This window comes from Zea mays, chromosome 4 (genome assembly GCF_902167145.1).
Source record: "Zea mays cultivar B73 chromosome 4, Zm-B73-REFERENCE-NAM-5.0, whole genome shotgun sequence".
Lineage (NCBI taxonomy): Eukaryota > Viridiplantae > Streptophyta > Magnoliopsida > Poales > Poaceae > Zea > Zea mays.
The window spans coordinates 40,751,126-40,821,742 of NC_050099.1; the positions used below are offsets into that span (position 1 = coordinate 40,751,126).

Below are 70,617 nucleotides of genomic sequence, written 5' to 3' on the forward strand. Positions count from 1 at the left end.
TCAGCCTTCCAGATTTGCTCTCAACGGCTCCTAGCTGCCTTTGGGCTATAAAAGGGACCCCTAGGCGCATGGAGGAGTACACCAAGCAACCTTTGAGCATTCTTGATCATCCACACTCAGTCTTTGCGCATCCGTTTGTTATTCCAAGTGATTCAAGCTCCGTTCTTGTGAGAACTGTGAGATAGTCTTTGAGCTCGATTCTTGGCCGTGTGTGTGCGCATTTTGCTGTGGATTTGTGTGTGTTGCTTCCCTCCCTTACTCCGTATTTCTTTGTGAATCTCAAGTGTAAGGGCGAGAGACTCCAAGTTGTGGAGATTCCTCGCAAACGGGAAATTGAAAGGAAAAGCATAACACTGTGGTATTCAAGTTGATCATTGGATCACTTGAGAGGAGTTGAGTGCAACTCTCGTCCGTTGGGACGCCACAACGTGGAGTAGGCAAGTGTTGTACTTGGCCGAACCACGGGATAAATCACTGTGTCTTCTCTGTGTTGAACTCCTTGTGGTTATCATATTGTGCTAGATCTTCTCTTTAGCCACTTGGCATTAACTGTGCTAACGCTTAATCAAAGTTTTGTGGCTTAAGTTTTGAAGTATACAGGATCACCTATTCACCCCCCCTCTAGGTGCTCTCACATACCGTTTTTATTGGAAAGATATTGGCGGCGAACATCCAGAGGACAAGCCTAATTTGTCAATATCATTATTTCCATATGGTGACAAACAACCTCCGGGTACTGTCCTGTGTGGTTATTATGTATGCGAATGGTGTCGTGTCACCTTCCATTACATGGTCAATCGTGAGGATGTAAGTTCGCTATCATTGTCTATGTTGCAATTTTTATGTTATATTGTTGCTCATCACATTACTCTTAGCACCGCTTGCTTTTTGCTTTCATTGCAGGTTCCTAAATCCAAGATCAATGCTGAATGGTTAGAAAGAGATATGGTTTCCGTCGGCGTTACTAAGGTTGTAAGAGACTTGCTTTACTTTATGCGTCGTGAAGTTCTTCATCAACAAGGGCTATTCTACAATACAAATGGAAATTTGCAAAAATTCCCAGAACTAAGTTTGTACACAATATCACACAGTGTTTAGGTCTTTAGTTAGGAACTTTAGATGTTTAGTTGTCTATGGAACTTTGAGATGTTTAGTTGTATATGGAACTTGATATGTGTATAAATCTGTGTATGACGATGGAACTTGATATGTGAATGAATCTGTGTATTATACCTGTTATGGAACTTGTAATATGTGTATGAAATCTGTGTATGCAATCTGTGTGAATCTATGTATAATCTGTGTATGAAATCTGTGTATATTCTGTGTTTGAAAATTCTGTATATATGAATCTGTATAATGAAAACCGTCTGTGATTTATATTGTATGCAGTCGGACTTATATAAAAAACCGCCTGTGATGTGTGGCTACACAAGTGGCTAGGATAAGAAACCGCCTGTGATGTGTGTCTATCACAGGCGGTTCCTTTGAACTGGACCGCCTGTAATCTGTGTTTTTCACAGGCGGTTTTTGATTGACCGCCTGTGATGTTGTTTTACATCACAGGCGGTGCACCACAAGCGGTTCCTGGAACCGCCTGTGTAGTGGCGAACCAAACCGCCTGTACAGAGGTATGTTGTAGTAGTGATGGCACAGGATCGAGTGTCACATCTTTACTATATAATAAGAGTTCTATACAAAATAGATAAATAAATAATTACATTATAAGGAGACAACGGTCCAGCAACCCAAAGTTGACTGAGAGACGACGACCTAGACCTCTCACGAACTCATCACAACATCCTCCATGCGCCTCATCATGTGGTACCTGTTCTTGACCTGTGGGGGGGGTGAGACAGCAAGAGTGAGCTCACATACGTTCATCGCTCAACAAGTTGTGGGGAATAATGTGCATGAACTCGCCAAAGGTGGGAGCTCACGTGAAGTGTAAGGCTTACCAAAGAAGATGGTTAGAGCTGAGCATTGCTTTTAAAGTTGGTCAAATTTTTATTAGCAATTACTAAGTATAAGTAAATACCAACCCAATTAAGTAGTAGAACAAAAGTAACAGCCTCACCTGCGATGCAATGCATATGACAGATTGAGTTTAAGTTCCATAATTTAATCATGTGAGTGTCCGAGCTGCTCATGACCGTGAGCACGGCTAGTATACCAGTTTTACACTCTGCAGAGGTTGTGCATCTTTACCCACAAGTCGTGTTACCCATCTGCCAAGAGATGGCCAATCCCATACACCTCTACCGAGGAGGCGAGGCAGGGTAACACTACGAGGCCTTTACAAAGTTCCACTAGCTTCAGAAATCCCGCTACAGTTTATAGGAAGCTCCAGTGCAGGAATCCCTCGCCTGATCGCCATCGCAGCAAAATCAACCCAAGGACCTCCCTACACTGACCACTCCCCTACTGCCCTTGCCCCCTTCGGGTAAGGAAGTCATCCACTAGCTTTCCTAGTTAATCAGCCAAGGGCGTCCATAAACCCTTGTGGTAGCACTGTTTTCCCGGGTGGTTCTCCATGTTCCAATTAACAAAATGATCTTAACATGAACAATAAATAACAACTGATAACAAAAGTATAATCATGAATAGTGTAATCTTCATACCCAAAACCACATAAAGCAATAGCAGGTACTACCCAAAAAGTTTAGTGAAGTCAAGGTATAAAGATAATCAAACTAGGGTAACCTGTTGGGTCCCATCAAAATTAACCTATGCAGATCATTATGATTAATCAGAACATGACTGGATAAAAAGAAGTGATCAAGGGTACAACTTGCCTGGCACTTAAGATTCCGGGTACCAACTTGCTCTTCAGGTGACACGTGTCCTCATCGCTAGTCGTAGCAATACAAACAAATAGTGTATAGGCAAAATTAACATTACACCATGCATAAGATCAAACTGCATAATAATACTCTACGTGATGTTACGAGATCGTAGAAACAAGAACCACTAAATTCGGAGCTATGATTATTAAGTTATGGATTTCCGAAATTATTTAGTGCTTAGAATAGATTAATTCAAATGAACAATTTTAATTCAAGATTCATGGCTAAACAAAGGTACTAGGTGATAAAAATATTAATACAAAATTATTGCAACTAGAATTAATCAATTTGGAGCTAAAATGAATTAAATATGAATTATACAAATTTCTGGAATTATTTTTGTATTAAAATCAATTTCTATAATTAATTTTCTATTTTTATTGTTATCTGGACTGGGCATCAAAAACAGAGGAACTCGGGGTTTGCTTTGTAAAAATCCTCAAGACTCAGCTACACCTAGGAAAGGATCGCGGGTTGATTTCGACATAAGGCAGGGTCTCTTTAGCTAAAAGTCACGGTGAAGGGGTATCGATAGACTTCGGTCGTCCGATCAAATATCGAAGGCCAGGATTAGATCTTGGCACACTGAACCGGTACACAGCCCTGACCGCCGGATCCGATTTGAACGACACAGATTTTATTATGATTCCACCCATCCCAGTCGCTCGTTCAACGATCTATGGTCACGATCCGATCACACGAAAAGGTTCATACAGATTAGATCAGGACCGATGCCCAAGGATCCAACGGCCAGAAAGCATCGTCTACCCATTTCTTCCTCCCTACGGCCATTCTGTGGTGGCGCAGACCCCTAGAGGCGGCGGCACCATGGCCATGACCGAGCGAGGAGCTCCCCCCAGTGGACACCTTCAAATCGAAACGAATCTACGCGTTGTTGAGACTACGGCGAGTAGGTCTAGGGCACACTTACCCGTAGTTAGGACGTCGAGGTACCCCGACCATGATGAGCTACGGATCCAGGGCGAGGGAAAACTTCGATGAGAAATTCCCACCCACCCACGGCATCACGAGCTTCGATTCGACTTCGATTATCATCCCCTCACGCTGGCGACGCTACTTGACTGGAATCCCGACCCCGAACGCCATTCCCCATTGGATTCGCCCTAGGCGGCTAATACCTCTCCGCACATGGCGATACTGCTATGGAAAAGGGGGAGAGCAGACCCGATTTTATATTCCGAGAGGGGCGCGATGGTCGGGGGAATCAGGTACAACGGCGTCGGCGAATTGGTCGGGGAAAATCCCCAGAATCGCGGCGACCTGCAGGCTGACTCCGCGTGGGCAGTTGCCGGGCAGCTCGGATTCGTTGCGAGGTTCACAGTGTGGGAGCTGAACCTGACAAGTGGGCCCACACGGTAGCCAGTTCAGTGCGCAAGTCCGCGAGGAGGAAGCCCACGCAGGAGTGGCCCCACATGGTGGTGAGAGCAGGACCCAAGCGCCACGCTGGAGACTGAGCAGTGGGTCTGCGATTTCCAAAGGTTGGGCCAGCGCGTGGAGGCGAGGGACACTGGCCACTAGGGCCCGCCTGTCAGCGCCCACTTAACAGCAGCCGCGTTGGGTTAGATGGGCCCGCGACCCACGGGGAGAAACAGGGAATGGGCCAGATTCAGCTTGGCGGCCCACACAGGTAGTTTGCCTTTTCTTTTTCCTTTTCTATTTTAATTTCTATGTTTTTTGTAACTAAATTTCAAATTCATATTCGAGATAAATTTTAAGAATTCAAATTAATGCACACTCAAATTCTAGCATGATATGCAATATATTATATTGTATTTAGTATTTTATAATAGGTGTTTCTCAACATATAGTTGATGAAGATGCAATTCATTTATCAAACGAAATTCTTTATTTATTTATCCTAGAATTCAGATTCAAAAGTTTAGTTATCCAAATCTAAATTTGTAACAACCAAAATATTCAGTATGAATGCAAAAATATATTTTATGTGTATTTATTCCTTCCTCTTACTTTGCTCGTGTATTCATTTTCATTTATGACATTCAATAAGCGATAAATTCACATTATTATATAATCCAATAGGTATTATTATGGTGAAATGATTCATTACCTATTGATTTAAAAGGAACACGTTTCAACACTTAGACACTAAAAATAACTCTAATACCTTTTCTTGATTAACTAAAGTCATGTAGATCCTTACTATTATTCTTATAAAATAATAAAGAACTAGTGAAAATTCCTTAAAGCATTATACAGGGTTTACACTCTGCATGGATCAGAAACATACGTCAAACCCAACTAACTCAGTGACCCGTTTGGCAATCCAGAGCTTCATCACGTCCAACTTGACTTTTGACGTATCCACCTACCAAGCACAAAATTGTTGGATGAGAGGAAGCTCTTGCAGACAACAACTATATATCCCTAAAGTATTGTGCGCTCATTAGCCAAATTGAGAAACAAAGTGTATGAGTGAAAGAACGAAGTGACCAGATGGTCTCGAACACCAACTTCTGCGTCTTAAGCAGCTTGGCTTGCTTATTTGAGAAGCTTGTGTCCTGGTTAGTGGACGTTCCCTACGAAAACACGACAATTAGAGCGGTCTCTACCAATAATAGATCCAACGAGAACAACTGTGACCAGACGAAGCGCACGCTAGGTAGATCTATCGTTGATTCCACGTCGCCCATGGGACGGGAGGAGCGGAGCTCGCGTCGGAGCGGAAGACGAGTGAGCTAGGAGACGGGCTCCTGGTCCCTTTTGGTGACGAGGAGGTTCAGAGTTGGCTGGACTCGATCCAACTTTTATCACTTAGTGAGCATCCTTATCCGGAGGCGAGCGCCCTAATCCTCCTCGCCGGTGGCAGTGTAACGGCGGAAGAAGCGGTCGGAAGTTGTTGCGAAATGGATGGGATTTGTTGCTAGAGCAACAGCTACGAGAACGCTGCTGTACGAACAAAAATGATAGAGATGGGATATGATTTGGTACCGCGGGCTGATTTTGTAAAAAATACAAGGAGTTCTTTGTTAAAAGATGACGTGGGACGAACATTGAAACTGGTGTTTTAATATAGTAGATAGATAGATAACAGCCGGTGTAACATTGAACGTATGTATGACAGTTGAGATAGTGAAAATATCGATAATTAATGGACGTAACGGAACTTCTTGCCTCCCGGTCGACGTAATGGTACGAGGCGAGCACGCAGTGGACGCTCCATGAAGTTGAACATCTCGACGGTGGCGTCGGGGTGGAGTTGGACGCCGGCGTGCTCGCCGCCCTCCGCTTCCCGCCACTCGAACTCCCTCACAAGGTTCGCCATGAAATAGCCGATGTGGAGCAACGAGACGCCTATCGCAGGGCACATCCTCCTCCCGCCTCCGAACGGCAGCATCTTCATCTCCGCCGCCACGGACAGTAGCTTCTTGGTACTTTCTCCACCCGCGCAGCATCCATGGAAACGTTCCGGCATGAACTCGTCAGGCTCGTCCCACGCCGTCTTGTCCCTCGCTAGAGCCTCCAGGGGGAAGACCATCTTGGTGCCGACAGGAATACGGTGGCCATCATGAACCACTTGGTCTTCTTGCATCACCTGTTAATAATTAAAGTACATACATGAGATGAGATTTTGACACTGTGGCTGAATTTAGCTCCGCACCAAGCTAGCGAGGAATTTACCTCCCTAAATCCAAACTTGATGGTGGGATGTAGCCTGAGCGCCTCCAAGATGACAGCGTTGAGGAGATCCAGCTTCCCAAGGACCTCCTCCCCGACCTCCTCGGCATCGGCATCCACAGCAGCGTCGATCTCCCTCCTGACGGCGTCCTGCATGTCTGGCCGTTTGATCAGGTTCGCCATGATCCACTGCAGCGCCGCTGACACGGACTCGGTGCCAGAACCAAGGAACTCCGAGCATAGTCCCACGAGTTCACCGTCCTCGAGCCTCCGCTGCTGCGTCTGCTCGCCTCCACTGCTATCGTGGTCGCCGTCGAGTTCTACCGGGACTCGGAGGTCGAGGAGCGTGCGCACGTAACTCGGCGGCGTCCCGTCGGAGTCGTCGTCGTCACGGCCACGCCTGCGGCGGCAGCCATCGATGAGCGGGAGGTACAGCTCCTCCTGCTTCCGCCGTATCGCGGCGAGCTTGTTCCACCGCCCGCGGTAGACTAGCTTGGACACCGCGAGGAACGGCACGAACGCGAAGGTGCGCACCGCGGACAGGGACAGGACCAGCTCGGTCTGGACGTCGGCCATGGCGCGAACCACGGCCGCGTCGACGCCGCCGTCGCCGAAGCACATGGTGGAGACGAGGCCGAACACCGCGCTACGGATGCTTTCCGCCGCGAGCGCCTCCACGCCGTCGTCGGCGAGCTGCTGCTCCCTGAGGTCCGCGGCGAGGCGGTGTAGCGCGCGGCGCCGCGCGGCGGCGTAGTGGCGCAGGCGCGTCGGGTGGAGCACTCCCGAGGTGAGGTTGGAGCGGAGCGCGCGCCAGAGCTGGCCGTAGGGCGCCGAGTTGATGTTGTGGTAGCGGCGGCCCGAGAGGACGGCGCTGGGTGCCATGGACGGCGGGCGGTTGGAGAAGGAGCCGGCGCTGCTGCCCCGCACGAGCAGGTGGTGCGCTGTGGCGAAGTCGGTGACCAACATTATTGGCTTACGCGCACGTGCTATGCCGGACTGGAGGGCGGCCAGGCGTGCTTTGACGACCGGCGGCGTTGCACGCCAGGCGATCAGGATGGCCGCCGCCGCCGAGAGAACCAACGGGAGCAACTGCAGGAGGACTTGCATGACTGCTTCCTGTAATCCTGTGCATGGCCTCAGCTGCATGCGGGCGACTAAATACTGCATGGCCTATGCTGGTGCTTATTGATCGAGCTATCTGACAGCATATGATTTCTAGTTATGATGTTACTGTCGGCATGATACATGCGGGAGGAGCTCATCTTCGGTGGTTTACCATATCACCAACCAATTGTCTAGAGTCGGCGATGATATGTAATGCGTTTTCATAATATTGATTTAAATATAGCATATTTATTAATAGCAGCAACAGTAGTTTGATTATATCAAGTCCACAACCACTAGAACAATGCATCAAATCATTGGTTTAAGGGATCTTCAATTTGCATGGACAGTGCGGCTAATCATTCGGTTACATACATATATTGTGTACAGTATTTATGTTGATGGTGGGCCGTGACATGACAAACGCAGACAACAATAAACCGGTTGTTGCTAGTGGTTTTACCACCCGTCATGAACGACTAAAAATCATATCGTCCGTCACCTCTCTAGTTGTTGCTAGTGGAGAGTATATTACACACAGCTGATGCTGGCAGGCACTCTCTACTGTTAACTGATTAATAGGTGTATACCCATGTCTTGCTACAAAGTGATCATGTAATGATAAGATATATTAAGATGTAAAAGCGTTATTTATCGTTATATGCTCTCGTTATTAAAATGTTAGTGCATAACGATTACATAGAGATGAACAATATATAATTTATCATAGACATCAATATCTACATATAATGTGTTCTAGTTGCATGCCAATTATATGAATCATATGATGATGCTCAATACTCATCACAAGAAAGAAAATTGGTGTGGCAACTGTCAGCTTCTTGTACTGCTCCATCATATGTTGTTGTAGTTCTCCGGGTATGAGACGGAGATGAGCGAATCGAGTTCGTCTTCGAGGACACTACAGGACACAATCATTTTCGGTGGCCAGAAGCCGCAGAAAATAGGCCATATGCCGCCAAAAATAGCTAATTTTATACGGTATATGACCTATTTTGGCGGCTTCCGTCTACCAAAAAATAGCCGAAATTAGTTTTTATTTTCGGCGGCCATAGCCAGGTCGTCGAAAATAACTTATTTTCGGTTGTTTCACTCGGACTGCCAAAAGAAATTTGGGATTTTCGTCGGCCTGACTGTAGCCGCCGAAAACTATACAAGCTTATTTTCGTCGGCCTAGACATGGATGCCGAAAATAAGTTATTTCAGAGAAAAAAAGAATGACATGTAAAATCAACAACAATATAATCACAATATTATAACAACAACCGAAATTGCAGAATTACACGCATTCAACACAAAATAACACAATTCACCACAATTCCTCACAAAATACATCACAATCCACCAAAATACCTTACAAATTCATTACAGTCTACCACAAACTCACAATAATGTACCAATAATGTAAATGTACCACATATTATAAAACTAATGCCACAAATACAATATGCCACAAAATAATGAACCGCATATGCCACTAATACATTAATAGAATCGAACTAAACAATAATACTAATCACACACCCTAATCAGATAAGCATAATCATAAATACATACTAATTTCAGTGGCAAATGAATAACAGGCGCAAAAAATATGGAATAAAATACGCAAAAAATTCACCTCTCGATGGGGCGGTGCTCGACCAGAGGAGGGCTCGACTGGGCCAGAGCGGGGAGGGCGAAGCCGTGGCAAGGTGGAGGGGGCTACGAGGCCAAGGCGGGGGTGACGGCGGCGGCGCTGCGAGCCCAGCAGAGACCGCACGTCGGGAGAGAGGGAGAAGGAAAGAGAGAGAGAGAGAGAGAGAGAGAGAAGCGGTTGACGTTTAAATGCTCTAATTTTTGGCGGCTATGTTTGCGGCTGCCGAAAATAGACCTATTTTTTGGCGACCAGGGTGCGGCCATCGAAAATAACCCTGGCCGACGAACCTTTGTAGCGTTGTTGTGGGAGCTAAGTTGAACAACTTTGGCACCTTGAGAACTGGGAACACACCTGCTGCTAGAGAAGACCGAGCCAAGCCGAAAGCTGGGATATTCCCTCCCCATACATAGCATCTCATGGACCTGCTCCAAGTGAGACTCCTGTAATAGCTACTAACCTAGTGAACCACAATAGGCAGATTTAGGACTCCTGTGACTAAACCTAGAGATGGAGCACAAACAGTATTAGCATTATGGTTCACAAGTCTGTAATAAACTAGTGTTTGACCGCGTGCCTTCGCCCGTGCGTCGCCATGTGTATTTATTCCAGTGTGATTTGCAAATAAACATTGTAAGCTTAGCATATTTAGGTTAGGGCATAGTCAGGCTGTCTGTACACAAGAGTGAGGCAGTGTTAGCCATACAGGTAATCTATAATACACAACAACATATTAGATAGGCTATATGCATTATATGGAAGGGTTTCCTAGGCATATAAATCACACCATCATACAAGGGGAGAAATCAGCAACAACATAGAAAAGTAAACCACATGGTGTCGAGTCAGGTCGCAGAACCGCAATAGCTTCTAGTAGTTGCAGCGGTGTTAAACATCTTTCGTGGGTGCAGAGGCGACCTCGGCTGGGGCCGCTGTGCAGCGACAACTGCAGCTTGGTAGTGGCGTTGGTGGAATACTCATAGCTGCATTAAGCCAACAGGACAGTATATGCACGAACTGGACCTACAGAGTTTGCAGAGAACTGGACTTAAAAAGCATTCCTACTTGGTTACAAATTACAGTGCAATAGTTGGTTCTGATGGAGAAGACAGTCTCATGTCTAGCTGCATGATCGTACCTTGAAGGATAGCATTCCTTCATCTCACCATTCCTTTAAACCACATTGTGGCACATGTCCTGGAAATAAAAGCAAGATAGTCTATACAAATTTAGCAAGCAAAAATAGCAAAGGCAAGCAAGATAGTCTCTACAAATTTAGCAAGCAAAAATAGCAGTCATAGCTTGACCATAAAGTATCTCAGGAATTTACTGAGATCGAAACAGGCCCAGGGAATGTTTATCACTGAAGACAAATTAGTAGGCACGATTTCTCAGTTTTCATTTTGTTTGAACTTGAAGTTAGCTCCCAAATTTTCCTAGCAGAGAAAAGAAAGGACGCATATGCATATTCAAATATACATAAACCTGCATCTCAGTGAAATTACACAACTTGCTCAGTTCTAACTCAGAAGATGGGGCAAAGATGCCATCTTTTTTCAAAAAAGAAGGGTACAATAATACAGTAGTAGTGAGAGGGTAAAGAAGGTGCTCTTTTGCACTCCTTCAATGAGCTGTAAGCTCTTTCTACATTGAAGTTTTTAGCCAATCCACGGTTAATTGGGCCTGATGCATCTTACTAATTTCAGCCAATTCAGACCTCGACTTTTCACTCTCCCTATTCACTCTCTATAAATCCCTCCTCGACTTTTCACTCTCCCTCTTCACTCTTTATAAATCCCTCGGTGCTTCTTCCTAACAATAGATTGTTTTAAGTACATCAACAAAATATATAACTAACTAAATTCATTAACAAGCTCAGACATGGCATACATTTGCTCGCCTCTCATTCACAATCCTGTTTTTATTTCTCTCAAATCAAGTTGGATCTGAGCAAACACTTTCGGTGCTTTACTACGCTCTTCTCAACACCTTCCTTTTTGAGCCTCGGTATCATTTACCATTTAGTTGAGACTTTAATTTATTTATCAAAACTATTGATCATCTCACATACATCTACCTCCTCATTGTCCGCAAGGGGCATACTTTTAGAGGTTTTTCTTTTGGTTATCATCCATCTGATAGCAGCAAGGAACCCAAATGAAAAACGTAGAAGAACAATTACAGAATAGATCAACATGATGACATCTAACGGTTAGAGTTAGGAAACTGTGCTTTTGACCATTGTCCTTTGGATAGTAGCTACAAATCTGTGGAATCGCCGCACAAGTTGATATTGATAAACTGGCGATAGACAGAACTGACATAAACTATGTCACTCCAATGGATTATAAGCAACTAAAAAACAACGTACAAGCAAGGGAATACGATGAAGCATCCTGCATGTTTATGCACATCAGCAGATGCTATATGCTATTAAAGACACATCGATACAAACCAGAGATGCATAGCACTCATCAACAATGGCTTGTCTTAACAAGAAATACAAAGAACCCCTAGGTTAGTAAATAACACAATAGCATGACCCAACTAACTAACCAAATGAGAAGGACAACCAGTAATATCATAAATGCAGTATCATCAATTGTTATGTTCTATCGAGAGTGTGAGAGGCATACAAATCTACACCAATTCACAGGAAATGCACTAACAAGAGTAGCCAGACTCATATTAAAATAAGTAATGACATGATGAATGGTAGTCTCCTGACCACAACAGGAGTAAATAAAACAAAAGAAGCATTATATGTAAAGATGATAAAACAAGCATTTCAAGAGTAGTGCTTCAATGCTCGCCAAGGTATGAGACAACACAATAGATCATCAGTTAATTGGTCTGCATTGTAGTGGTTTGTTCACCAAACTCAGGCCCTAGGCTTAGTTTGCGAGAGTGAGAGAGAAATGAAATATGAAAATAAGCGAGGCCGCGAGGAGCTAGGCCACGGCACTGCAGGCCTTAAAACTTCAAAATCTCGCTCCCATCTCCAAGAACCTTGCAAGGCAAAAGACATTTCAGAAGCGAGCTGCATTAGCAGAGTAAAGCAGAGCAATAGCAACAACTAGCAGATGGGAAGGGAACATAAAAGCACGAGATGGAATATGTTCACTACCTGGGGATCAGCTCGTACTCTCGCCCAGCCTCCTGCGCCCGGTGTGTGGCTATCTCCCTTCGCGCGGCGACCATGAGCGACCCGACCAGCACACGTAGAACCACTGACGCCGTTGCCTTCCCCTTTTCCCGCTAGTCACAGCACGGAGGCCGCGGCATCGAACGCCCCCGCTACGCGCGCCACTGGACGGGTAGGAGCAGGGCCAGCGACTGGAGCATGGCGAGGAGTTGGCGCAGCGCGAGCAGTGCGCTTATCCGACCCGCTGGGTCCGCCGCCTGCATGCTCCCGACCATCTTCGCAATCGCCGCCTCTGCCTCCTATCCCTTCATATCCATCCATGTGTGTGTGCGCGGGGACGGCACACCCAAGTGGGATGAGGATCGGACTGTGGACCTCCAGCCGAGTGGGCGGGGGTGAGGATCTGGAAGCTTGGAGAGGTTGCCTGGTCGTATGGGGGGCATCACCGAATGGAGAGGCTGGCTAGGAGACCGTTGGTGCGTGATCTAACGACTGAAAAAAAGGACAACGTGGACCAGCTCGGAGGCCGCGTTTCGAACCGGCTTTCATATAAGAGAAATAAGAGAGCCAATTAATATGTATGTGCAACATGAACCTTGTCCACCTCCTGTACCAGCAGTCAGTTAAAGAACACGGAATGTTGTAAGTGATCTACAGTGCTTAAGCATAAGATAGCTTCCAGCTTCAAGCTATTAAGAACATGTGTCAGGTCTTGTTTTGATACATATAGAGAGTGGCAATCCGATAAGAGAGAAAACTGTTGAGAATTACGTTACCACGGATCACCAGATTCGCTCCCTTCCCTCCCGTCAGCAGTAGAGGCGCAAGAAGATGTAGAGAACTCGTCTCCCTTCCCATAAGCACGATAGAGGAAACACACGAGACACTGGATATATGGTTGGGCCTCTGGCCTCTTTCTGATCTCTATTCCATATGAGGGGTACAGGTTCTATATATAGAGACGCAATAACCCTCAGGACTATATTCGGTATTTGCCCACATAACCCTTCATTAGGGTTTCTCAACACTCCCCCTTGGGCGAATACCGCGACCAACACATGCCTCGTTAAAACTCCAAAAAACCCAGTGGGAAAAATATGGAGAAAGAGTGCATGGTGATACAAATTGCATTTGCACTTCGTTGCCTCGTTAAAAACCTCATGTGAGAAACTTCAGGAAAACTCACCAAGTAAAAGGAGTACAACAATTGTCATCAGGACATATTTCGATCCTCTCGGATCTAGATTCTATCGAATCTTCTACAAGGGCTAACTTTAGAAATGTGCTCCCCCTGATCCTTGCAAAATTGTATCAATAAGGCAAAACATCTTCTTCTGGAAGTATATGCACATAAAGATTTAGCAAACAGATTGCATATCCTTGCAAGGACTATTTCAGGAACTTTACCTCTACTCACTTCTAGTATATACGAGGTAAGTGCACGTATCAATATAAATAAGCCACTTTGATTGATGGTGTTTGATCGTCTGGATCTATATATTTGATAGAAAGTTCCATAAAGGTTCACATATTGATCATCAAGTTGACGCCTTCAGGGCATAGAATATGACATTTATTGTCACACGATTGTGATCAATATAAGCATTCGCTCCCCCTGACGATGACATCTGTCAAAGTCATTATCCCTCATAACTCAAGCATATTCTTCAAGATATATGTCTTATTGTTCATCTGGAATCACGAGAATGGATGAGGTTGGGGTACTATCATTTTCTATCTTACACCACAATTTATACATAGTTGTGCAAAGCAAATAGCATGTCCTTCAATAGGACTTAGGGGATAATATAGTTGCAATAATACATATTCTAAATATGACACATCGCTCCAGGCGTTCATCCATTGCAACATCTATGATGGTGTAACAAAAGTCCATCAAAGATCATAATCCATCAGGGATTTTTCATCGATCAGATATATCGTTATAGTCTGTCATTCTGGCACAATGGGGATATTTTGCCAGTAACACCTAAACCTTATAGGTTTCTGCCATCGTGGCTTTAAAGGATACCGTAATTCCACATCTAGTGGAAATTACCATGAGTAAAACTCATGGAATGCACATGTGCTTATTCGGTGAACTTCAAGTCCTTTGGTACCTCATCTTATTCCTTTCCGGGTCTGTATGGGTCTTTATCCCTGTATAGGGGTTATCAAACTTTGGTGTTCAACACAGACTTTGTTTCTTCTGGATAGGTTCCATCTGGGAACGATAATCTCAACTAGGAGATATTCTCCCTACATAGGAGAGTGATCATTCATCAGGAATGTATTATTCAGTATGAGATTTATATGTTGCATATTTATAATTCAAGAATATGAGTCCTCCTTGGATATCATGACGGATCTTCTGAATCCTATTAACTGCATAGTTTAATTCATGCCATTTGCCAGATTATATCATATAGCGGAACAGTGTTTATTCAACACATATGTGGGATGGGTCTCTCACAAGACCACTTGAACCATCGCATTCACCACACATTATTTCAATAGTGCCCATAAATGTCCGAATTTCAAGCTCGCGACTTCCATTTTGCGATTATTGGTTCAACCTCGATTGCATTTATCATTGACCCGATAAGAGAGCTTCAAGCACTCATGCCTAGGACTTTGTTTTGGATCCCTTTGCAATCTATAGAGGCAAGATATGTGTCGACACATTTGTCTCCCACATTTAATAATGATCTCCGTCATTTCCCAAAACGAAAGATTCATTGTTCCATATTCCCAGCACAATGATATTGCGTGCATTGCTAGGAACTTCATCATTAAGATGAACCTCTTCGTGAGGCAAATCACCAGCAGGGCGAGTTCATTGGAGGAGAGTTATTACAGACCACGTGAATCTGCAATTAGAACATATGCTTTGACTAAGGCCAATGGATCATATTCGCAGGCGTCCTCGAGAATAGATCAAATGCCAATAAGTCAAATGTGGATATGATATTAATCCCGGGTATATCCACATCTACATCAGGTAGAAGCATTCAAACCAATATGGTTACTCCTCAACGATTTCTGTCAAACTCCATATACACAGGAGTACACTCCGAACGACGGGTTCAGTTTGGCTTTTGTGCGTTTAATAGAATATTGAGGCATTACACTATATGGGCATTCCTCCCCCTAATGCCGAGATGTTCTAAATACATATAGATAAAATCCCCAACCACAATCATCTAGTTTGTGGCCAATGTATGCTATTGTGGTGATTTATTTGGGAAATCTTACGCACATTACAGATAAGGGTTTTATGCAGTGAGCTTTGGACTTAGATTGATGTAGTGGCATGAATACTACATATTTGTCCTTCAACGTGAAGGACTAGTTGTCAACTTCCAGCAAGACACGCAACAACAAGTTGCTTCGTGGTTACAATTCTGCAAACTTATTTTTATTATTACCAAATGTATAGTCAATCATTAAGATTTAGACTAACATGCACAACACTATTTTATCCATAAGGATCCTTCAGGGGCTCATGAATACCATTCGTCGTTTGGAGCCATTAGCTGACTTCAGATCAACAAGTAAAATGACCATCAGGGTCTAACGCTCACAAAGACATTCACTGGTTGCATTGTGCGTTTAAGCACATAGGAAAATATGTTTGTAGATAATGGTAGTAAAGTGCACGGCATCAGGCCAATGCTGCCAAGCAGAGATTTTTATATGCAGAGATGTATAGTCCAGCTCGTTTTATTATTGCCCATGGTTTACCCAATTACTCATACCGATATGAAATTGGGTATCAATTTATGCAACATTTTTAGGTATTATAATTTTTGAGAGAGAACTTATAACTGAGAGCACCTAGAGGGGGGGTGAATAAGTGATCCTATAAAACTTGAACTTAATGCCACAAAAACTTGGTTAAACGTTAGCACAGTATTGCCAAGTGGCTAGAGAGGAGTCTCAACAAAACACAATAACCACAAGTGATCAATCACAGAGATGGCACAGTGGTTTATCCCGTGGTTCGGCCAAGACCAACGCTTGCCTACTCCACGTTGTGGCGTCCCAACGGACGAGGGTTGCAATCAACCCCTCTCAAGCGGTCCAAAGACCCACTTGAATACCACGGTGTTTGCTTTTCTTTTCTATATCCCGTTCGCGAGGAATCTCCACAACTTGGAGTCTCTCGCCCTTACAAAGATGTTCACAAAGAAGCACGGAGTAAGGGGGGAATTAACAACTCACACAAGACACAAAGATCACAGCAAATACGCACACACAAGACCCAGACTTAAGCTCAAGAGACTAGCACACTAGAACGGAGCTCAAATCACTATAATGTCGAACAAGTGCGCAAGAATGGAGTGTGAGTGATCAAGAGTGCTCAAGGAATGCTTGGTTCTCTCCTTCATGCGCCTAGGGGTCCCTTTTATAGCCCCAAGGCAGCTAGGAGCCGTTGAGAGCAATCAGGGAAGGCAATTCTTGCCTTCTGTCGCCTGGCGCACCGGACAGTCCGGTGCACCACCGGACACTGTCCGGTGCGGATTTCCTTCCTTATTTTGCGAAGCCGACCGTTGGCAGCCTTGGAGCCGTTGGTGCACCGGACACTGTCCGGTGCACACCGGACAGTCCGGTGCCCCCTCCCGACCGCTGGCTCGGCCACGTGTCCCGCGCGGATCGCGCAGCCGACCGTTGGCCCGGCTGACCGTTGGCTCACCGGACAGTCCGGTGAATTATAGCCATACGCCGTTAATTCCTTTCCGAGAGCGGCAAGTTCGCCTGAGCCAGCCTGGCACACCGGACACTGTCCGGTGCACCACCGGACAGTCCGGTGCACCCAGACCGAGCTGACTTTGGCTGAACAGAGCCATCTCATTTCCAATTCAATCTTTCCTGTTTCCAGCACTTAGACACAATACATTAGTCCATAAAACAATGTACTAAGTCTAGAAACATATCTTTTGACATGATTTGCACTTTGTCCACCATATTGCATAGATCAAAACAAAAGCACTTGCGTTGGCACTCAATCACCAAAATACTTAGAAATGGCCCAAGGGCACATTTCCCTTTCAATCTCCCCCTTTTTGGTGATTTATGCCAACACAACATAAGGCAACTAGAACAAGTGCAATATCAATGCAAATGAAAACTCAATATAGTTTTGATTCATAATTGGCATATATGGATCGCTCTTTGCCACCACTTGATTTGTTTTTGCAAATCAAACTCAATTTCCTATCTCTAAGTCAAATTCACTTGTAGAGACATAAAGAGAGGTATTCCAAAAGAAATTGATCAAGGATTTCAAAAACTCCCCCTTTTCCCATAATCAACACTTCTCCCCACAAGAGGCCGACTTTTGACAAAAGAGACAATAGAAGAGTTTTGACAAACCAAAAGCTCTATTCTACTATTTTCAAAATTTCTCAAGTGGTAGCTGATTCATTTATTGCTTTGGCCTTTATTTTCTCCCCCTTTGGCATCAAGCACCAAAACAGGATCAATCTTGGCCCTGTAACCCCATTGCCTCACCAAAAATCTTCAACTAAGAATAAAAAGGCAATAAGAGTACAAAGATGAACTCGGGAAAATTTACTCTTTCATCGGAGTGCAGTGGAAGTCTTGCATTGTCCAAGTCCACCTTTTCCCTTTCAACCCACCTTTGAGACTAAATCAAGCAAACTCAAGCACACAGTTAGTCTCAAAGGGTCAAGTTGTAGCACATCTCCCCCTAAATATGTGCATCACTTTGCAACGGACTTGTGAGGTCTGGGGAGTGTATGTACAACTTGAGCACCATAAATAAACAACACAATGCAAAAGGAACATGATCAAAGGCCTAAACACATGTATGCTATAAATCAATCCAAGTTCCGCGAATCTAAGACATTGAGCTCACTACGCAACTTGCAAAAGGTCTGCTCATCTAAGGGCTTAGTAAAGATATCGGCTAGCTGGTTCTCAGAGCTAACATGAAACACTTTGATATCCCCCTTTTGCTGGTGGTCTCTCAAAAAGTGATGCCGGATGTCTATGTGCTTTGTGCGGCTGTGTTCAACAGGATTATCCGCCATGCGGATAGCACTCTCATTATCACATAGGAGTGGGACTTTGCTCAGATTGTAGCCAAAGTCCCTGAGGGTTTGCCTCATCCAAAGTAGTTGCGCGCAACATTGTCCTGCGGCAACATACTCGGCCTCAGCGGTGGATAGGGCAACGGAGGTTTGTTTCTTAGAACTCCATGACACCAGGGACCTTCCTAAGAATTGGCACGTCCCCGATGTACTCTTCCTATCGACCTTACATCCAGCATAGTCGGAGTCTGAATATCCAATCAAGTCAAAGGTAGACCCCTTTGGATACCAGATCCCGAAACAAGGCGTAGCAACTAAATATCTAAGAATTCGCTTCACAGCCACTAAGTGACACTCCTTAGGATCGGATTGAAATCTAGCACACATGCATACACTAAGCATAATATCCGGTCTACTAGCACATAAATAAAGTAAAGACCCTATCATAGACCGGTATGCCTTTTGATCAACGGACTTACCTCCTTTGTTGAGGTCGGTGTGTCCGTCGGTTCCCATTGGAGTTTTTGCGGGCTTGGCGTCCTTCATCCCAAACCGCTTGATCAAGTCTTGTGTGTACTTGGTTTGAGAGATGAAGGTTCCATCCTTAAGTTGCCTCACTTGGAACCCAAGGAAGTAGCTTAACTCGCCCATCATTGACATCTCGAATTTCTGAGTCATCACCCTGCTAAACTCTTCACAAGACTTTTGGTTAGTAGAACCAAATATTATGTCATCAACATAAATTTGGCACACAAAAAGATCACCATCACAAGTCTTAGTAAAAAGAGTTGGATCGGCTTTCCCAACCTTGAAAGCATTAGCAATTAAAAAGTCTCTAAGGCATTCATACCATGCTCTTGGGGCTTGCTTAAGTCCATAGAGCGCCTTAGAGAGCTTACACACGTGGTCGGGGTACCGTTCATCCTTGAAGCCAGGGGATTGCTCAACGTACACCTCCTCCTTGATTGGCCTGTTGAGGAACGCGCTCTTCACATCCATTTGGAACAACCTGAAGGAATGGTGAGCGGCATATGCTAGCAAAATACGAATGGACTCTAGCCTAGCCACAGGAGCAAAAGTCTCCTCAAAGTCCAAACCTGCGACTTGGGCATAACCTTTTGCCACAAGTCGTGCCTTGTTCCTTGTCACCACCCCGTGCTCGTCTTGTTTGTTGCGGAACACCCACTTGGTTCCCACAACATTTTGCTTGGGACGAGGCACCACTGTCCAAACTTCATTCCTCTTGAAGTTGTTGAGCTCCTCCTGCATGGCCAACACCCAGTCCGGATCTAGCAAGGCCTCCTCTACCCTGAAAGGCTCAATAGAAGAGACAAAGGAGTAATGCTCACAAAAATTAACTAATCGAGACCGAGTTGTTACTCCCTTGCTAATGTCACCCAAAATTTGGTCGACGGGATGATCCCTTTGAATCGTCGCTCGAACTTGGGTTGGAGGTGCCGGTTGTGCTTCTTCCTCCATCACATGATCATCTTGTGCTCCCCTTGATCACACGCCTCCTCTTGATGAACCTGTTCATCGTCTTGAGTTGGGGGATGCACCATTGTTGAGGAAGAAGGTTGATCTTGCTCATCTTGTTCCTGTGGCCGCACATCTCCAGTCGCCATGGTGCGTATTGCGGCCGTTGGAACTTCTTCTTCATCTACATCATCAAAATCAACAACTTGCTCTCTTGGAGAGCCATTAGTCTCATCAAATACAACGTCGCTAGAGACTTCAACCAAACCCGATGATTTGCTGAAGACTCTATACGCCTTTGTATTTGAGTCATAACCTAATAAAAACCCTTCTACAGCTTTGGGTGCAAACTTAGAATTTCTACCCTTCTTCACTAGAATGTAGCATTTGCTCCCAAATACACGAAAGTAGGATACATTGGGTTTGTTACCGGTTAGAAGCTCGTACGAAGTCTTCTTGAGGAGGCGGTGAAGGTAGACCCTGTTGATGGCGTGGCAAGCTGTGTTCACGGCTTCCGACCAAAAACACTCGAGAGTCTTGAACTCTCCAAGCATCGTCCTTGCCATGTCTATAAGCGTCCTGTTCTTCCTCTCTACCACACCATTTTGCTGTGTTGTGTAGGGAGCGGAGAACTCGTGCTTGATCCCTTCCTCCTCAAGGTACTCCTCCACTTGAAGGTTCTTGAACTCGGACCCATTGTCGCTCCTTATCTTTTTCACCTTGAGCTCAAACTCGTTTTGAGCTCTCCTTAGGAAGCGCTTGAGGGTCCCTTGGGTTTCAGATTTATCCTGCAAAAAGAATACCCAAGTGAAGCGGGAAAAGTCATCAACTATAACAAGACCATACTTACTTCCTCCTATACTTAGATAGGCGACGGGTCCGAAGAGGTCCATGTGAAGCATCTCCAAAGGTCTTGATGTGGTCATCACATTCTTGGTGTGATGAGAGCTTCCCACCTGTTTGCCTGCTTGACAAGCTGCACAAGGTCTATCTTTTTCGAATTGCACATTAGTTAAACCTATCACGTGTTCTCCCTTTAGAAGCTTGTGAAGGTTCTTCATCCCCACATGTGCTAAGCGGCGATGCCACAGCCAGCCCATGCTAGTCTTAGCAATTAAGCATGCATCTAGACCGACCTCTTCTTTTGCAAAATCAACTAAGGAAAGTTTGTCGTCTAATACACCCTTAAAAGCTAATGAACCATCACTTCTTCTAAAGACAGACACGTCAACATTTGTGAATAGACAATTATATCCCATATTGCATAATTGACTAACAGATAACAAATTATATCCAAGAGATTCAACTAAAAACACATTAGATATAGAGTGCTCGGATGAAATAGCAATTTTACCTAACCCTTTTACCTTGCCTTGATTCCCATCATCGAATATTATTGAATCTTGGGAATCCTTGTTTTTGACGTAGGAGGTGAACATCTTCTTCTCCCCCGTCATATGGTTTGTGCATCCGTTGTCGATAATCCAGCTTGAACCCCCGGATGCATAAACCTGCAAGGCAAATTTAGGCTTGGGTCTTAGGTACCCAACTCTTGTTGGGTCCTACAAGGTTAGTCACAATTGTCTTAGGGACCCAAATGCAAGTTTTGTCTCCCTTGCATTTTGCCCCTAATTTTCTAGCAACTATCTTTCTATCCTTTCTACAAATGGCAAAGGAAGCATTTAAAGCATTGAAAGGGAATTAGGCTTACACCTAGTTCCTAAATAATTTTGGTGGTTGAATTGCCCAACACAAATAATTGGACTAACTAGTTTGCCCAAGTGTATATATTACACAGGTGTAAAAGGTTCACACTCAGCCAATAAAAAGATCAAGTTTTGGTTTCGACAAAGGAGCAAAGAGGCAACCGAAGGCCCTCTGGTCTGGGAGCACCGGACTGTCCGGTGTACACCGGACAGTGTCCGGTGCACCACGGGACAGTGTCCGGTGTACCAGAGGACTCCAACTCGAACTCGCCACCTTCGGGAATTTCCAGAGGCACTCGCGCTATAATTCACCGGACTGTCCGGTGTACACCGGACAGTGTCCGGTGCGCCAAGAAGGAGTGGCCTCAGGAACTCGCCAGCTTCGGGAAACTCCAACGGCTAGTCCGCTATAATTCACCGGACATGTCCGGTGTGCACCGGACTGTCCGATGCAACTCCGGAGCAACGGCTATCCGGCGCCAACGGCTACCTTCAGCGCAATTAATGCGCGCTCTGCGCGCGCAGAAGTCAGGCGCGCCCATACTGGCGCACCGGACAAGGAACAGTGCATGCCCGGTGTGCACCGGACATCCAGGCGGGCCCACAAGTCAGAAGCTCCAACGGTCAGAATCCAACGGCAATGATGACGTGGCGGGGGCACCGGACATGTCCGGTGTGCACTGGACTGTCCGGTGCGCCATCGAACAGACAGCCTCCCAACAGACACATTTGGTGGTTGGGGCTATAAATACCCCAACCACCCCACCATTCATTGCATCCAAGTTTTCCACTTCCCAACTACTACAAGAGCTCTAGCACTCAATTCTAGACACACCAAAGAGATCAAATCCTCTCCAAATTCCACATAACGCCATAGTGACTAGAGAGAGTGATTTGCTTGTGTTCTTTCGAGCTCTTGCGCTTGGATTGCTTTCTTCTTTCTTGATTCTTTCATTGCGATTAAACTCACTTGTAATTGAGGCAAGAGACACCAAACTTGTGGTGGTCCTTGTAGGAACTTTGTGTTCCAAGTGATTGAGAAGAGAAAGCTCACTCGATCCGAGGGATCGTTTGAGAGAGGGAAGGGTTGAAAGAGACCCGGCCTTTGTGGCCTCCTCAACGGGGAGTAGGTTTGCGAGAACCGAACCTCGGTAAAACAAATCCGCATGTCACACTCTTCATTTGCTTGCGATTTGTTTTGCGCCCTCTCTCGCGGACTCGTTTCTTTATCTCTAACGCTAACCCGGCTTGTAGTTGTGTTTATATTTGTAAATTTCAGTTTCGCCCTATTCACCCCCCTCTAGGCGACTTTCAATTGGTATCAGAGCCCGGTGCTTCATTAGAGCCTAACCGCTCGAAGTGATGTCGGGAGATCACGCCAAGAAGGAGATGGAGACCGGCGAAAAGCCCACTACAAGCCACGGGAGCACTTCATCGGAAGAGTCCCGCACCAAGAGGAGGGAGAAGAAGAAGAGCTCCTCCAACAAAGGGAAGGAGAAGAAATCTTCTTCTCACCACAAAGAGAAGAAGGAAAAATCTTCTTCCCACAAGCCACATCGAAGCGGAGACAAGCAAAAGAGGATGAGGAAAGTGGTCTACTACGAGACCGACACTTCATCAACATCGACCTCCGACTCCGATGCGCCCTCCGTAACTTCTAAACGCCAAGAGCGTAAGAAGTTTAGTAAGATCCCCCTACACTATCCTCGTATTTCTAAACATACACCTTTACTTTCCGTCCCATTAGGCAAACCACCAACTTTTGATGGTGAAGATTATGCTAGGTGGAGTGATTTAATGCGATTTCATCTAACCTCACTCCACAAAAGTATATGGGATGTTGTTGAGTTTGGTGCACAGGTACCGTCCGTAGGGGATAAGGATTATGATGAGGATGAGGTGGCCCAAATCGAGCACTTCAACTCACAAGCAACAACGATACTCCTCGCCTCTTTAAGTAGAGAGGAGTATAACAAAGTTCAAGGGTTGAAGAGCGCCAAGGAGGTTTGGGATGTGCTCAAAACCGCACACGAGGGAGATGAGCTTACAAAGATCACCAAGCGGGAAACGATCGAGGGGGAGCTCGGTCGGTTCCGGCTTCGCAAAGGGGAGGAGCCACAACACATGTACAACCGGCTCAAGACCTTGGTGAACCAAGTGTGCAACCTCGGGAGCGTAAAGTGGGATGACCATGAAGTGGTTAAGGTTATTCTAAGATCTCTTATTTTCCTTAACCCTACTCAAGTTCAATTAATTCGTGGTAATCCTAGATATACTAAAATGACCCCCGAGGAAGTAATCGGGCATTTTGTAAGTTTTGAGTGCATGATCGAAGGCTCGAGGAAGATCAACGAGCTTGATGATCCATCTACATCCGAAGTTCAACCCGTCGCATTCAAGGCGACGGAAGAAAAGAAGGAGGAGTCTACCCCAAGTCGACAACCAATAGACGCCTCCAAGCTTGACAATGAGGAAATGGCACTCGTCATCAAGAGCTTCCGCCAAATCCTCAAGCAAAGGAGAGGGAAAGACTACAAGTCCCGCTCCAAGAAAGTTTGCTACAAGTGTGGTAAGCCCGGTCACTTTATTGCAAAATGTCCATTATCAAGTGACAGTGACAGGGGCGACGACAAGAAGGGGAGAAGAAAGGAGAAGAGAAGATACTACAAGAAGAAGGGCGGCGATGCCCATGTTTGTCGGGAGTGGGATTCCGACGAAAGCTCAAGCGACTCCTCCGACGACGAGGACGCCGCCAACATCGCCGTCACCAAGGGACTCCTCTTCCCCAACGTCGGCCACAAGTGCCTCATGGCAAAGGACGGCAAACGGAAGAAGGTTAAATCTAACTCCTCCACTAAATATGAATCTTCTAGTGATGATAATGCTAGTGATGAGGAGGATAATTTGCGTACCCTTTTTGCCAACCTCAACATGCAACAAAAGGAAAAACTTAATGAATTGATTAGTGCCATCCATGAAAAGGATGATCTCTTGGATACCCAAGAGGACTTCCTTATTAAAGAAAACAAGAAGCATGTTAAGGTTAAAAATGCTTATGCTCTAGAAATTGAGAAATGTCAAAAATTATCTAATGAGCTAAGCACTTGCCATGAAACAATAGACAACCTTAGAAATGAAAATGCTAATTTGTTAGCTAAGGTTGATTCTCGTGCTTGTAATGTTTCAATTCCCAATCCTAGAGATAATAATGATAATTTGCTTCCTAGGATTGAAGAATTAAACATTTCTCTTGCTAGCCTTAGAATTGAAAATGAAAAATTGATTGCTAAGGCTAAAGATTTTGATGTTTGCAAAGTTACAATTTCCGATCTTAGAGATAAAAATGATATTCTACATGCTAAGATTGTTGAACTTAATTCTTGCAAACCATCTACATCTACCATTGAGCATGTCACTATTTGTACTAGATGTAGAGATGTTGATATCAATGCTATTCATGATCATATGACTTTAATTAAACAACAAAATGATCATATAGCAAAATTAGATGCTAAAATTGCCGAGCATAACTTAGAAAATGAAAAATTTAAATTTGCTAGAAGTATGCTCTATAGTGGGAGATGCCCTGGCATCAAGGATGGCATTGGCTTCCAAAGGGGAGACAATGTCAAAATTAGTGCCCCTCCTAAAAAAAATTGTCTAACTTTGTAAAGGGCAAGGCTCCCATGCCTCAGGATAACGAGGGTTACATTTTGTACCCTGCCGGTTATCCCGAGAGCAAAATTAGGAGATTTCATTCTAGGAAGTCTCACTCTGGCCCTAATCATGCTTTTATGTATAAGGGTGAGACATCTAGTTCTAGGCAACCAACCCGTGCTAAGTTGCCTAAGAAAACTCCTAGTGCATCAAATGAACATAATCTTTCATTCAAAACTTTTGATGCATCTTATGTTTTAACTAACAAATCCGGCAAGATAGTTGCCAAATATGTTGGGGGCAAACACAAGGGGTCAAAGACTTGTGTTTGGGTACCCAAAGTTCTTGTGTCTAATGCCAAAGGACCCAAAACCATTTGGGTACCTAAAGTCAAGAACTAAACTTGTTTTGTAGGTTTATGCATCCGGGGGCTCAAGTTGGATCATCGACAGCGGGTGCACAAACCATATGACAGGGGAGAAAAGGATGTTCTCCTCCTATGAGAAAAACCAAGATCCCCAACGAGCTATCACATTCGGGGATGGAAATCAAGGTTTGGTCAAAGGTCTTGGTAAAATTGCTATATCTTCTGACCATTCTATTTCCAATGTTTTTCTTGTAGATTCTTTGGATTACAATTTGCTTTCCGTATCTCAATTATGCAAAATGGGCTACAACTGTCTCTTTACTGATGTAGGTGTCACTGTCTTTAGAAGAAGTGATGATTCAATAGCATTTAAGGGTGTGTTAGAGGGTCAGCTATACTTAGTAGATTTTGATAGAGCTGAACTCGACACATGCTTAATTGCTAAGACTAACATGGGTTGGCTCTAGCATCGCCGACTAGCACATGTTGGGATGAAGAATCTTCACAAGCTTCTAAAGGGAGAACACATTTTAGGACTAACAAATGTTCATTTTGAGAAAGACAGGGTTTGTAGCGCATGCCAAGCAGGAAAGCAAGTTGGTGCTCATCATCCACACAAGAACATCATGACGACCGACAGGCCGCTTGAGCTACTCCACATGGATCTATTCGGCCCGATTACTTACATAAGCATCGGCGGGAGTAAGTATTGTCTTGTAATAGTGGATGATTATTCTCGCTTCACTTGGGTGTTCTTTTTACAGGAAAAATCTCATACCCAAGAAACCTTAAAGGGATTCTTGAGACGGGCTCAAATTGAGTTCGGCTTAAGGATCAAGAAAATTAGAAGCGACAACGGGACGGAGTTCAAGAACTCTCAAATCGAAGGCTTCCTTGAGGAGGAGGGCATCAAGCATGAGTTCTCTTCTCCCTACACACCTCAACAAAATGGTGTAGTGGAGAGGAAGAATCGAACTCTATTGGACATGGCTAGAACCATGCTTGATGAATACAAGACTTCGGATCGGTTTTGGGCGGAGGCGGTCAACACCGCCTACTACGCCATCAACCGGTTATATCTACACCGAATCCTCAAGAAGACATCATATGAACTCCTAACCGGTAAAAAGCCCAACATTTCATATTTTAGAGTTTTTGGTAGCAAATGCTTTATTCTTGTTAAAAGAGGTAGAAAATCTAAATTTGCTCCTAAAACTGTAGAAGGCTTTTTACTTGGTTATGACTCAAACACAAGGGCATATAGGGTCTTTAACAAGTCCACTGGACTAGTTGAAGTCTCATGTGACGTTGTGTTTGATGAAACTAACGGCTCTCAAGTAGAGCAAGTTGATCTTGATGAGATAGGTGATGAGGAGGCTCCGTGCATAGCGCTAAGGAACATGTCCATTGGGGATGTGTGTCCTAAGGAATCCGAAGAGCCTCCAAGAACACAAGATCAACCGTCCTCCTCCACGCAAGCATCTCCACCAACTCAAAATGAGGATGAAGCTCAAGTTGATGAAAAAGAAGATCAATCAAATGAGCCACCTCAAGATGACGGCATAGATCAAGGGGGAGATGCAAATGATCAAGACAAGGAGGATGAAGAACCAAGGCCGCCACACCCAAGAGTCCACCAAGCAATTCAACGAGATCACCCCGTCGACACCATCCTCGGCGACATTCATAAGGGGGTAACTACTCGATCTCGTGTAGCACATTTTTGTGAACATTACTCTTTTGTTTCCTCTATTGAGCCACACAGGGTAGAGGAAGCACTCCAAGATTCGGATTGGGTGGTGGCGATGCAAGAGGAGCTCAACAACTTCACTAGGAATGAGGTATGGCATTTAGTCCCACGTCCTAACCAAAATGTTGTAGGAACCAAATGGGTCTTCCGCAACAAGCAAGACGAGCATGGTGTGGTGACAAGGAACAAAGCTCGACTTGTGGCGAAAGGATACTCTCAAGTCGAAGGTTTGGATTTCGGTGAAACCTATGCACCCGTAGCTAGGCTTGAGTCAATTCGTATATTATTGGCCTATGCTACTTACCATGGCTTTAAGCTCTATCAAATGGACGTGAAAAGTGCCTTCCTCAATGGACCAATTAAGGAAGAGGTCTATGTTGAGCAACCTCCCGGCTTTGAAGACAGTGAGTATCCTAACCATGTCTACAAGCTCTCTAAGGCGCTTTATGGGCTCAAGCAAGCCCCAAGAGCATGGTATGAATGCCTTAGAGATTTCCTTATTGCAAATGGCTTCAAAGTCGGAAAGGCCGATCCTACACTCTTTACTAAAACTCTTGAAAATGACTTGTTTGTATGCCAAATTTATGTTGATGATATTATATTTGGGTCTACTAACGAGTCTACATGTGAAGAGTTTAGTAGGATTATGACACAGAAATTCGAGATGTCTATGATGGGGGAGTTGAAGTATTTCCTAGGATTTCAAGTAAAGCAACTCCAAGAGGGCACCTTCATTAGCCAAACAAAGTACACTCAAGACATTTTAAACAAGTTTGGAATGAAGGATGCCAAGCCCATCAAGACACCCATGGGAACTAATGGGCATCTCGACCTCGACACGGGAGGTAAGTCCGTGGATCAAAAGGTATACCGGTCAATGATAGGCTCCTTACTCTATTTATGTGCATCTCGACCGGATATTATGCTTTCCGTATGCATGTGTGCAAGATTCCAAGCCGACCCTAAGGAAGCTCACCTTACGGTCGTGAAACGAATCTTGAGATATTTGGCTTATACTCCTAAGTTTGGGCTTTGGTATCCTAGGGGATCCACATTTGATTTAATTGGTTATTCCGATGCCGATTGGGCGGGGTGCAAAATCAATAGGAAGAGCACATCGGGGACTTGCTAGTTCTTGGGAAGATCCTTGGTGTCTTGGGCTTCAAAGAAGCAAAATTCGGTCGCTCTTTCTACCGCCGAAGCCGAGTACATTGCCGCAGGCCATTGTTGCGCGCAATTGCTTTGGATGAGGCAAACCCTGCGGGACTACGGTTACAAATTAACCAAAGTCCCTTTGCTATGTGATAATGAGAGTGCAATCAAAATGGCCGACAATCCCGTCGAGCATAGCCGCACTAAGCACATAGCCATTCGGTATCATTTTCTTAGGGATCACCAACAAAAGGGAGATATCGAGATTTCATACATTAATACTAAAGATCAATTAGCCGATATCTTTACCAAGCCTCTTGATGAACAATCTTTTAACAAACTTAGGCATGAGCTCAATATTCTTGATTCTAGGAACTTCTTTTGTTAAATTGCACACATAGCTCACTTATATACCTTTGATCATGTCTCTTTCATATGCTATGACTAATGTGTTTTCAAGTCTATTTCAAACCAAGTCGTAGGTGTATTGAAAGGGAATTGGAGTCTTCGGCAAAGACAAAGGCTTCCACTCCGTAACTCATGCTTCGCCGTCGCTCCAAACCACTCTCCATCTTTGGGGAGAGAGCAAAAGGACTTCGCCCTTGGTATAATCTTAACTCATTCATTTATGACCAAAGGGAAGGGAAGTACTTCGAGGGCTCTAATGATTCTGTTTTTGGCGATTCATGCCAAAGGGGGAGAAAGTAAGAGCCCAAAGCAAAAGGACCGCACCACCACCAAATTCAAAAACTTAGTGTTGAATATTTTCAGTTGGTATCCTATTGTGTTCAAAAGGGGGAGAAAGTAGTATTTCAAAAAGGATATATCAAAACCCTCTTGAACACTAAGAGGAGGATCTCATTTAGGGGGAGTTTTGTTTAGTCAAAGGAAAAGCATTTGAAACAGGGGGAGAAAATTTCAGATCTTGAAAATGCTTTGCAAATCTTATTCATTTACCTTTGACTATTTGCAAAAGAACTTTGAAAAGGATTTACAAAAGAATTTGCAAAAACAAAACTCGTGGTGCAAGCGTGGTCCAAAATGTTATATAAGAAAGAAACAATCCATGCATATCTTGTAAATATTTATATTGGCTCAATTCCAAGCAACCTTTGCACTTACATTATGCAAACTAGTTCAATTATGCATTTCTATACTTGCTTTGGTTTGTGTTGGCATCAATCACCAAAAAGGGGGAGATTGAAAGGGAATTAGGCTTACACCTAGTTCCTAAATAATTTTGGTGGTTAAATTGCCCAACACAAATAATTGGACTAACTAGTTTGCCCAAGTGTATAGATTACACAGGTGTAAAAGGTTCACACTCAGCCAATAAAAAGATCAAGTTTTGGTTTCGACAAAGGAGCAAAGAGGCAACCGAAGGCCCTCTGGTCTGGGAGCACCGGACTGTCCGGTGTACACCGGACAGTGTCCGGTGCACCATGGGACAGTGTCCGGTGCACCAGAGGACTCCAACTCGAACTCGCCACCTTCGGGAATTTCCGGAGGCACTCGCGCTATAATTCACCGGTGTCCGGTGCGCCAAGGAGGAGTGGCCTCAGGAACTCGCCAGCTTCGGGAAACTCCAACGGCTAGTCCGCTATAATTCACCGGACATGTCCGGTGTGCACCGGACTGTCCGGTGCAACTCCGGAGCAACGGCTATCCGGCGCCAACGGCTACCTGCAGCGCAATTAATGCGCGCTCTGCGCGCGCAGAAGTCAAGCGCGCCCATACTGGCGCACCGGACAAGGAACAGTGCATGTCCGGTGTGCACCGGACATCCAGGCGGGCCCACAAGTCAGAAGCTCCAACGGTCAGAATCCAACGGCAATGATGACGTGGCGGGGGCACCGGACTGTCCGGTGCGCCATCGAACAGACAGCCTCCCAACAGCCACATTTGGTGGTTGGGGCTATAAATACCCCAACCACCCCACCATTCATTGCATCCAAGTTTTCCACTTCCCAACTACTACAAGAGCTCTAGCACTCAATTCTAGACACACCAAAGAGATCAAATCCTCTCCAAATTCCACATAACGCCATAGTGACTAGAGAGTGATTTGCTTGTGTTCTTTCGAGCTCTTGCGCTTGGATTGCTTTCTTCTTTCTTGATTCTTTCATTGCGATTAAACTCAGTTGTAATTGAGGCAAGAGACACCAAACTTGTGGTGGTCCTTGTAGGAACTTTGTGTTCCAAGTGATTGAGAAGAGAAAGCTCACTCGATCCGAGGGATCGTTTGAGAGAGGGAAGGGTTGAAAGAGACCCGGCCTTTGTGGCCTCCTCAACGGGGAGTAGGTTTGCGAGAACCGAACCTCGGTAAAACAAATCCGCGTGTCACACTCTTCATTTCCTTGCGATTTGTTTTGCGCCCTCTCTCGCGGACTCGTTTCTTTATCTCTAACGCTAACCCGGCTTGTAGTTGTGTTTATATTTGTAAATTTCAGTTTCGCCCTATTCACCCCCCCTCTAGGCGACTTTCAAGCATGATATATGGTAGAAGGTTCATTAATTTTCCTAGGAATATTAACACCATTTCTTCTAGGCACATTTCTACCATGCATACAGGAAGAACTAGAAGCAAACATAGCATAAGATTCAAAGCATCATAAGCATGTGAATCAAAGGCATCATAACTTCTATTTGCATTTCTAGCATGTCTCCTATCATGATACATAAAAGCATGGTTCTTTTTAGCACTACTAGCCATAGGGGCCTTCCCTTTCTCCTTGGCGGGGATGGGAGCCTTATGGCTTGTTAAGTTCTTGGCTTCCCTCTTGAAACCAAGTCCATCCTTAATTGAGGGGTGTCTACCAATCGTGTAGGCATCCCTTGCAAATTTTAACTTATCAAATTCACTTTTGCTAGTCTTAAGTTGGGCATTAAGACTAGCCACTTCATCATTCAATTTAGAAATTGAAACTAGGTGTTCACTACAAGCATCAACATTAAAATCTTTACACCTAGTGCAAACCACAACATGTTCTACACAAGATGTTGATTTATTAGCTATTTCTAACTTAGCATTCAAGTCATCGTTTATGCTTTTTAAACTAGAAATAGAGTCATGGCATGTAGACAATTCACAAGAAAGCATTTCATTCCTCTTTATTTCGAAAGCAAGGGATTTTTGAGCTTCTACAAACTTATCATGTTCATCATATAAGAGATCCTCTTGCTTTTCTAGCAATCTATTCTTATCATTCAAAGCATCAATCAATTCATTTATTTTATCTACCTTGGTTCTATCTAGACCCTTGAATAAGCATGAATAATCTATTTCATCATCATCACTAGACTCATCCTCACTTGAAGAAGCATAAGTACTAGTGTTACGAGCGCTTACCTTCTTTTCCCTTGCCATGAGGCAAGTGTGATGCTCGTTGGGGAAGAGGGATGACTTGTTGAAGGCAGTGGCGGCGAGTCCTTCGTTGTCAGAGTCGGACGACGAACAATCCGAGTCCCACTCCTTGCCAAGATGTGCCTCGCCTTTTGCCTTCTTATAGTTCCTTTTTCTCCCTCTTGTTCCCTTGTTCCTGGTCACTATCATTGTCGGGACAGTTAGCAATAAAATGACCAACCTTACCACATTTGAAGCATGAGCGCTTCCCCTTTGTCTTGGTCTTGCTTGGCTGCCCCTTGCGACCCTTTAGCGTCGTCTTGAAGCGCTTGATGATGAGGGCCATCTCTTCATCATTGAGCCCGGCCGCCTCAACTTGTGCCACCTTGCTAGGTAGCGCCTCCTTGCTCCTCGTTGCCTTGAGAGCAATGGGTTGAGGCTCATGGATTGGACCGTTCAACGCGTCGTCGACATATCTTGCCTCCTTGATCATCATTCGCCCGCTTACAAATTTCCCAAGAACTTCTTCGGGCGACATCTTGGTGTACCTAGGATTTTCACGGATATTGTTCACCAAATGTGGATCAAGTATAGTAAAGGACCTTAGCATTAGACGAACGACGTCGTGGTCCGTCCATCGTGTGCTTCCGTAGCTCCTTATCTTGTTGATAAGGGTCTTGAGCCGGTTGTATGTTTGGGTTGGCTCCTCTCCCCTGATCATTGCGAATCTTCCAAGCTCGCCCTCCACCAACTCCATTTTGGTGAGTAAGGTGACGTCGTTCCCCTCATGTGAGATCCTGAGGGTGTCCCAGATCTGCTTGGCATTGTCCAAGCCGTTCACCTTATGATACTCGTCCCTGCACAAGGAGGCTAACAACACAGTAGTAGCTTGTGCATTTCTATGAATCTGTTCATTGATAAACATAGGACTATCCGAGCTATCAAATTTCATTCCACTTTCCACAATCTCCCATATGCTCGGATGGAGAGAGAACAGGTGTCTACGCATTTTATGGCTCCAAAATCCGTAGTCCTCTCCATCAAAGTGAGGAGGTTTGCCAAGTGGAATGGAGAGCAAATGAGCATTTGTACTTTGCGGAATACGAGAGTAGTCAAAAGAAAAGTTCGAATTAATCGGTTTCCTTTTCTCGTAGTCGTTGTCGTCGTTGTCCTTTTGGGAAGAAGTGGACTCATCGCTGTCGTCGTAGTAGACGATCTCCTTGATGCGTCTTGTCTTCTTCTTCCCATCTTTGCGTTTGTGGCCCGAGCCCGAGTCGGTAGGCTTGTCATCCTTGGGCTCGTTGACGAATGACTCCTTCTCCTTGTCATTGATCACAATCCCCTTGCCCTTAGGATCCATCTCTTCGGGCGGTTAGTCCCTTTCTTGAAGAGAACGGCTCCGATACCAATTGAGAGCACCTAGAGGAGGGTGAATAGGTGATCCTATAAAACTTGAACTTAATGCCACAAAAACTTGGTTAAACGTTAGCACAGTATTGCCAAGTGGCTAGAGAGGAGTCTCAACAAAACACAATAACCACAAGAGATCAATCACAGAGATGGCACAGTGGTTTATCCCGTGGTTCGGCCAAGACCAACGCTTGCCTACTCCACGTTGTGGCGTCCCAACGGACGAGGGTTGCAATCAACCCCTCTCAAGCGGTCCAAAGACCCACTTGAATACCACGGTGTTTGCTTTTCTTTTCTATATCTCGTTCGCGAGGAATCTCCACAACTTGGAGTCTCTCGCCCTTACAAATATGTTCACAAAGAAGCACGGAGTAAGGGGGGAATTAGCAACTCACACAAGACACAAAGATCACAGCAAATACGCACACACAAGACCCAGACTTAAGCTCAAGAGACTAGCACACTAGAACAGAGCTCAAATCACTAGAATGTCGAACAAGTGCGCAAGAATGGAGTGTGAGTGATCAAGAGTGCTCAAGGAATGCTTGGTTCTCTCCTTCATGCGCCTAGGGGTCCCTTTTATAGCCCCAAGGCAGCTAGGAGCCGTTGAGAGCAATCAGGGAAGGCAATTCTTGCCTTCTGTCGCCTGGCGCACCGGACAGTCCGGTGCACCACCGGACACTGTCCGGTGCGGATTTCCTTCCTTATTTTGCGAAGCCGACCGTTGGCAGCCTTGGAGTCGTTGGTGCACCGGACACTGTCCAGTGCCCCCTCCCGACCGTTGGCTCGGCCACGTGTCCCGCGCGGATCGCGCAACCGACCGTTGGCCCGGCTGACCGTTGGCTCACCGGACAGTTCGGTGCACACCGGACAGTCCGGTGAATTATAGCCGTATGCCGTTAATTCCTTCCCGAGAGCGGCAAGTTCGCCTGAGCCAGCCTGGCACACCGGACACTGTCCGGTGCACCACCGGACAGTCCGGTGCACCCAGACCGAGCTGACTTTGGCTGAACAGAGCCATCTCATTTCCAATTCAATCTTTCCTGTTTCCAGCACTTAGACACAATACATTAGTCCATAAAACAATGTACTAAGTCTAGAAACATATCTTTTGACATGATTTGCACTTTGTACACCATATTGCATAGATCAAAACAAAAGCACTTGCGTTGGCACTCAATCACCAAAATACTTAGAAATGGCCCAAGGGCACATTTCCCTTTCAATAACAACAGATAATTATTTGTGGTGTTGCCAGCAGGGCAAACATTTCTCCTCATATTATATACCAAATTGTTCTATATAGCATTATTTCGATCTCTTCATTGTTCAGCAAAAAGAGAAGCTTTGGAATAGAACATACAAGGCCAAGAATTCATTTTATCTGGGAAAAATCATCTGATTCCTAAGCTTTCGACAAAGCAAATAGAGATAACTGCTTGGCAAGAGCGAAAGAAATACCAATATCCGTTTGGGACTAGTCTTCAACAACAGATAATATTGATCTCATACGAAGGAGTCATCAAGACAAGGGAGAATACATCTGGTCTCCATAAGATCTTCATATTTCTATCACAAATTACCATCACCAATAGCTTAATGGTCAAGAATTATGGATCTTCCGGCGCCAAGGACCAATGACATATTAATGCCAAATGCACTTCTAGCTCTGTGGTAATATGGGATTTCATGGCTATTTTTTACTCTTCTTACTCCTGGTAGATCATAGATATATTACGGTAAGCATTTCAAAGGGTGGAATTTAATGTAGTTTTGCTACATAAACTCCAGTATATGTTCATTTAGGACTGACCTTTACCATTTAGCTTAAAGCTATACCATACCAATCAAAGAAATATACAAAGTCAATTCAGTGACTATAAGTATTTACAATTCTAAGAGATGTATGCAACACAAGCATAGAGGTCCTAGATAGGACGAGTAAAGTGGTTCGACGGGAACACACAATGGTTTTTCACACAAACATTGTGAAAAAATTCTCAGAATTACCTTTCGATGTACTCGCAACTTCGTGTTGCTAAGGTACTAGCTATTTATCTCAAAGTTCGCTTCATGCCGTTCAGCGACAAATAGCAATGTGCCAACATCTGGTTGAGCAATGTATGACTGAGATTCTAGCATTTATTCATCTGATAAGGTCTTATTGCTTACTAATAAAATCCCAATTTGTGATGTTTTCTGCGCCAAAAAGGCTTTCATGCATTATATTTTATACCTTCGAGTTACTTCGAGTAAAACTTTATGCATGGGAAGAGAGCAGAGAATTAACTTATCTGTGTTTCATTGTATTTTGAATTAATTTCCTAGATTTAATATAGTTGTTATGACCACTTGGCGATATATATAAATATACGATGCCACACAACACAATCAAACAAAATATAGAGCCAAACAAAATTGTTTACGAAGGTTGCAAAATAATGTGACTTAAGGGGCTCCAATAACCCACCATAATCCACGCGAGTACAAGCTCTAGCGTATCTGACGTCAATGCGTGTGCGGCCATCAGGACTACGACAACACAACAAGCCTTCGTAACAAGCACAATAGACGCAATTGTGGCTCGGTAATTGGGGTACACGATAAATCCACGCAACATGTGCAACAGGCGCAATTGTGGCTCCGACAGACAGACAGTGCCTACAGGGTATGCAAAAAATACGCGACTCAGCGATGACGGTCTGACTCAACGGGAGCGATCCGATTAATGGAGAGCGCGACATAGCAATCACATGACGCAGCCAAGTTCGAACGACACAAATATTGCGTCGTGTTGCCAGGACGCAGTCAATATTCAGCTAATGCCATAACCCAACTAATTAAAAATGTAGTCTGATCGACGTGTCTCAGTACCCACTATATCATTTAATCGCTCAACGTGAGTCCAAAAGCTCAATGCAAAATAAATATTTAGAGGGATATGAAAATACGTAGCATAGCCTTCACATGCATTTTAATAATTTTCTGCTAATTATTTACTACGGGAAATAAAGGCAGAAATATAAACACAAAAAGTAATGCATGAACATAGCATATCATGTGTACATTTTTTCATATTTAAGGACGTATTTTTCTACTAATTATTTACGACAGGAAATAATTAAGGTAGAAATTTTAACATAAAAACATGCGTGTTAATTAAATGTACTAAAAATTTCAAGGAACAAATTCAGCCAGAACCTATTTTAAGTGCAACAATTATAACATAAATTATCGAAGAAATTAATTCTACGTGAAACGATAAAAAATAGTGAATGGTATGAATTGCATTGCCTTTTTTCTTTTATTCTTAACAAACCACCTTTCTAGGAGTATTTGACCGAGCTCCTTCGCTAGGGAAAAAATCATTTCTGTTACTACCGAGGCTTTCCCGGTAGACGTCTTTATCCTTAACGCCTGGCGTGTGAATCATATGTAGAATGGCTAAAGCCATCACACCAGCGGCGGGACGAGCACCGTTGAGTTTTAAGATAGGCATGCAAAACCCTGGATTCATGCGCACCAATAGCCGTGACACGATAGGGAGCGTTTTTTTAACTGAGAAAAAATGGATGAGGAGCTCCTCTCGGCCACGAGTCCATGACTCCAAGCCAGGAAGAAGGACGTGACCATCGCGCTCGGCAGGCGGTAACCCATGAACGTCTCGCGAGTTTTTTTCAACCGCAGAAAGTTCCATACCACTTTTTTTTAATCTTTTTCGAGGAACGAATGAAGAACAATAGATCTATCCTACTTAAAAATGCATACCATGTTTGCGTAGAGGGCAAATCGAAGACTGTCGCGTAGGACAGTTCGGTTAGGCCGGTGACCTGCCGACTTGATGGAAAGTTGATGCAGATCTGATCGAGCAGCAACGTCGAGGTAGAGCGTGCTGATAACGTGTTGAGAATTACGTTACCACGGATCACCAGATCCGCTCCCTTCCCTCCCGTCAGCAGTAGAGGCGCAAGAAGATGTAGAGAACCCGTCTCCCTTCCCATAAGCACGACAGAGGAAACACACGACACACTGGATATATGGTTGGGCCTCTGACCTCTTTCTGATCTCTATTCCATATGAGGGGTACATGTTCTATATATAGAGACACGATAACCCTCAGAACTATATTTGGTATTTGTCCACATAACCCTTCATTAGGATTTCTCAACAAAAACAATCAATATTGTGATCTTGACGTTTTATTTGGGCGATGATGAAGTTTGCTCGAGTATAGATAAGAGGAGATCCAACTTAGTGTCGTTGTAGCCATCAAACTTTTGAAGCTTATTATTAGCTACAGAAATCCTATAAAATTATGCTTTTTAGTTTTCTATATTAACTCGGCCTTTTGAAGTTTTTGGAATTTTCAAAAGCTAAACTAAAAAGCTAGTCGATTTCTTGAGGGTGCGTATGATTTGGCTTTTGGCTTTGACTTGTACTCCCTAAAAGACAAAAGTCAAACCAAATGGCTGAATCTGGAAAACAACTTTTTTCTAAAAGCCGATTTTTTTGTAGTGTAAAACTGAAAGCACTTCTTGACCTGCTTTTAGCAGCTTTCAAGTGGAACTGTGAAAATATATATGAAAGAATTTTTAGTGGCTTTGGGTAATTTCCACGAAACGATTTTTAGTTTTTTAGCAGTTTATAAGTCATAACAGCTTTTTTTATAGCTCACAGCTTTTTTCACGATCACATCCCAACCAAACAGACCCTGAGATTGTGACTTTGTGAGTGACTTTCATGGTGAGCCCAAAAAAATTCAACACAACAGGAGACTAGCACGCAGCTGCCGCTGGTACATGGATGCCCGTGCACTGTCAAGTGTCAACTTGCGTTCAGCCCATGGAGGAACATTCCAGTCCGGTCCATCCGGGCCCACTTGTCATCTGACTCAGTGTGTGTGAGTGGGCTACTAGGCGTCTTCCACTCTTCCTCTCCTTTCCAGACCCCAGAGCCAGAGATCAACCACCTGCGGCGGCGATGGGGATCGGTGAGCACTTCGAGGGCGTGAAGCAGCACTGGGCGAGCAACTTCGCCTTCCTCGACTACTACAAGAAGGTCTACGGCCGCGCCGAGCCCCTCCCCAAGTGGTCCGACGCCGACGTCGACGAGTTCATCGCCTCCGACCCGGTCTACGGGCCCCAGGTCGGCGCTCCCATCCGTTCGCCTCCTCCCCCTTCCTCCTCGTCGCCTCTCGTATGACTGACCACCGACGCGGTTTCCGCAGCTCAAGGCCCTGCGGGAGTCGAGGAAGTTTGCGCTCGCCGGGGCCTTCGCCGGCGCCGCCCACCTCGGCGGCGTCGCGCTCAAGTACTCCAAGGCGCCGCACGGTACGACCCACGGGGCGCCATTGCAGCTACCAGATCGGTTGTGCCAGGCCGTTTATGTTTTGTTGCTGTTGCTCATCGTCGGCATTTGTGGGTGGGTGCCTGTGATTGATTGACTGCAGGCGTCGTGCTGGCGACCGGGTTCGGGGCGATCACGGGCGCCGTGCTGGGGTCCGAGGTGGCGGAGCACTGGTACCAGCTCTACAAGATGGACAAGCAGGGGGCCAACCTTAGGTTCATCTACTGGTGGGAGGACAAGGTCTCAGGTCCGTCCTGTCCCCCGTGCCATCTTGTCCTCTCTGACGATCCAGTTCCTGTTTAGTGTACGTGGTTAATTCTGGTGAGGATGTCATGTCCTACTTGCAATTGCGGATTACAATGTTGAAATGATGATGTGGTCGTGTCAGTTTCAGCGCGAGTAGCACACAGCTAATCTTACCTTGTGATATACTATGCAAATTCCGTGAGACACTAAGCTGGACTATCAAGTGCCAAAGACTGCTTCCTGCAGTGCAAATTGTTGGATAGATATATAAATTTGTGTTCAGTACATACATAATTGCCTCTAATGTAGTCCTTGCTTTCAAAAGTTTCTGCTTGAAGTTTATGATGACGAGTGTAACCAGTGGTGCTGGACAAGGCATTAAAACACCTCCTATGTAGGTTGTTGCCATTAGTTGCTTAGGCTTCTGATAGTTTTTTGCTCGTGTGTTTCTTTCCCGTGTGTGGTGCTGTTAGTATCGTACTAAGGTGCCAGGTGGCCTAGGGGAGTTGGTTCTGCCTCTTCTTTGGTTCTTTTATCTCTGATTAATTAAGGAAACAACAATTGATTTGTGGGTTAAGATTGATTATGTTTATGATTCTCCTTCGAGTGAATTTATAATATTAAAGTATAGGATGCAGTTCTGTCATTTTCAGCGTGAGTTCACTTGCCAATACACACGATTGAAATCAAGCAACTGCATGATTCTGGTACATTAGTTTTTCAGGTTTGTATTATCCTTTTTTAGGTCATCCTACATATTGATTCTGGTTTTACCCATGTAATGGCACGATAGGGGATTACAACTGTTAAAACTATTAAAAGTACAGGGTGGAGCTGTGTTAGCTTCAGCGCGTTTCTACTTGTTAATACAGTTGATTGCAGTAGGCTCTCTCTAGCAGTTTTTCCTTTTTGGTGTACATGATTGGGGATTTCTTGTTTGTTCTAATTCTTCCTTTTTTTCCCTTCCATGAACAGGACAGAAGAGCTGAACCATGTTGAATTGAATGATGCCTATTTGAGCATTCCAGTTTGACAAAAACATTGATGTCTATTATCTGTAATCCTTATTGTTTTGTTTTGTTTCCTAGTTTTTCTCTAATAAGGTGCGTATCGGTTGTGGAAACCAACTGGACGATGTATTTTTCATCTCTGTCAGTAGTGACATTTATCCTTAGTACTTACAATGTTTATGGTCAATCTGGTGCAAACAGCAAATCCTCTCCGTTTTCAAGGTATGGTTTCTCAAACTACTATTTTCCTGTCAGTAGTTATAACCTCAGAAATAAGAATACCATGATCATGTTGCAATTATTGTTGTATCTGTTTCTTATATAAGGCTATGTATGTACTGTCATTGCCCCTTGGGTAGACGTGTACTCAACTGCACGGATGTTGCAATTATATAAGGCTATGTATGATTTTTTATTTAAATGTATCACCTTGATCTCTGTAAGCTGAAACTATGTGTCCATAGTTTTAAACCTATTGGCCCGATAGATTTAATGCTTAGAAATGAACACAAACATAGATATATTTCCGTTGATAAGGAAGAAATAGCACATCATCAGATCTCCTCAATAGACAATATTTCTTCATTCTGGAGAAGTAAAAGGCACGACGACACAATACCAGGGGCACTCCTGAAGGGCTTATCTAAGGCCTACATGATACGAATAATCGAATATGATACACCAAAGCAGCAGAACAACCAACCCATTACAGACTTTATTGACTGTATGTATTACACACTAGTAGTAATCAACAGAAGGAGCCCCCAGGCTGTTTGTTATTACGGTCAGAAGGAGTAGCCCATCTCTGAACCCCTACAGCTAGAATAGCCACTCAGTACAGTCAGTGGGTTACTACTGATCACCTCTTCTACCAGTGGGACTGTGCTAAAACGCCCATTCTGCTGGTCCGCTACCACCATGCCTACGTCAAGCAAACTACTCTGCTCTACTATCTGCATCAGGTTCATAGCGTCAGTACAAGACCTGAACGAAGTTCATAGCTCAGAGTGAACTGACAGAAATCTGACAGTTGCTTATCATGATGTATAGGAATGAAACCTGAAGTTTGTACCACAGAGTGAGCTGACAGTTGGAAAATACCTTTTCCTGGAGAATCTCGTTGGCAGCTTTCAACATGCCTTCCTGCGTACACGCAGACACTTTTAGTGAGGTAAATGGGTGCTGAAAGCCTCGGGTCTTCGTAGAGTTAATATGTACAGGGTTTTGACATGCCTTGCTTTTCAGTGCTTGGATCTCTTGAGCCATTATCTGCATCTGGTAGGCAGGGTACAGTTTTAGCGAAGCCTGAAACATTTTTTTTTAAAAAGATGCATTTGGCTGGTGAATTACCTTTGCAGAGCGGGTGTTGTACATCCATATCTCCAAGTACCTCTCTAGGGCGTTCAGTTCGTCAACATTCATGTGCTCGTTCGCCCTGTTCCCGTAGATGTACCTACCCAAAACAATGCTTCCTTGTCAGAATTGTTTTCTTTTTCTTCTGAAGCAGGTTGATTTCCTCAGTCAAAGCTGTGAGTAACAAACAATTTACCTCAGTCCCTTCTGAAGCAGGTTGATTTCCTGTTGCAGCACCGTGGTTTCATGTTTGGGGTCCTGGCAGACATGGACATGGCCAAAGCTTTTAGGAAGGCAGGGGAGAGCAGAGGACATGATGCCGGCCGGCAAGTTGGGAGGGGTGGGCTACCGCTACTGACCATCCTGTTGTGCCTGCCGCAGCCGTCGGTCGTCGCTTCTCCGGCGCTGGCAGCTTTGTACCTCTCGATCAGCTCCTCCATGGTCCTGCACGCACGCACCGCCAGCTCAATCATCATCATCGGCCAGCAGACTAGCAGAGCAGAGCACATGCATGCAATGCATGTTGGACGGCGTACCCGGTGGTGGCGAGGTCGTAGAGCTTGCCGTGCGCAGAGAAGACGATGATGCCGACGCTGGCGTCGCAGAGGACGGAGAGCTCCCGGGCCTTCTTGAGCAGCCCCGCGCGGCGCTTGCAGAATGTCACCTGCCGGTGCACCGGGTTCTCGACGCGCCGAAGCTGCACCTTGCCCCGCGCCATGGACGGTCGGTGCCGGCGGTGGATCGGTGTCAGATTGGCTAGTAAGTAGTAACTCTGGTGAACTAGAGCTGGCGGGGGCGGCAGCAGCAGCAGAAGAAGCTTGTCTCGTCTTCCCCGATCGATCCCTGCACTCAACCTCCCACTAGTTTGGACTAGCTTCGAGGTTGGCGAGGGTATCCTTCCCTTTGTGCGGCTATGTCCTCTCTCTCTTGTTGCTCAGCCACCACAGGCCCCTGGTGCATATATATGGCCTGGCCAACCAGCAGCTCTGCCTACAGGCTAGTCCCATGGATTGATGGAAGAAGAATAATCAAATCCCATACGAATCTCTTGCCTGCTTTACACCTGTTGCCATTTAACGTTTGTTTGGCTCGCATCAGGGCATGCACGCACCTAAAATTCTCCTTTTCAAAACAAAAAAAAACAAATGTCTGAAAAATTCTCATGTCTTTTTGCGCTGTCTCTCTCTCTCTCACAGCAGCCATGCTGACTGCTGTATGCATGCACTCGTGGCGGATGCATACCGGTATGATGGCACAGTTTGATGAATGGAGTCAACTCGTGGCCGATAAAGAGAAGAGAGAGAGAGAGAGAGAGAGTTCAAGTCAAGATGCGTGGCAAACGTTTGCGGATGATGAGTGGCAGTGGCTAGTAATTTTTCTTGTTCCCCTAGCCTGTTGGAATTTTTCTTGTTCTAGGTTTCTGGTTCCTGATGATGATAACCAAGCCAATTGATCATGTACATCAAGGCTTCACATCTGATTCTACCTGGGAATGGGATATATACATACCTGCAATCTGCTGCATTCTTCTCTTTTATAATATGGCATATTATTAGATGGACCTTCCTGCAATCTGCTGCATTCTTCTCTTTTATAATATGGCATATTATTAGATGGACCTTCTTTTACTTAACATAACCGACTACTTACAGCTCTTCTAAGAGTAACTTCAAAGAGATTAGCCAAATCGTTTTGTAAAAGTAAATATGGCTATTATTAGAAGAAAAAAGGACTTCAATAGACTTTGTAATTGTCTTTTTAAATTTAGTAGCTCTCTATGCCTCCACATTCACTCTTTATTTTTGGACAGCATGCTTCACTCGCCGTCTTTATTGTTGGTTTACAGAGTCGGTTGAATTAGCCCTTACTCTCTCTTTTCTTAAAATCTATTTTAGAGATTAGTTAAATCAGTAAATTTGACTAAAACTTTTTAGCTAATCTCTTAGAGCTGCTCTAAGTATACTATAATGTATATGTTTTTTCACAGCCTCTAAAACAAAACTATGTTACAAGAATATAATTTTAGGTACATAGGGTGCCAAAAGCCACTTAACTCCTTTTCATTTCTACTCTATTTTCCTGTCTACCAATACTCGCTTCGCCGCTTGCTTTACGACTACATGTCTGGTTACAAAGATGGCTAGCTTTGCTAGGGTTCGTCGAAAACCTGGTGCCCAACAATTGGGTGTCACGTCAACAACCCTTCATCCCTTCTTTTAATTTCACTCCCTTTCGCTGGAGGGGGAGCATCTCTATCCCTAACAACAATTTGCAGTTTTAAAACCCATGCCTGCCCTCTTCTCATTGCTCTCTCTCTCTCTCTCTCTCAGAATTTGCACTGCTTGACCCACTGGGAAAAACGGCTGTACTGCATTCATTCATGCTACTCACTGGATTAGTTAGTGGATTGGAGAACCAGAACCAGAAGCAGAACCAGAGAGAGTGAGCTCAAGAATATATGAACTAATGCCGGATTGGCAGCCATCTTCTTTTCTTCTTGGACTTGAAGCTATCTTTTCATTGTGTGAGAGAGAGTGCCTTGCTCGTGAAAACGACGTTTCCTCGTCTAAAATACATCCCGACAAAAGATGCGTATGTACTCCCTCCGAATGACGCCGTTGATTTTTTTTAAAAAAAACTTTAACCACTCTTCTTATTTAAAAAAATAATAAGTTATTATTTATTTTTTTTGTGATTTGTTTTATCACTTAAAGTAGCTTCTGGCCGCTAGAAGCTGATGTGAATTGCCAAACGTCCAGCTTTTCAGCTCATATTTGTGAGAATTGCTTTGGTGAAAGCCGTCCAAAATCAACGTGAAAACAAAAACATCGAGTTATCGCGATAGTACGAATCCGTCGATTTCTATATCTTAAACCTTCTATAGATTCATTCATCTTTCTTCGCATGTAATCCTCACGATACTCATATTTTAAAAGTTTGTTAGAAAAAAAACTGAAATAAACATGCCCATAATCTCGTTACGATGGATTGGAGATCTAACGATACTCATTTTACTCATAGACATATTCTTAGAAAAGTTTGTCAGAAAAAAACTGAAATAAACATGCCCATAATCTCGTTACGATGGATTGGAGATCTATCACGAGGCTTCCGATTGTTTGTGCAGTTTTCAGCTTGAGGGACACACAGAAATTACAAGAAACCAGCACGAATCCAGATGCCAGCCGAGATTCATCACTGAAATGCGCTGCGCAGCCTGGAGAGGATGGGTCTGTGGGAGTGGAGACATCTCCTTGTGGGGATGCTACATGCTAGTACTATGTAGCTAGTGCTTTGGGGCATAAAGTATGAACTGATTCCAGTTAGCTTTCGCGTAATGGAAGGAAAAGACGAAACCCAGTGGAGAGTGAGTGAGCTTATTGGACGCCCTTAAAAGACACGTCCTTGGCATTGTTCAGTGGCTAAGTTAATCTAAAGATTTTTCTTTTAGGGCTAGTTTGGGACCCTGTTTTCCCAATGGATTTCCATTTTTCCAAGGGAAATTAGTTCATTTTCCCTTGAAAAAATTGGAATCCCTTTAGAAAACGGTGTTACCAAACTGGCTCTTATGTGTTAAAACTGTTATGGCGGCGGCTAGAGTCGAGAGAGCCAGCCGAAATCCAAAAAATTAATAGAGAAGAGTTTTTCTCCTTTTCTCTTAATAAAGAACTTACGCTCCAGCGTATGATCAGGAGAAATATTTTCCTTTATATTTAGTAGGGTCTCTCTCTGTCTCCAAAAATTAGTCAGCCAGGGAATATAACATTGGCTATCCAGTCTTCTTCAACAAAAAAGAAGAACACTGCCAGATTAGTCTTATTATTATACACGAAACTGCCACAGAGAACAAGACTGAGCTCCAGCCAATCATATTATGTAACTGTTGTTGGAATTAGAACATTTGTAAGGGTCCTTTGTGCATAATGCAGATAAAAAAGGTGTGTGTGTGCTGGGGGGAGCGACACACGAAATTAACACAGCAAACAACATGGTATCGAGCTAGGGTTTGTTGCTTCCTCCTGCTGGCGCCGCCGCCGGCCGTCACCTGAAGCTCCGCCGCGCCGTCATCCTCTTCCTGCCTGCTGTCCCGCCGCCGCCGGCCGTCATCCTCCTCCTACCTGCTGTCCCGCCGCCGCCAGCTGTCACCTGCAGCTCCGCCGCGCTGTCACCCGCATTCCGTGCCCGCGCGCGCTCTGCGTCTGCCGCGCGCTGCCTCCTGTCCGCGGCCGCGCTGGGCGGTGCTGCCATGCTGCTGCTCACGCGGAGGCTCTTTGCCACCACGGATTCAGAAGCAGCGGCAGGAACCGCGTAGTGGCCACCGCGGAAGCCATCGCCGTGGCCTGAGCTCGGTCGGGGTGCGACGGGTCGAGCTCGGGAGTGTACGACCGCGGGGAGAGGTGGAGGGTAGCTTACTTCAGCCACACCGGCTGCGGTACAGCACAGCGGAGGGCGAGGACGTCAGGCAGGTCCTCCCTGGTTCAGCCCTGCAGTGTTTGTTCATCCGGCGGTGGAAGAAGAAGTGCTGCTGCCGGGGGAGTGGGCTGCTGCTACGATTAGTGGAGGTGGTGCTGCTACAGAGGTTGGAGGTTCTACTGATTGAGAGAAGGGAAGGAAGCCTGGTTCGTCTTAGTGTTTGCAGGCATTGATGATGATGAGTTCAGAGGAGACTGAAGCAAAAAGGTTGGAAGAAGAGGCTGAAAAAAGGGCAATGATTCATGGTGACAAGAAAGAAGAGGATCCACTAATCACAAAAAGTGAGATGAGAAATGAGATGAGGAGTATGATTCAGGAACTCATGGGACTAGGTATGATTGGTCCCAAGACTTTGCCTATCTCATCTGAATTGAAATTGGAACTCGTTCCAAATGATGTGAAGCTAGAAGGGAGCAAGAATTACTTGAGTTGGTCTAGGAGAGTCCGAGTGCTCTTAGGAGGTAAAGGAGTGGAGCACTATCTGGAAGAGGGTTGTGTTGAACCTGTTGATAGGCTCAGCCCTGAATGGAGAGTTTGGTATACCACCAACTCAGTTATTGTGGCATGGTTGTTAGCATCCATGTCTTCGTCTGTAAGTAAGATGGTTGAAGCCATGCGCACTGCTACACAAATTTGGAAGACCTTGAGCAATATGTATTCAAGAAAAGGGAATGTGATGATGATGATGGAGATCCAAAGTAAGGCAGATGCGGTGAAACAGACTGGGAGACCAGTGGAACAATATGCTAGTGAACTTCAGTACTTGTGGGGAGAACTAGATCACTACGCTCCTCTGCAAATGATTTGTCCTCAGGATGCACAGGTTGTCCACAAGTGGGTAGAGGACAGGAGAGTGACTCACTTTCTAAAGAATCTGGATTCGGAGTTTGAGAGCAGGAGAGCTGCCTTTTGTCACCAAGAGAGTCTTCCTACCATGGATGAGGCGGTGTCAGCAATGATTAATGAGGAAAGCAGGCTCCGGGTAATGACAGCTAGTGATCCTGTGAAATCAGCCTACACTGCAACTGATGATAGAGACTGTTATAATTGTGGTGAGAAGGGACACTTGAGCTATAATTGTCCTCATCCTCGTGGCAGTGGTGAACGAGGTGGTGGAACTCGTGGAGCCACTCGTAGTACCTATGGAAGAGGTCGTGGAGGCTATGGAAGGGGGCGTGGTGGCCGTGCCAGGGGTAGAGGTCGTGGTGGCCCTCGTGTTAATGTTGCGGTCACTGAAGACACTCCCTCAATCACCCTGACTGGGGAACAAGCTAAACGGTGGGAAGAATGGCATAAGGAAAAAGAATCTGAGTGTCCAACCAGCACTCCTCTTGGTTCTGTGGCAACTACATCCACCCAACACTTCGGTAACTTTGCCAACTACGCCCATTCGGGCGCAGGTACTCAGGCTCAAGCCTTTGCATCTTCATGTAGAAGTCATAGAGATTGGATAATAGATTCAGGAGCATCTAGACATGTCACAGGACTAATTGACTCTTTTAAAACATACTCTCATTCTATTCATCCTGAAACTGTCCAAATTGCTGATGGTACATCCCAACTCATTCATGGTGTAGGGTCTATAGAGTGTACACCATCCATTAATCTATCATCAGTCTTACATGTCCCATCATTCCCAGTCAATCTCCTTTCTGTCAGTTCAATCATCGATCAATTTAAGTGTCTAGCTATATTTGATGAACAATCATGTGTTTTTCAGGAGAAGAGAACTGGGAAGAGGATTGGGACTGGAGTCAGGCGTAATGGGCTATGGTTCATCAGTCAAGAGGAGCAAGCTTTGTCAGCAACAACAGAAGGAAATAAAAGGGAAATCATGTTGCTACATCGTCGATTAGGACATGTACCTTTTGAGAGCTTGAGTAAATTGTACCCTGAATCCTTTAAGGGAATGGAGAAAGGAACTCTTGTGTGTGATGCATGTGAGCTTGCCAAGCACACCAGATCTACTTACCCTAGTATTGGACTTCGTAGCAGTGATCCGTTTATGTTAATACATTCTGATGTTTGGGGTCCTTGCTCGATTACATCTGTGAGTGGTTTTAAATGGTTTGTCACATTTATTGATTGCTATTCTCGCATGACATGGATATATATGTTGAAGCACAAGAATGAGGTACTTCGATGTTTCAAGAATTTCTACAACCTGGTCACTAATCAGTTTAATGCCAAGATTCAAATCCTTCGCACTGATAATGGAACTGAGTATGTGAACAATGAGTTTATCTCATTCATTTCAGATCAAGGTATTATTCATCAAACCACATGTCCTGGTACACCTTCTCAGAATGGTGTGGCTGAGAGAAAGAATCGACACCTGTTAGAAGTGGCAAGGTCTCTGATGTTTCAAATGAATGTGCCTAAGTATCTCTGGAGTGAGGCAGTGATGACAGCTGCATATCTGATCAATCGCATGCCATCTAGGGTACTGGGTATGAGGTCACCCGCTGAAGTCCTATTGGAACAACGAGAGTTTAAAGTCCCACCTAGAGTTTTTGGTTGTGTTTGCTTTGTGCATGACCATCGACCTTCAGTGGGTAAATTGGATCCTCAAGCCGTTAAGTGTGTATTTGTTGGTTATGCATCTACACAAAAGGGATACAAGTGTTGGGACCCTATTAGGAGAAGGTTATTTGTAAGCATGGATGTTACTTTCCGTGAATTTGAACCATACTATTCAAACAAGTGTGATCTTGATCACTTCTTTGATGAGTTCTCTTCAGTCAATGAAAGTGATTATAGAGAGGGTGGAAGTGACTCTAAAGGAGATAATAGTACACAAGAAGAGGCAATTGTTGGAAGAATCCCATCTCTTGCAGATGAGACTAATGGTTCCAAGGAAAGGAATGAGGTTCATGATGACAATGAAGTGGTAGTCGTTGGGACAATTCCATGCCTAAGAGACTACACAGGAGGGAATCAAGATAGAGAAGTAAGGATAGATGATATGAAGACTAATGAGAAACAAGTAATAGTGTATCAAAGAAGGCGGTATAAAAACCAGGGGGAGCAATTCATGCAGCCAGAGCCCCAATCACCTGCATCTCCAGTCCTAGATCTCTCCTCAGGTCTCTCTCCATCAAGCTCCTCGCCTCTACCTAAAATGGGTAATACTACTCCTTCTCCTGAACATGTTGATTTACCCCTTGCACAACGTAGGGATCATAGAATCAATGCCGGCAAACCTCCATCTCGCTTTGGCTTTGAGTACGATATAGCTAACTACATGTCATACTGTCATGTGTCGCCTGCATATAGAACCTTCATCGCATCCCTGCAGACTGTGTCCATCCCGAAAGATTGGAGATGTGCAAAACAGAATCCAAGGTGGAAGAAGGCTATGGAAGAAGAATTACATGCCCTCATGAGGAACAAAACATGGGAACTTGCTCTGCTCCCAGAAGGGAAGAAGGTTGTGGGTTGTAAGTGGATCTTCACTGTAAAACAGACCCCTGAGGGCAAGATAGACAGGTACAAAGCAAGACTGGTTGCAAAAGGATACAGTCAAACATATGGGATTGACTATGATGAGACTTTTGCACCCGTGGCGAAGATGGGCACTGTTAGAACTTTGATCTCATGTGCAGTTAATTTTGGATGGCCCCTTCACCAACTAGATGTGAAAAATGCATTTCTTCATGGTGACTTACAGGAAGAGGTCTATATGGAAATTCCACCTGGGTTTGCGAATGAACAAACTGTTGGGAAAGTGTGCAAACTTAAAAAGTCGCTCTATGGCCTGAAGCAGTCACCACGTGCATGGTTCGACAGGTTTAGACGTGTTGTTTGTGGTATGGGGTATTCCCAATGTAATGCTGACCATACAGTCTTCTTCAAGCACAAGGGGTCATCTATCACTATATTGGCTGTTTATGTTGATGATATTGTGATCACTGGAGATGATGTGGAAGAAATCAAGTGGTTGAAGGAGAAGCTAGGGAAAGCATTTGAGATAAAGGATCTGGGACCACTTCGGTATTTCCTTGGAATTGAAATTGCTCGATCATCGAAGGGAATTGTTCTTTCCCAACGAAAGTATGTCCTTGACTTGTTGACAGAAACTGGAATGTTGGGGTGTCGTCCATGTTGCTCTCCTATTGACAAAAATCACCAGATTCATGCTGAGTTAGGGGATCCTGTCAACATAGAGACATATCAAAGATTGGTTGGGCGATTGATCTATTTGTGCCACACAAGACCTGATATATGCTATGCAGTAAGTGTGGTGAGCAGGTATATGCATGATCCTAGGACAGGACATATGGATGTTGTTTATCGCATCTTGAGATACTTGAAGGGAACTCCTGGGAGAGGATTGTGGTTTAAAAGGAACAAGCACATGAACTTGGAAGGGTATTGTGATGCCGATTGGGCAAGTAGTAGAGATGACCGAAGATCTACATCTGGATATTGTGTGTTTGTTGGAGGTAATCTTGTCTCATGGCGAAGCAAGAAGCAAGCAGTGGTGGCTAGGTCAACTGCAGAAGCTGAATATAGGGCAATGGCATTAAGCATATGTGAGATGATGTGGCTGAAGCGTCTATTAGGGGAGTTGAAAGTGTTGAGGAATGGAACTATGAGACTCCACTGTGATAATGTTGCTGCAATAAATATTGCAAACAATCCAGTTCAGTTTGAGCGCACTAAGCATGTGGAGATTGACAAGTTCTTTATCAAGGAGAAGATAGATATTGGGGTATTAAGATTAGAGCACATCAATTCTTGTAATCAATTAGCTGATTGCCTCACGAAAGGTTTAGGCCCAAGTGAGAACGAGTCAATATGTAACAAGATGGGCATGGTTGATATCTTCTGCCCATCTTGAGGGGGAGTGTTGTTGGAATTAGAACATTTGTAAGGGTCCTTTGTGCATAATGCAGATAAAAAAGGTGTGTGTGTGCTGGGGGGAGCGACACACGAAATTAACACAGCAAACAACAGTAACATCACCATATTAAAGCAGGTTTTCAAATCTATTACACATATCTTCAAAGCAGAGCTCATGGTTTCGTGGCAACAGAGTGATGTTTATATATATATATATTTTCTAGCTGTATCAGATGCTAAAAACCTGTGCCAATCATAACAGCTGCATTAGAGCTCATTCATAACTAATAAGATGCCTAGCCGCACAAGACAATCCAATTAATTAATTAACGAATTCTTGGAAGATTCTTATGGACTGTGAGGTCCTAATATAATGGAACATCTAGCTTATGAAACAACAATATCACACCCGAACCTGGAAGCTTTACTCTCCGTTTTTTCTTCTTCTTCTTCCTCCGATTGATTTGTAACTGTCACTCTATGAGCTCGGCCATTGAAGCTAGCTCTGACACACACCAAAAAGCTCTTTGCTCCCCACAAGTCATTGTTCCGTAAGAAACTCATACCGACCTATGATATCTTGCCTTTTTCTCTTGAAACCAGATAGATATGAGTTACAGAAACTACTGAAAATGCACGCTAGCTAAAAATGTAAGCTTACCCACCCTATCCTATGCCTATCTATCCTTATACATATGTATCAGTTAACAAACAAACAGAAAGCTTAGAATCACCTTAGTGGCGGAAGAGAACGGCGAGCAATGTGACTCAGCACTTGTTCATGTCTGCCATGTTACACCGAGCTTTGGTTTCATGCATGAGTGTGCGTGTTGTAAGAGGTAGACAGCAAGTGTGTATCCCTGCAAAGAAAAAGGAGCGCAGCCGCAGCCGCTGCAAAAGAAACAAAGGCTTTTCCAGGACCACTCACTCACCTCCCTTTGGCTCTGAATCTTGGAACACCAAAAGCGACCAATGCAGAGCCTGTCAAGTTGCAGGAGGGTATGCAATGCAATGCAAAGGTGCCTTCTTCCCAGATATGCAGCATGCACAACACAAGATGATTGGCATATAGTTTATGGGTTAAAATTAGGTACCCGTCCTGGTTCAACAAATGTGCACAACCTCATTTGATTTTCTCCAATATCCGCGTTCCTCGTGATGCCGTGGTGGTGTGGAGGACTGCTACAGCTCGAGTGAAGAAACGGGCCATCCACTCCTTTTCGACGTAGGGGGGTGGGGATGGGTCAGCCAGTGCGCTGGATGCCTGGATCCCCAAGGTAAAGAACAAAGTGGTCTCTTTTGCAGATCCTATCGTCACATATATCTGGCCTACAGATGTTTCTAAACGGCACTTTGCTGCTGAAAGTCTCATTCCACCGGGTGACATGGAACATGCCACTCAAGCTGTGCGGGAGAATCATGCTGCTGCCAATTCCAAGGTAACTGCTTCATATGTCTCAGATTTTGCTGATGCTTTGATTCATACATGGGCTACTAAGGGGCTGTTCCTACTCCGGTTTCTATTATTAATAATGGTAGAGAACCTGCAAATGATGTAGTCCAGGGAGATTTATGTTACAAGGATGTGCAAGTCGAGTCAAATGTTTTCAATATTCAATCAAATAGTCAGTGGAATGACGTAGTCGATGAGGATAGGCAACTGATTTTACCTAGTAATGAGGTTCCGACTATTAGCCACAACACATCAGGTCATTTCCACTCCCCTGCCACTAGAAAATCAGCTCAACACAAACGAAGGTCTTCATTGAGTCAATCACAAACATACCAGAACCCCCCCTCATTCAGTCCCCTCCGAACAGAAACATGCTTGCCATATCACCAATAGTGCGGGGGTCAGACAATCTAGGTGCAAATGCAAATAAAAATGTTATCACACCTGGTAAACGATCGAGTGGCAGGTTGGCAGCAAAACAAAAACTAAAGATTGGGGGTAGCCGCGATGCCATCTCCAAAGCCTAGGAAATTCTCATTGCAAAGTTAAATAATTCTGCAGCCATACAATATCAATGTTCAAGTGCTTCCACCTCCAATAATCATGTAAATTTTATTGAACAGATTGAAAGCCTTATCTCAAAATCCCTCAACAAGGATCAGATGGAGGCAATTATGGAGCTGGCAAATCAAGGGAAGGGGAAGAAAGGAAGCAGGTCTAGGGGGCGCAAGGTGTTGCCACTCAAAGCCCCCACCATCAAGGCTGTTCCCGGAATATGAGCTGCGCGTCCTGTTGGGCTATCAGTGGTTCTAGTTTTATTTTATGTATCCCAAGTTAGTTCTACCTTGCTCGTGTCAGGGGGCAGAGCAAGATGTCCTGAAGGTTCTTTTGCCAGACTGTTGGTCGTTGCATGGTATTTGGTGGTCTGGAGGTGGTTTTCGAATCAATGGATCCTTGTTCCTCTGTATCTTACTAATTTCAGTTTGGAACTTTTGTGTGTGTCGTGGGCCATGTGTATCTTACTGTTGGTGAACAAGGTTGCCAGTCTGCATCAAATGTTAACTATGTTATATTCTTTATGTGGCAATGTCTGTTCAAGTAGAGGAGGGTTCATCTTTTAATGAATACAAACTGTTGTATTTTATCTTGGAATGTGAGGGGTTTGAATGCCCGTGCTAAGCGTGAAAGTGTGAGGCAAACAATTCTTTCTACCAACGCAACTCTTATTTGTCTCCAAGAGACAAAAATTATGAGCTGGACTAAAGATTTATTAAAGGAAACTGTAGGTTGCAAGCTTGCAAAGCAGACTGTACATTTACCCTCTCTAGGAGCATATGGTGGAATTCTTATTGCTTGTGATGAAGACTATTTTGATATTGCTCCAATTACTTACACTTCAATCTACTCAATATCAGTTAGGGTTAGTTACAGATTGGAGGACGTGGTGTGGGACCTAACGGCTGTTTATGGCCCCCAGCAGGAGAATGAAAAAAATGATTTTTCTAACTGAACTGTGTACCATCTCTAACCTGATGAGACCTAAATGGTTGATTTTAGGAGACTTCAACATGATAAGGAGAGTGAGGGAAAAAACAAGGGAGCAATCAACAAAAGAGCAATGAGGAAGTTCAACCAAACTATTGACGCTCTACAGCTCCTAGAGCTGGACCTTATTGGGAAAAAATTCACTTGGTCAAATGAACAGGATGATCCTACGATGTCTAGGATAGAAAGATTAATGGCGACAACAGAGTGGCATGATCTCTATCCATCGGCTAATTTGCAGGCAATTTGCACCATGACCTCGGACCACTGTCCTCTATTAATGCAGGGTCACTCTTCTTGTAATTTCTATAGAGGGTTTCGTTTTGAATCCTTCTGGGTAAACATTGATGGTTTCAAAGAAGTAGTACAACAAGCTTGGACGCCCACAGTTAACTCATCTGATTCCATCCTGCGGCTCCATGTTAAGATGGTCCGCACGACCATAGCTCTGAAAGCCTGGAGACGACGCACGGTGGGTAACATCAAAGTGCAGCTGGCTATCATTCAGATCGTCCTTACCATGCTGGAAAAAGCTCAGGAAAATAGAAGACTATATAGCGATGAGCGTGACTTTAGGAGAAGGTTAAAAATCAAAATTCTGGGCCTTGCGTGCATCCAGATATCAAATGCTAGACAACATTCTAGACGGACTTGGGGTGCGGTTGGGTGATGTGAACACAATTTTTTTCACTTGATGGCCAATCACAGAAAAAGAAAAAAAAATTATCAGTAATTTGAATTGTGGAAACCACCTGTTAACTAGTCAAGAAGACAAGCTGCAAGAGGCTCACTGGCATTTCCTTGAGATTCTTGGGAGTAGAGGTAGGAGGAACATTGTTGTTCGTTGGGAAAACCTAGGATACTCTCCTTTTGAATTATCTGATTTGGACGCCATGATCAATGATGATGAGATTAAGAACGTGGTTATGGGCATGCATTCAGAGAAAGCGGCTGGACCTGATGGCTTCATAGGCCTTTTCTACAAGGGTTGTTTTGAGATGATTAGATAAGACCTCTCCAAAGCGATCAATGATTTTTATCATCACAAATGCAAAAGTCTGCATCTGGTCAATGAGGCAAACATCGTTCTTCTACCAAAAAGGGAGAACCCGGACAAGATAGACCTGTTTAGACCAATCAGCCTAATCCATAGTTTTATGAAGATTATAACCAAAATAATGGCATCAAGGCTGGCGCCGCGAATGAATGAAATTGTTTCCACTGCCCAAAACGCTTTCATTCAAAAGCGATCAATTCATGATAACTTTCTCTATGTCTAGAAGGTAATTAAAAAATTCACAAGAGCAAACATGCAGCTCTATTCGTCAAGGTAGACATATCAAAAGCTTTCGATTCTCTTAATTGGGCATATCTCCTAGATGTCCTAAGAGCTCTTGGCTTCACCCAAAAGTGGAGAGATTGGATAGCCACCATCCTTGGTTCATCTTCTTCCAAAATCATTATTAATGGTCAACAAACTGAAGCAATCAAGCACATGCGAGGGGTGCGTCAGGGAGACCCACTATCGCCTTTTCTCTTCATTCTCGCAATGGATCCCCTTCAGCGTATGATTAAAATGGCAGCTCATGAGGGGCTCTTGGGCCGGGTATTACCCAATGGGGCGAAGTTTCGCTGTTCCCTATATGCATATGATGCGGGGGTGTTTGTTAAAGCAGATAAAATAGACCTCAAAGTTCTGAAAAGAATTTTGGAAGCTTTTGAAGGTTGTTCGAGTCTAAAGATCAATTTTGAAAAATGGAAATTTTGTCGATACGTTATCCAGAATCTTTATGGCCTAATTTAGTGGAAGTTTTTCCTGGCAAGTACTCTAAATTCCCTGGAAAGTATCTCGGACTACCTCTCCACTTCAGGAATATAAAAAGAATTGAATTCCAGCCAATAATAGAGAAAATCAATAAAAGGCTAGCCGGCTGAAAAGGTAGACTTCTTTCAAAGGCAGGTAGGGAAACCTTGGTTAAATTTGTGTTGACCGTGCAACCGATTTATCTACCAACTATTTTCCCAGCTCAGAAATGGTTACTTAAAAGGATTGATAAGATCAGAAGGAATTTCCTTTGGAAAGGAGAAAATCTGGATTCATGTAAGGGGGGTCATTGTCTGATGAATTGGGCTACAACTTGTTTACCAAAGAATAAGGGGGGTCTTGGCATCCTTGATCTAGAGCGCTTTGCAAGAGCGTTAAGACTTCGATGGTTGTGGCTTCGGTGGACGGATAAAGATAAAGCATGGACTCGCTTGCAACTCCCTTGTGATAAAGCAGATGTCGATCTATTCAATGCATCCACAACTGTAACAATTGGAAACGGCAAAACGGCTGATTTCTGGAGATCGAGCTGGATTCGGGGTCAGGCGCTAAGGAACATTGCACCAACCTTATACATGAAAGCAAAGATGAAGAATATCTCGGTGTGCCAAGCCCTTAGAAACAATCGCTGGATGCACTTCTGCTCTCCTTACACACAAGATGAAGAAATAAAAGAATTCATTTCCCTCTGGCAAGGTATCAATAGCACACATGAACTCAATGAGCTCGATGATACTATTTTATGGAGGTGGACGACGAATGGGAAATACAGCTCAAGTAGCGCATACAAAATTCAGTTCACCATGAACTTTTGTAAAATCAAAATATGTCCTATCTAGAAGGCGAGAACTGAACCCAAATGTCGCTTCTTCATGTGGACCTTGTTGCATAACAGAATTCTGACTGCGGACAACCTCCAAAAGCAGGGATGGCCTTGCAATCCAATTTGCTGTCTTTGCAACTTATCACAGGAAACTATGGCCCATTTATGTAAAGACTGACCGTTTTCTCCAAAGGTGTGGGGCAGGATCCTTTCTTGGGCCAATCTGTCCTTCCTACGTGGCATTTCTAGCCTCGGATCGATGTACGATTGGTGGAAGAGATTAATGAGTCGTTGCTGCAAGGAGTCAAAAAAGATTTTCGATGGGCTTCTCATCTCTTCTGGTGGAATATATGGTTGGAAAGAAACAACAGAATTTTTCAGGGACAACAAAGATCAACAGTCCAAGTTGCACAATTGGTGAAAGATCAAGTTGGGAGCTTTTAGTGTATCTAGATAGATCAGTGGATGGTGGTTTTTGTACTTTAGTTTTCTTTTCCGGTGTGTGTTCGGTCTTGTGGATTATCTTATTTTTCCTAATCTAATACAATGAAGAGGCAATTTTTTTGCCGCTTTCTTTAAAAAAAAATTAATTTTCGACAACAGAAAAGGAAATGTTGCTTTTTTTATTAGCATGAACAGGTAAAACATTCCATTCCATTGGCCTGGAGTTTATTCTACTGGAACACGAGTCCAAGGGACACGAGTGCACTGGTCCGAAACCATGAGGAGCTCATGGTTACGGCCCATGTATCCTACTGGGCTAGATGGCCTGCTCGCTGTCGCTGTCTTCATTTCTTCCTTCGAGGAGAAGGCTGCCATGGCACGCGCGCGAGAGAGGAAGCCCCGCTAGGGTTCTCGTCGTCCAACACGCACAACCATCCCTGGCCTGGAGCCAGGGCCGGACCAGATGCATGTGCCACAAGTGCGACCGCGCAGGGCCCAAAATTCTGAGAGGCCTAAAAAACTTCTTTGCTCAGTAGTAAGCCTAAATAATATGCATCAATAAGCAGACTAACATTACACCGTCTAAGCTGAACTCAGTTAGCAGCTAGACTATTACTTTTCAAACACATCTATTAATACGTATGTTTATTATATACTCTATTACAATATAATTTTGTAAAAAATAGATAGATTTAAAAGAATTATCTAGTAAACCTTTTTAAATTTAGAATACATAAATTCTATTACAATATAATTTCAATTATATTTTTTTCTATAAACGCCACACTCCCGCATCGCCGCGCCATCGAGCCGCCGCGCCTCCGCGCCGCCGCGCCGCGCCCAGGCCCGCCACCCGAGACCGGAGCGCCGCCCCCGAGGCCGCCAACGCCCGTGGGCCGCTGCCCCCTGGCCCGACTCGAGCGCCACCGCCCCCTGCTCATCCCGGAGCGCCGCCGCCCGCCCAAACGCCGCCTCTAGCCCCCGAGCATCGCCGTCTCCAACCCGCCGTCGTTCATCGTCCGTCTGTGTAACGTCGTCCACCGTCCGCTCATCCACCGTCCGCCCGTGCACCGACGTAGGCTCATCGAGGTATAATCCTACCTATATGTAAATACATGTGATTATTTTCGTCGGTTTTTATGGCCGACGGGAGTTAGCTTTCATGTGATTAGAGTTAGTTTAATATAACATGTGATTAGAGTATGATTAGAGTTAGTTTATGTGGCTTGATTAGAGTGTGATTATTGTTTATTTTCGTCGGTTTTTATAGCCGACGGGAGTTAACTGTAATACGATTACAATTTGTTAGTTTAATATCACATGTTAGTTTTCGTCGGTTTTAATATCACATGTTATTTGTTAGTATGATTTGACTTAAATTTGGATGTTGCAATATTGTTAATTAATTATTATCATGTTAATGTGATGAAGATGATGTTATGTATATATATATAGTTTTACTACTTACCTATAGATGTATGTGTGACGTGTAGAAACATGAATGTCTCACACGCACTCTTTACTCATACACACAACCGCAATAATGGGTGATAGACGTGATTGGATGTATGAAGGTTTCAGAAAGCGTCAGCACATCACAGACAATGTCGAGGAACCAATCCTAACCACAAGTTTGGCGGTGACGACATGATACGAAAAGCTAAAAGAATGGTAAGTTTGATCTAGCTATGTCGATCAGCAAATAGTACGATTGCTTATGAATGTTTTTTGTTTATACAGGAAGCTACAAGTGGCCAAAAGCCTAATGACATTGAGGTCTACCAGGAGGGCCACAAAGGACCAGACCCGAACAACCCTGGCCAGCTCTGTAGCCAGACAGCCACGGATCGGCTGGTGAGTTTTGGCCCAAAAGTACAAACGTTCAAAGTATAGAAATTCCTGCATTTGTAAGGTTGTGAATGATGTATAGGCGGCATATGGGGAGGAGATGGTTCGTCGCCATGGCCCTGACTTCGACTGGCGCCATGAACCGGTGGATCCCTCGGTGGTGTACGCAAGTGGTGGTGGCAAAGCGCATGGATGGTAAGCTCTAACTTATGAAATTATATGGTTGACACTAAATTGATTATGCAGTAATCACATTTTTTGAATCACTTATAGATACACACTCTTCGACGGATTCATTGACTTGTCGTCGGTGAGATCTTAGAGGACGGGTTCGTCTTTCAGTAGCTCATGCTCTCGTCGACCGAACGAGCAGGAGTTGGAGATTATGAGGGTGCGTGAAGAGATGAGACAACAACACGAATTTATGGAGGCTTGCAATGCACATAACCAAGCGATGTATCAAGTGAGTACAAATAATCCGAACTCTAAATTATTATATTTCAATACAACATCTTCAATAGTAACACATATGTTTAACAGTTAATGCAGCAACAGGGCATGACAAATCTCCGGCCGGGTGGCGGAGTGCACCCGCCCTAAATCCTAAGATGAGGAGGGGCCTAAGCGTTTTGCTTGTTGCGAGATGAAGGAATGAACACAAGAACACACAAGAGTTTAGAGTGGTTCGGGCCGCTAGAGCGTAATACCCTACTCCACTGTGTGTTGTATTGCTTGAGAGCTTGAGTTGTCTTGGATGACTTTGGTCTGAGTCTAAAGATTGAGCTTGTGTTGTAAGGTCGCATGCCTCCCCTTTTATAGCTAAAGGGGGACATGTACAAGAGTACTGAGCCCCAACATGTGGGCCCAGGAACATAGCGGATGTAGCTACTAATACTTGCTGCTGGTGTGATCTTCTTGCGCCCTGACACCCAAGATCTATATAGCCTCGGCGTGTAGGGGGAAGCTTCTCGTACAAGGGATGAGTACAGTGCACCGTGCAGCACGGGCGCACTATTTCGGCAACAGACTGGACAGGTGCGCCGTCTGCAGGGTGGCCCTGGCGCCGCCTGCCAGCGGAATGGACATGTCACAATAAATGTCGTGGGGGCACATCGCCTGTCAGAAGGGTGGACAGGCGGCGTGTCCCCTCCGCAATAAATGCGGAGGTCGCGCGGCCCAGAGCCCTTACGTCATGCTCCGCTCGCTGGCCTACGTCACGGACAATAAGCCATGTGGCAGCATTAGACCCTCGTCCGAGTGGGGAGCGGAGGCGCTCTCGATGGAGCCTGGACACGCGTCAATACCGGACCCATGCCTAGGTCACGGCACTTCCTCTCTCGGGACCTTGTTATGGGTGGTCCGGAGCTCACTTAGTGGGGTCCGAACCCTATCCAATGGATTCGGGCTGCTTTACTTCAGGGGTCTGGGTTGTGCGTACAGGGGTCATGTGCCTTCTGGGTCTGACGGCGTTGTCTCCGAGAACGCCACCTTAACTGCTCACGAGATACTCGTGAGGCTGTTCTCCGCGCGGCTAAGGGTAGCCGCACAGGCATCGTGCCTTCATACCGTAGCAAGGGGTACCCCTAATGCAAGGTACCGACAGTGGCCCCGGGCCCGCCTCAGGGGAGGATGCGAGCCTGCAGGTGGGGCCAGAGTTTGACTGGCGATCGGCTCGCTGCTCCTGTGCACCCATTGATGCAGTTACTGCCGGCTCGCCTATGGTCACGCCGTCTGCCACGCCTGCCCCGCGGCTGACTGGCCCATGACCTCCGTACTTAATGTCTTTGTTGGGCCATGCGCGGGGTGTCTCGAGTCGTTGCATCGGTTTCGAAAATTTATCTTCTTAGTCTTCTGCGACGGCCTCGAGGAGGCGTGGTATTGGCGTGAGCGGCGGTGCGGCTTTCCTGCACCCAGGAACCAGTGCGCCGGGTATATGACATGTGGGCCTGGGCCCCCATGCCAGAGGTTGGACCACCGGTTGTAGCGAAGCTGAGGGGGAACGCAACCGCGGGGCGGTTGCATGCTCCTTGTGCGGCGGTTCGCCTCCTTGACCGCTGGTTGTGGTGAAGATGGGAGGGCGAATAACCGCATGACGGTTGCACGCTCCTTGTGCGGCGGTTCGCCTTCTTGACCGCTGGTTGCGGCGAAGGTGGAAGGGCGAATAACCGTAGTACGGTTGCACGCTCCTTGTGCGGCGGTTCGCCTTCTTGACTGCTCGTTGCGATGAAGGTGGAAGGGCGTGTAACCGCAGGGCGGTTGCACGCTCCTTGTGCGACGATTCACCTTCTTCGCGCTTCGGGCCAGCTTGTACGACGTATGAGGCCTGGCCCCCATGTCATAGAATGGGAACCCTGGTGCGCATCGGGGGAGTCCTTGCCCGTGACGCTTCAGGGCACGAGCGGGGAAATCTGCCTTTAAAAAGGAGTTCATCCCTCGGGCAGTAGCCATGCCTCGCTCCTCTTGCATTCATCAGGCCCTTCTGCCTTCTGGGCCTCTAGATGGGGCGTGCCGATGTTCGCTGGGGGGATCCGCGTCAGGGCCACCCCCCAGCAGTCTCACCGCCGGGGAGCTCGCGCTCTTCGTTTCCTGCGTGGTGGTGCTGCCGATCCTGTCTTCTTCTTCTTGTTGTTGTTGGAGGAGCACGACCTCGTGGGGGGTGGCGCTCTTCTGCCATCGCTCGGCTTCAAGGATTTTCATCATGCAGCCCGGCTGAAGTCTCCCGCCAGTGGTCATCTACAAGGATGACCACCAGCCTCGTGGTGGAGAGAAGCGAGCCGGGCTGTGGCCTCCCCCTTCCCTCAGCTTCAAGGATGTTCATCATCCTCGATGGGGTGGAAGGCGAGCCGAGTTGGGGTCCAGCCTTCCGCATGGGCTGGTGACCCGCTTCTTCCTCCAGCATTTGGAGGAGAAGGATGTTCACCAGCCTTGCGGAGGAGGCGAACTTTGGCTACGCGGGGCCGGCCGGCTGCAGGCGCCGTCAGCTGCGGCGTGTCTGGCTCCTTGGCTTGGATGGCTTTGGCGCCGCCTCCAACGCTGCCTCTCGCCGCTGACCGGGGCGTGGCTGTCCGTCTAACGCACGGGCGACGGTCGCGCCGTGCGCAGGTCTGCCACATCCGTGGTGTCTCCCGTGCCGCCGGCCGCACTGTTCCGACGCCATCCGGAGGGTCGTACAAGACATCGTATGCCGTGGAGGTGGCGGTCGCGTTCTTGGATGGTCTTGTCCTCGCTCCGTAGGAGGGCGGGAGCGAGGACCTCTTCGTGCGCGGTGAGGCGGCCGCCGTCACCGGTAAGCCACCGGTGCGGAGGTGGCTGCTGTCGTTGGTGCTAAGGTGGTCGCCACCGCTGGTGAGGCTGCCCGCTGCAGAGGTGGTTGCCTCCACTGGCGAGACCACCAGCGCCACCTGCCGCCGAGCCTCCAACTCTTTGGCTTTAATGGCCTCGTTGCCGCCCCCCGTAGGAGGACGGGGGCGAGGACCTCTTCGCAATGGCGCACGTATTGAGGCGGTCATCACTGTTGTTACGCCGTCCTGGAGGACTCCGCAAGGACAGCGGTCGCGAACTTCTAGTACGACTCTGCTGGTGTTGGGTAGTTTATACCTGCAGAGTAGAGATGGAAGTAGGGTTCCGCTCGAAGGCAGATGTAATACTTTTGTTTTTTTGTAAGGTACTTTTGAGCACTATTTATCTAGCAGTGTTAGCACTTATCTGTGTACCACCTGTTCCTGCTGTGTGTGATGCTATGTTGTTGACTCCTCCCTGGTACCTGGCCCCCCGCCTGGGATGCAGGCTTGATGTGTCGAGGTTGGATACCAGCTTATCTGAAAGGGTTGTCAACAACTCTCGGGAGGCAGCCTCACCGGGATCTAGATCTATACACAGCTTCAGCTAGGGAGCGTTAGTAGTACACCCATAGGGTCCCCTGTCTGATATTAGCCATCCTTTGATACATGCTCGGGACTCACAGGGTTTAGTCCGAGTGGCCAAGTTGCATGTCCGGACCCCCTTGGGTCGCGGCCCTAGATACTAGGACCCCCGTCGCAGGGTGGTGGAGTGTGTAGGCTTATGGTACGGGACCAGGCTAAGCGGCTACACGGCTCTGGACCACCTTAGGAGACAAGTGCCCATTTTCCTGAGCCGGACCCCAGGTTGTCGGACCCACAAAACTATAGTTCCAAATACTAAGGTACCCGTCACAAAATGGTGGGCTGTGCAGGCTTACGGTACGAGACCAGGCTAAGCGGCTACACTGCACCGGACCATTCCATGGAACGAGTTCCCGTTCTTTGGAACCAGCCCCCAGGCTGTCGGACCTCCCTGCTTTCGTAAAGGAGGTCCTAAACTGCAAGCCTGGCTGCTCAATTCGGACGTCGTCATGTCAGGACAGATGGGAACCGTGCGGGTGGGTTAGATAAAAGATATTATCTGAAGACTGTAGGCCAAATCCATGGAGCAGGAAGATAAAGTTGTCATAGAAACGCGTCCGAGGGGGTGAATTTCCTCTTTATAACTTGTTATGCATGGGTGTAAACCATCAGGCCGGGTTTATGTGGGCAGACCTCACCGGGCTGGTGTACACATATGCAAAATTTAATTATGAAAGGAGAAAAATTTAACCCCTTAGAGTTGCTTCTATGAACTGAACTTACTGAGATAGGAAGGGGTACTTCTTCGGCTATAGCAAAGTTGGCCTCCCTCGGTTTGGCATATTTCCATCGCCTTGAGGAGTTCCTCCTTGCTGGGGGAGAGGTTGCGGATCCCCTCTTGGTTCAGTACTTTGCCGCAGGATTAGGTCCCGACCCTGGGTTCCCTACTATGCACGAACCATCGGCCATAGTACTTGGGCGCCTGGTTACGATGTGCATTTCGGGTTGCAACTTGACACCTGAGTCCGCCGCTTGAGTCCACGTCCTTGCGTTGTAGCAGCCCCTATACAAACCCATCGAAAGTTGGACCCGTGGGGAGTCCAGAAGGGTTTCTGGGGAAAGGCAGGCTTCGGCCCCGTAGGCCAGGTAGCACGGGGCCCCCTGGTGGTCCGTCTAGTTGCCTTCGCCGGAATTGGAGTCTCCAGTGAAGACATCCTTCAGGACCCCCTCGGGTGACTGATACCCGAGGTCCGGTTCGGCCACGACCACCTGTTCATCATCGGCCTTTTCCTTGCCGGGTCGGCGACGAGGTGGGGAGCCATCCCCGGAAGACTGCTCGCGCCGCGCGCTGACATGTTTCGCGAGGTCGATGATCTCGTGGCATTCTGCGGCGCTGTGGCGACCGTTGGGGTGCACGTGGCATGTGCCGCCGTTACCCCTCGGTGGCCAGGGGCGTTTGCTGCGGTCGCCCTGGCCCTCATTCGCAGCTGCCACGACCAGAGCGGCGGAGTGCGGCTTCTCGTTGCCGTAGTTCCTTTTCTTCTTTTTCTTGCCGTCCTGAGCGACGGCACCTGAGCCGCCTACTTGGGCAGCCTCGGTCTGTGGCACTGAGTACCACGCATGGCCCTCAGTAGCCCTGGCACACTTGTCGACCAGAGCAAAGAGAGCGGGGACCGTTTCCACGTCATGCGTGGCCAACTTCTCCAACATCTTTTTATCACGCACCCCCTGGCGGAAGGCTGTGATGATAGAGGCATCGGAGATACGAGGTATAGTACCTCGCACCTTGGTGAAGCGGGAGATAAATGTCTGGAGAGTTTCTCCGGGCTCTTGCCTTACTGCGTGCAGGTGGGCCTCCACGCCGTGTTGCTGGTAAGCACTGGCGAAGTTCGCAATGAACTACGCGCAGAGCTCTTCCCAGGAGTAGATTGACCCTGAGGCGAGGTTCATGAGCCAAGTTTGGGCTGGTCCAGACAAGGCGACATGAAAATATGTCGCCATCACAGCGGTGTTTCCACCTGCTGCCGTGATGGCGGTGACGTACACCTGCAGGAACTCCGACGCGTTTGACGTTCCGTCGTACTTTTCTGGCAGATGTAACCGGAACTTGGGCAGCCATGACGCCGCGTGGAGATGATCCGTGAGAGCGGCGCAGCCCACGCCGGCCAAGGGGACACCCGCTTGGGACCGGGTGCCCATTGGTGTCTGCGGTGCTGCCGCAGCGAAGTCTTGATCGAGGTTGCGGCCCTCAATGTTTTGGCAGCGTTCGCGCGCCCTCTCCAAAGAGACCCGGGTGTCCTCTCCTGCACGCCTGCGGTCGAGTTCTGCCCGAAGGTCACTGGTCTGTGCGCCCCTCACTGAGGGTGAGCGCACAGACGCCGACGCCTCATGTTGGCGCCGGGATGACCGTGGCCTCGACCTAGTCGAGGTAGAATGTGCCATGCCGAGCAGTCGGTCGACGTCGTCCGGCCATTGCTTCATGGCCCCTGGTGAGGCTATGGAGCTTGGAGGGTGTTGCAGCAACTCCCTGGCTGCTGACAATGCTCCCGGAGTCGCCCTCGACGGAGTCCGGGATGTCTGTGCAGCTGTATGCTGACGTGCGGCGTGCACTGCAGCAGTGCCCGGCACCGGGCGGTTGGGAACCTGTGGTGTGGAAGAAGCAGCTTCTTCCTCCACCATGAAATCCACCGAAGTCTCGGCGCGGTGCTCAATGATTTGCACCATCATGCTGAGCGAGAAAACAAGCAAAAACCTAAAGCCAAGGCCCCCTACCTGGTGCGCCAAATGTCGGAGAGGAAATCTCCGGCCGGGTGGTGGAGTGCACTCGCCCTAAATCCTAAGATGAGGAGGGGCCTAAGCGTTTTGCTTGTTGCGAGATGAAGGAATGAACACAAGAACACGCAAGAGTTTAGAGTGGTACGGGCCGCCGGAGCGTAATACCCTACTCCACTGTGTGTTGTGTTGCTTGAGAGCTTGAGTTGTCTTGGATGACTTTGGTCTAAATCTAAAGATTGAGCTTGTGTTGTAACGTCGCATGCCTCCCCTTTTATAGCTAAAGGGGGACATGTACAAGAGTACTGAGCCCCGACATGTGGGCCCAGGAACATAGCGGATGTAGCTACTAATAGTTGCTGCTGGTGCGATCTTCTTGCGCCCTGACACCCAAGATCTGTATAGCCTCGGCGTGTAGGGGAAGCTTCTCGTACAAGGGATGAGTACATTTCACCGCGCAGCACGGGCGCACTGTTTCGGCAACAAACTGGACAGGTGCGCCGTCTGCAGGGTGGCCCTGGCGCCGCCTACCAGCGGAATGGACAGGTCGCAATGAATGCCGTGGGGGCACATCGCCTGTCACAAGGGTGGACAGGCGGCGTGTCCCCTCCGCAATAAATGCGGAGGTCGCGCGGCCCAGAGCCCTTACGTCATGCTCCGCACGCTGGCCTACGTCACGGACAATAAGCCATGTGGCAGCATTAGACCCTCGACCGAGTGGGGAGCGAAGACGCTCTGGATAGAGCCTGGACACGCGTCAATACCGGACCCATGCCTAGGTCACGACACTTCCTCTCCCAGGACCTTGTTATGGGTGGTCTGGAGCTCACTTAGTTGGGTCTGAACCCTATCCAATGGCTCCGGGCTGCTTTACTTCGGGGGTCCGTACAGGGGTCCTGTGCCTTCTGGGTCCGACAGCGTTGTCTCCGAGAACGCCACCTTAACTGCTCACGAGATACTCCTAAGGTTGTTCTCCGCGCGGCTAAGGGTAGCCGCACAGGCATCGTGCCTTCATACCGTAGCAAGGGGTACCCCTAATCCAGGGTACCGACAGTCTTCCCGTAGCTCATGCTCTCGTCGACCGAACGAGCAGGAGTTGGAGATTATGAGGATGCGTGAAGAGATGAGACAACAACGCGAATTTATGGAGGCTTGCAATGCACATAACCAAGCGATGTATCAAGTGAGTACAAATAATCCGAACTCTAAATTATTATATTTCAATACAATATCTCCAATAGTAACACATATGTTTAACAGTTAATGCAGCAACAGGGCATGACAACAAATTTTCCACCGCCACCACAATGGAGCCAGTTTGCAAACACACCACCTCCGCCACCACAGTTCAACACCCCTCCGACACATATACCTGCACCTGGAGATAGGGTACGTTTGATAACTCTCGATTAATTTATACGCTTGTATATTTTTTGATATTTATATTAAAAATGTTGATATTTGCTAACTTGCATAGGTTACGCCCGAAGCCGGTGGTAGTGGGTCTAATCCTGCAGCAGGGACTAGATTTGTTGACTCGCTCTTCACGTTCCCTCCTCTTGGTGGTGGCAGCGGTCAAAGCTCTAACCACCCAAGTGGTGGTTATCTCTAAACACTTGAACTCGTGCTCGTTATGCTTTTTACTCGTGGACGTTATGTTTGTGTAAACACTTGATCTTAACTCGTATCTGAAATGTTTGTGTAAACACTAGATCTTTAGTTTGTGATGTGTGAATCATATCAATGCGTTTGTGATGTGTGAATCATATCAATGCGTTTGTGATGTGTATGTTCATGTGATGATATCTATGTTTTGTCATATTTTTGTGATGTGTATGTTCTGTGTATGTTATGTGTGCAATTGTGGAGAAATATCTAATTTGGGGTTGCTGTTGCAGAATTATAGGTTAACTCCCGTCGGCCCAGTTAATCCCCGTCGGTTTGACCATAGCCGACGGGAATTAACTATTAACTCCCGTCGGCCCAGTTAATCCCCGTCGGCTGACCTAGCCGACGGGAGTCAGCCGACGGGGATTAAGAATTAGCCATTACTCCCGTCGGCTAGTTAGTGGCCGACGGGGATTAATTATTCCCGTTAGCCGCCTGAAAGGGAATTAGGCTTACACCTAGTTCCTAAATAATTTTGGTGGTTGAATTGCCCAACACAAATAATTGGACTAACTAGTTTGCTCTAGTGTATAAGTTATACAGATGTAAAAGGTTCACACTTAGCCAATAAAAAGATCAAATATTGGATTCAACAAAGGAGCAAAGGGACAACCGAAGGCACTTCTGGTCTGGGGCACCGGACTGTCCGGTGTACACCGGACAGTGTCCGGTGCACCACCGGACAGTATCCGGTGCACCAGAGGACTCCAACTCAAACTCCCCACCTTCGGGAATTTCCAGAGGCACTCCGCTATAATTCACCGGACTGTCCGGTGTACACCGGACAGTGTCCGATGCTCCAAGGAAGAGCGGCCTCCGGAACTCGCCAGCCTCGGGAAAACGCAGCGGCTGCTCCGCTATAATTCACCGGACATGTCCGGTGTACACCGGACTGTCCGGTGCAACTCCGGAGCAACGGCTACTTCGCGCCAACGGTCACCTGCGGGCGCATTCAATGCGCGCCAGAAGCGCGCAGAAGTCAGGCACGCCCATACTGGCGCACCGGACATTGAACAGTACATGTCCGGTGTGCACCGGACATCCAGGCGGGCCCAGAAGTCAGAACTCGAACGGTCAGAATCCAACGGCATTGGTGACGTGGCTCGCGCACCGGACATGTCCGGTGTGCACCGGACTGTCCGGTGCACCATACGACAGACAGCCTCCACCAACGGTCAAGTTTGGTGGTTGGGGCTATAAATACCCCAACCACCCCACCATTCATTGCATCCAAGTTTTCAGCTTCCAACCACTATACAAGAGCTAGCATTCATTGCAAAGCACACCAAAAGAGATCAAATCCTCTCCCAACTCCACACAAAGCTTTAGTGACTAGAGAGAGTGATTTGTAGTGTTCATTTGAGCTCTTGCGCTTGGATCGCTTCTTTTTCTTTCGCATTCTTTCTTGAGATCATACTCACTTGTAATTGAGGCAAGAGACACCAATTGTGTGGTGGTCCTTGCGGGAAGTTTGATTCCCAAGTGATTTGAGAAGAGAAGCTCATTCGGTCCGAGGGACCGTTTGAGAGAGGGAAGGGTTGAAAGAGACCCGGCTTTGTGGCCTCCTCAACGGGGAGTAGGTTTGCGAGAACCGAACCTCGGTAAAACAAATCCGCGTGTCACACTCTTCATTTGCTTGCGATTTGTTTTGCACCCTCTCTCGCGGACTCGTTTATATTTCTAACGCTAACCCCGGCTTGTAGTTGTGTTTATATTTGTAAATTTCAGTTTCGCCCTATTCACCCCCCCCCTCTAGGCGACTATCAATTGGTATCAGAGCCCGGTGCTTCATTAGAGCCTAACCGCTCGAAGTAATGTCGGGAGATCACGCCAAGAAGGAAATGGAGACCGGCGAAAAGCCCACTACAAGCCACGGGAGCACTTCATCGGAAGAGTCCCGCACCAAGAGGAAGGAGAAGAAGAAGGACTCCTCCAAAGGGAAGGAGAAGAAATCTTCTTCACACAAAGAGAAGAAGGAGAAGTCTTCCTCCCACAAGCCGCAACGGAGTGGGGACAAGAAAAAGAGGATGAGGAAGGTGGTCTACTACGAGACCGATTCTTCATCGACATCCACCTCCGGCTCCGACGCGGGGTCCATCACTTCTAAGCGCCAAGAGCGCAAGAAGTATAGTAAGATTCCCCTACACTATCCTCGCATTTCTAGACATACACCTTTACTTTCCGTCCCATTAGGCAAACCACCAACATTTGATGGTGAAGATTATGCTAGGTGGAGTGATTTAATGCGATTTCATCTAACCTCACTCCACAAAAGTATATGGGATGTTGTTGAGTTTGGTGCACAGGTACCATCCGTAGGGGATAAAGATTATGATGAGGACGAGGTTGCCCAAATCGAGCACTTCAACTCTCAAGCAACAACAATACTCCTCGCTTCTCTAAGTAGAGAGGAGTATAACAAAGTACAAGGGTTGAAGAGCGCCAAGGAAGTTTGGGATGTGCTCAAAACCGCACACGAAGGAGATGAGCTCACAAAAATCACCAAGCGGGAGACGATCGAGGGGGAGCTCGGTCGGTTCCGGCTTCGCAAAGGGGAGGAGCCACAAAACATGTACAACCGGCTCAAGACCTTGGTGAATCAAGTGCGCAACCTCGGGAGCAAAAAGTGGGATGACCACGAGGTGGTTAAGGTTATTCTAAGATCTCTTATTTTCCTTAACCCCACTCAAGTTCAATTAATCTGTGGCAACCCAAGATATACACTAATGACTCCCGAGGAAGTAATCGGGAATTTTGTAAGTTTTGAGTGCATGATCGAAGGCTCGAGGAAGATCAACGAGCTTGATGATCCCTCCACGTCCAAAGCTCAACCCGTCGCATTCAAGGCGACGGAAGAAAAGAAGGAGGAGTCTACACCAAGTCGACAACCAATCGACGCCTCCAAGCTCGACAATGAGGAAATGGCGCTCGTCATCAAGAGCTTCCGCCAAATCCTCAAACAAAGGAGGGGGAAAGATTACAAGTCCCGCTCCAAGAAGGTTTGCTACAAGTGTGGTAAGCCCGGTCACTTTATAGCTAAATGTCCATTATCAAGTGATAGTGACAGGGGCGACGACAAGAAGGGGAGAAGAAAGGAGAAGAAGAGGTACTACAAGAAGAAGGGCGGCGATGCCCATGTTTGTCAGGAGTGGGACTCCGATGAAAGCTCTAGCGACTCCTCTGACGACGAGGACGCCGCCAACATCGCCGTCACCAAAGGACTTCTCTTCCCCAACGTCGGCCACAAGTGCCTCATGGCAAAGGACGGCAAAAAGAAGAAGGTTAAATCTAAATCCTCCACTAGATATGAATCCTCTAGTGATGAAAATGTTAGTGATGAGGAAGATAACTTGCGCTCTCTTTTTGCCAACCTTAACATGGAACAAAAAGAAAAATTAAATGAATTGATTAGTGCTATTCATGAAAAGGATGACCTTTTAGATTCTCAAGAGGACTTCCTTATTAAAGAAAATAAGAAGCATGTTAAGGTTAAAAATGCTTATGCTCTAGAAGTAGAAAAATGTGAAAAATTGTCTAGTGAGCTAAGCACTTGCCATGAGACAATAGACAACCTTAGAAATGAAAATGCTAATTTGTTAGCTAAGGTTGATTCTCATGTTTGCAATGTTTCAATTACCAATTCTAGAAATAATGATGAGGATTTACTTGCTAGGATTAAAGAATTGAACATTTCTCTTGCTGGCCTTAGAAATGAAAATGAAAAATTGCTTGCTAAGGCTAAAGATTTTGATGTTTGCAATGCTACTATTTCCGACC

At 46.0% G+C, this 70,617-nt stretch overlaps 5 protein-coding genes across 12 annotated transcripts; 2 read left to right on the plus strand and 3 right to left on the minus strand.

Annotated features, from left to right (window-relative positions):
- Positions 1-2,833: 2,833 nt before the first annotated feature.
- LOC103653139 (cytochrome P450 89A2) lies at positions 2,834-7,783 on the minus strand. Of its 2 annotated transcripts, XM_020552520.1 has the most exons (4): positions 6,507-7,783; positions 6,000-6,420; positions 5,116-5,193; positions 2,834-2,852 (listed from the first exon to the last, which is right to left on the minus strand). In XM_020552520.1, the coding sequence occupies exons 1-3, from the start codon at positions 7,668-7,670 to the stop codon at positions 5,132-5,134; spliced, it is 1,647 nt and encodes a 548-aa protein (XP_020408109.1). In that variant the 5' UTR covers positions 7,671-7,783; the 3' UTR covers positions 2,834-2,852; positions 5,116-5,131. The 2 variants fall into 2 exon arrangements, with proteins under 2 accessions (XP_020408109.1, XP_020408108.1); XM_020552519.1 differs by lacking the exon at positions 2,834-2,852 and having other exon boundaries at positions 4,911-5,193.
- A 2,446-nt stretch (positions 7,784-10,229) lies between these two features.
- Positions 10,230-12,757, minus strand: LOC100303916 (uncharacterized). Its single transcript, NM_001165496.2, is given in 2 exon segments — positions 10,230-10,461; positions 12,392-12,757. Coding segments are annotated over 2 exon segments (363 nt in total). The 5' UTR covers positions 12,731-12,757; the 3' UTR covers positions 10,230-10,437.
- Positions 12,758-38,289: 25,532 nt separating this feature from the next.
- On the plus strand, positions 38,290-40,130 carry LOC100501513 (putative Rickettsia surface antigen family protein). Its single transcript, NM_001196215.1, has 4 exons — positions 38,290-38,471; positions 38,554-38,656; positions 38,776-38,919; positions 39,894-40,130. The coding sequence occupies exons 1-4, from the start codon at positions 38,307-38,309 to the stop codon at positions 39,905-39,907; spliced, it is 426 nt and encodes a 141-aa protein (NP_001183144.1). The 5' UTR covers positions 38,290-38,306; the 3' UTR covers positions 39,908-40,130.
- A 301-nt stretch (positions 40,131-40,431) lies between these two features.
- On the minus strand, positions 40,432-42,450 carry LOC100282492 (MADS-box transcription factor 26). Of its 6 annotated transcripts, none has more exons than XM_023302202.2 (7): positions 41,818-42,450; positions 41,641-41,725; positions 41,478-41,539; positions 41,279-41,381; positions 41,162-41,203; positions 41,030-41,071; positions 40,432-40,912 (listed from the first exon to the last, which is right to left on the minus strand). In XM_023302202.2, the coding sequence occupies exons 1-7, from the start codon at positions 41,997-41,999 to the stop codon at positions 40,901-40,903; spliced, it is 528 nt and encodes a 175-aa protein (XP_023157970.1). In that variant the 5' UTR covers positions 42,000-42,450; the 3' UTR covers positions 40,432-40,900. The 6 variants fall into 6 exon arrangements, with proteins under 6 accessions (XP_023157970.1, XP_008677251.1, XP_008677250.1 ...); XM_008679029.4 differs by having other exon boundaries at positions 40,432-40,881; positions 40,988-41,071; NM_001155401.2 differs by having other exon boundaries at positions 40,600-40,881; positions 41,818-42,200.
- Positions 42,451-45,079: 2,629 nt separating this feature from the next.
- Positions 45,080-48,035, plus strand: LOC103653141 (uncharacterized). Of its 2 annotated transcripts, none has more exons than XM_008680100.3 (2): positions 45,080-47,121; positions 47,475-48,035. In XM_008680100.3, exons 1-2 carry the CDS (start codon positions 45,927-45,929, stop codon positions 47,516-47,518), a joined length of 1,239 nt encoding a protein of 412 aa, XP_008678322.2. In that variant the 5' UTR covers positions 45,080-45,926; the 3' UTR covers positions 47,519-48,035. The 2 variants fall into 2 exon arrangements, with proteins under 2 accessions (XP_008678322.2, XP_008678320.2); XM_008680098.3 differs by having other exon boundaries at positions 45,080-47,154; positions 47,475-48,032.
- The last annotated feature ends 22,582 nt before the right edge of the window (positions 48,036-70,617 follow it).

Bases quoted from the DNA above. Each gene is read 5' to 3' on its own strand.
- LOC100501513 (NM_001196215.1), top strand. From the start codon at position 38,307: ATGGGGATCGGTGAGCACTTCGAGGGCGTGAAGCAGCACTGGGCGAGC. The intron at 38,472-38,553 runs GTCGGCGCTCCC...CGGTTTCCGCAG, and splicing joins ACCCGGTCTACGGGCCCCAG to CTCAAGGCCCTGCGGGAGTC. The intron at 38,657-38,775 runs GTACGACCCACG...GATTGACTGCAG, and splicing joins GTACTCCAAGGCGCCGCACG to GCGTCGTGCTGGCGACCGGG.
- LOC103653139 (XM_020552520.1), bottom strand. From the start codon at position 7,670: ATGCAGTATTTAGTCGCCCGCATGCAGCTGAGGCCATGCACAGGATTA. The intron at 6,421-6,506 runs GTAAATTCCTCG...AATTATTAACAG, and splicing joins TCAAGTTTGGATTTAGGGAG to GTGATGCAAGAAGACCAAGT. The intron at 5,194-5,999 runs GCAAGAAGTTCC...TGTGCTTGGTAG, and splicing joins ACCATTACGTCGACCGGGAG to GTGGATACGTCAAAAGTCAA.
- LOC103653141 (XM_008680098.3), top strand. From the start codon at position 45,927: ATGATGATGAGTTCAGAGGAGACTGAAGCAAAAAGGTTGGAAGAAGAG. The intron at 47,155-47,474 runs GTACTCAGGCTC...TGTGTTTTTCAG, and splicing joins CTACGCCCATTCGGGCGCAG to GAGAAGAGAACTGGGAAGAG.
- LOC100282492 (XM_008679027.4), bottom strand. From the start codon at position 41,999: ATGGCGCGGGGCAAGGTGCAGCTTCGGCGCGTCGAGAACCCGGTGCAC. The intron at 41,382-41,477 runs GTAAATTGTTTG...TGTTTTGGGTAG, and splicing joins CTGCTTCAGAAGGGACTGAG to GTACATCTACGGGAACAGGG. The intron at 40,882-40,987 runs GTTTCATTCCTA...AACCTGATGCAG, and splicing joins CTCTGTGGTACAAACTTCAG to ATAGTAGAGCAGAGTAGTTT.